Below are 71,570 nucleotides of genomic sequence, written 5' to 3' on the forward strand. Positions count from 1 at the left end.
ATGTAACCAATTAAACTGTTATACCTTAGAAAGGTTTGTTCAGATAACCATACCAAATCAACACAAAAATAAAACCAGAGTTCATTAATTAAACAGCAACTAGTCAAGAGAAGCAACAGAAAATATCACATCTCTAACAACTGCAAATATACAGAACTACCACTCCAATCTTCAGACATAAGTACACCTTTCAATTCTATTTGCAAAGACAGAAATTTCAAATGAAAATTTTCTAGTACATTGCTGATTTAGTACTATGTGAAGAAGTCCATTTCAGTCATTTCTTTTTACAATACAGGACTCAGCCTCCCACTTTTGTCTACGGGCATGTTTTATACAGAGGCAGAAGAGAAATATTTTTCAGCAAAGAACATAATCAGAGAAAAAACATTGGTAAAACAAATTATTTCATTGGAGGGGAGGCATTAAGTATCAGGATCATACTTGCCCTTTCACATGCTAACAAATTCAGCAGCAGATATATCGCAGTACTTTAAAAAGGTATGCCAACGCAGATATTCAACACACACAAGTTTAGGAACTCCAGCTGTTTATAAATCCCAATACAGAAACATACAAGTAGCAGTCTCCAACTTCCACCAGTAAGCAAATAACTCATGATGACCAAGGTACTCTGATACCACTATAAAACACTGGATACCAGTGATATAGAAATACCAGTGATACACTGGTCATCTCTAAATCTCTCTGAATTTCTCTTTTCAGCAGACAGCCACCTAGTAAGCAACAGTATTCAGATCTCCTTTTTATATACTATTACTTGTTTACCCCTAAGGATGAAGGCTTTATGTAAAACAGTGAAATGGGGACACCACTGCACTGGAGGATGGACTTCAAGAGCCATTTTAGTTTTTACAGAAAAATAGTCATTCGCTTGGACTTTCTGCTTTACTTCCCTTCCATTTCCAAGCAAATATTGATGTAGAAAAATAAGGATGGGTTATACAAATGTACGTAAGCACTTCAACATCCTTCCCCCATCTTCCATGCTACTCTGGAAGGCTGGTCTTCAGACCCCCATAGCTACACTAAACAGGCATCAATTCAGGAAATCTCCAAACACCATACTCATCATGGCATTTGTACCTAAGGTATTTCACCCAAAGTGATGATTTGCCTTTTATTTAACATAACTAGGGTTTCACTGTAAGTGAAACTTGGCCTCATTTTTATGGTCTATGCCATGGGCAGACAGGCTGTTGAGACACTTCTGCCCTAGCAAATCCTGCGAGCTATGTGCTTGAAAACCAACAGGTACTACTACATGGTTCTCGTTGTTGTCTCTCCAAGTCCAATAGTTCTTTTGTTTCTTAAAAGTCACTCCCACCATCTACCAATGATGCAGTTCTCTCTCTGAAGGGTGCCAATGCTATCATTGATTCACCATCACGCATTTCAACAGCTGGAAGAGCTGGAGGCCTCTCTGTTTATACCAAGGTAAGCGCATCATTTTTATTAAAATGTGGCAAGCACCAAAAGACAACAACGTAATAATTACCCACCACACTGCTGTACATCTCCAGTTCTTCTAATCTACTTAATATGTGTGAATAAACTGAAAAAGACTCTGCATCCAAATAACATGCCCAAAGTCAAGACAATAGGCTGGGAACAGCAGGCTGGAGTGGCATCCGAAATGCAAGCAGTCCTGTGTTTTTCAAGAGCTGTCTGCTGTTGATTACTCAAACATAAAATAAGAAAAATATTTCTTTTGCCACTGAATGATCAGATAGCAGGTGCAGCCACATCACCTTTCCTTCCTTCTTCAACAGCTGAAAACAATTTAAAGTCTTCTTTACTAGTTCAAAGTGGAAATTTTGCAGCTTCACATGAATTTGAAGCCACTGGAAACGTTACCAAAGACTTCAGCTACCCGCTCATGAGATAGCTATCAGCAATGGTCCACATGCTGCTCCGGCTTCAAATATAAAACGTACTTGAAGATACTACTCTTGATCTGTCCTAAATGTCTTACATGCAAATTTTCTCTCTCACCCCAAACATTCTTCCCCACAGTACCACTGCACCATCATGAAGAAATCTCTGATTTACATGACATGTCCTAGGAAGGACATTTTGAGTGAGGAAAGCAATTCTGAAATTAATCTCTCCAAGCCCCCTCTCACCCAGTTTGGCAGACACTCGATCTGCAGAGAGCTTTAGGGCGTGTGAATTGCCAAAACTTTTGAAGACCGTGTCTTAGGAACTATTTGGAAGACGACAGTTGTCTCGCAACATCAGGCTGGCAGTGGTTACTGAGCTCTGCCTCGCCAGCTGACACCTCCGAAGCAGCGTTTTCAAGAAAAAACCTGAAAAAGCAGCCCAGGCAGCGGAGCAGCTTCTTCCAAACGGCCTCTGCCGCCACCCTCCCCCCTCGCCCCTGCTTTCGCTCCCCGGACCCCCTCTTTCCTTAAGGCTCTCCCGCATCCAGCTCCCGCAGGGCACAAGCCCCACATTCACTCCTCGCACCTGCAGCCGCTGCCCACACGCCCAACCGGCGGCCACGGCCGCCACCATCCTCCGGGCCCCCCCCGGGGCGGCTCCACCCCCCCGAAGGAGGCTCCTCCGCGGGCCGGGCCGCCGCCGCGGTCCCCTCCTCCCGCGCCGGGCCCCCTCCCAGCCGCGCCCCCGGCCCCGGCGCCGCGCCGCTGGCTCTGCCCACCACCCCCACGCCCCGTCCCGCCCTCCGGCGCGGCGGCGCCCGCGGGCAGCGCGGCGGGCTCCGCCACCTCCCTCTCACCTGCGCCGCTGCCGCCGCCTGCGGCCCGGCTCGGAGCGGCGCGGAGCGGCCTCAGCTCCGGCACCATCCGGGCGCCATTTTGTCTCCAGCCTCGGAAGTGACGTTGGGGGGAGGCCAGCGGGCAGGGCCCCCCGCCGCGGGACCCGCTCTGGAGCGGGGCCGCCCCCCGCCCCCGCTGCCCCCCGGCTCCCCGCGCCCCCTTCACCCCCAGTAGTGCCCCGAGACCGCCTCAGCTCATCCCACCTGCCGGAGCCGGCCTCCCGCCACCACCCTCACCCCAGACAATGAGCTGTGGAGAAGAGCAGGTTCTCTTTCCCTATTTCTTTTTTTTTTGGCCTGTTTCTCTTCTTTTCGTAGCAGTTCAGCTCCGCGAGGGAGGTGGTTTTCTCGCCTCTTCCTGAAAACGAAAAAAAATACCATCAGTGGCTGAGGGGCAGTCGTTTGAATGGCTGGAGGTGGTGTATGGCAAGATCCTCGGCCCCTGAGGAGGCGCGGGCCGCTCGCAGTCTGACAGGCTGAGACCCACTTTGGCTGCACATGTATTGTGCTGTCCCGTGTAAATCAGATTTTCCTCACTGTAATTTCAGAACAAGTACCTGAGAGGGAGAAAAGCCCGTAGTCACCTCCTTGGAGATGTTCGTATTTGTATTGCAGGGCATAACAGTGTCTCCCTTCCTTTAAATTGAAGAGCAAAATAATTTTGTCTCTCACTTGACTTTTGTATTCATAACACCGTCAAAGAGATGTAATCCTCCTGGGCTAGGACTATTTTTTACATGGAAATGCTAAAAATTTGCCATTTTTCCAGAGGAAAACCCCCTGACTTAAACCCATAGGAGATGGGAGTCATTAATACAGTTATAGATTAATACAGTTATAAACAGAAATGTTTTACATTTCTTTGATTATTTTGTTTTCATATTCATTGTGCATGTACATCAAGGAGCAACATTAAAACTGTCGATAAGCCGGGACACACAAAGCACTCATAGTACCAGGATAGAAGAATCCCATTCTGTAAAGCTGGAAGGTTTCCTCAGCAAGGAGCCACGCACATCACCAGGCTCCCTACTCTTGTCAACCTGAAGCTTTTTAAAACAATCTACCATATTTCTAACAAACATAGCTACAATAAACCCCTTTCAAGCCTAAGTAAAACGCACCCTGAAGCCAGAGAATTTGAATGCCTCCATGGCAATGCTTAACTTTGCCAAGCAACAGCAGACTGAGAAATAACAGGACACAGCAATCTTCCCACCTGGAATACTCAGGATGTGTTGATATTTTAAAGTGTTGCTTAAGTACACCAAAATCAGTTTTGAAACCTCAAATTTTAGTAGTAACAAATCCTTATATAAATATGTTTAAAATACTTTAACTTATTAGGTTAATTTAATTCTAATTTAGTTTATTAACATTTCATTTTATAACTAAGATAGACTAATTACATCCATATAAGTTTTAGGATAATTTTAAGAAAAACCATTTGACATGGCTCCCATTTGACATGTTAGAGACTTACACCTATAACAGAGAAAACAAAAACATAGAACAAAATACACGCCATATCAGCTAGAGCACAAACTTTCTACCTTCAAGGTTATTAAGTATAAGGTTTCCCAAAAGTATCACAAATAATAGAAATTACGACTTCCCTCAACATACTTAAAGCTCTAGAAAAAGTTTCCAAAAAATCTCAAAACATCCCTTTTAAAAAATTAGCCTCTTAGCTTCTTACTTTTTTAACTCTTTTCCTGCATTCTAGAGGTATTGTTATTGAGATTGTAAACCAGGCAGGGTAGGTATCAACAAGCTAACACACAAACTTACAGCATTAACTACAAAACACTGATATTTTTAATGCTTTCTTTGAGTTTATTTGTTTTATTTTGTTTTTATAACTTCATTACTACAGTATTAAAATTTACTCACTTGTTTAAGGCTGAAAGGAGTAAAGCGTTTTGATCAAATACTGGTACTAGTTCTCTATTCATTCTCGGTTAAAGCTGTACTGTTTTTTCAGAGGCTTAATTTGAAGACTCACCCTGCTACTGATTGGAGGATGTCACTTTAAAAGTCATGGTGGAAGACCCCCCCCAGCAGTTTTAGTCTGAGAGCTGGAATGTGAAGTTAAGTGGTCTTTCTGTGTTTTTTATTTTCTTACAGTTTTTGCTTGGTTTTGCCTTTGTGTAGTGATAAAATAGGAGTGTTGCATAACTGAGATTATTTTCTTGGTTTGTACTTGGCTTAATTGAACACCTTAAAAAGGTTTTTTGATATATTTTAGTATTAAATGATTATTCTTGAACAGCTTTTTAATGGATGGGTTTTAAACCTTAAATTGTTTCTACTTGCTCAAAAACATAGTTTAATTTCTTATTGTGTAGAAACATAATGCTAAATCAATCTGAAATTCTTCATAGCTGTGTAATTGCTTATGAAGACTACCTAACTCTATGTTCCTTTTAACACTTATGTTTTATTTTATTAACTATTTTTTGTTGTACTTTACCTGGTAGGTGAAGAAGGGACTCTTGAAAAGCTGGAGCTCTGGACTAAGTATAAGAAGTCTTTTCTCAGGTAGCTCAGTCCAACTGTTTGCTTTTGTGTATGTAATTGCTACTAATACAAAGTTATAGATTTATGCTAACAAAGGCTAAGACTTCCAAAAATGTTCTTGTTAAGGTTCATAGCTTCTTGGAAGGTTCATATTATAAATATTAGAACACTCTTGAATGTTAAGACAAACTATATTACTCCAATTTTTATTTTTAAGTCTGTTAGTTAATAAGAGCTTAACTATGTTATAAGAGAGTAAGTAGAAACAAAGAATCTAAATGTTGAAGAGTTTATGAATCACTCTGTAAGACAGGATAGGCTTTTAGATTGATTTGCATTTATTATTTTAGTGACAAACTAAGGAACTCACACTTGTAAGTGTTTTAAAGAAGTGTTATTTCACTTTTTTCAGCTAAAACCCTCAGAGTAGAAAACAGCAATATTCTTTCAATATCTGTATGAAACGTAGCTGTTATAAGCATATTATGTGTATAACTGCAAAAAGTGGAAAAAATTTGTCTGGTGCTGTCAGTTTATCAGTAATTTTAGTAGCTACCAGTTGCAACATTATTATCAGAACAAGCTGTGTGTAGTCCCGGTCTTCCCATAAGTGTTTCTAAGCCATTTGCTCAACTGTGTCAGCTAGTTGGTAGTAAATATGCTGTTGTACCTGCATCCTATTTATTTCCGTTCTTACACAAATGAGTGCACAGTCTCTTCTGGGCTTGATATTTGCAATTTTTAGTTTGAAACATCCTCTGAGACCTTTCAAAGAATAGAAGGATACTCAGTGCATTAAAGAAATCACTTCTAACCAGAAAACTTCCTCTTAAGCTATAAGCATCACTACTATATATAGTAAAAGGTTCTTATTTAGTATTGCATAATATAGCATTTCTGTTTGTCTTACAGCAGATTCTTTTTCTTTCTAAAATTCAGGATGACAAAAGTAATATGAAGAAAAGATAAAGCATGAAAGAAAAGTGAGACAAAAGAAGTAGGATACTTCTGCCTGCTAGAAAATTTATCAAAAGTTTCAAAATACTGCACTGAGTCTGTCTGCCCACAGCTCAGCCTCTGCATCGCGATAATGAATTAATAAAAATACATGTGACAACAAGCCAATTATCTATGCCTTAGATCTCCTGAGAATACCTGTGATGAATCCCAGCTTGTGGGTGTAATAGTAAGTACTAACCTGTTAAAGTTAGTACGGGAACTTCCACTGTACAGAATAGAATAAATGAACACATGAGGGATGCTAATAAGCCACACTGCAAATATAACAGTATCTATGTTAAATGCTTGGTGAATCTGTTATAAGTGTATCCTTAAATAGTAATATGTTAGTTTTGTGTGATAATAAATCACTTAGAAAATACACACTTTGCTTTTGGAGTTGCTTCAAATAACTTGAGTGGTGTTGTTAAGCTGTCTAATAGTAATACTGATCTCTTTAGGTGTCACTGGGACTCATTAAACCAAAAAAGGGTAGACAAGAAGCTGTGAAACTGCTTGTAGAATCCTTTTATTGTTCATGCAGTGACTTGTAATGGATTAAATCCTATGATCATCTTCACAAATTTCTGCTGCCTTTTGAGATGGGAATAGGGAGTAATGTGATATCCACAAACACAAATTTTCAGTTTATCTCTGAAAGTAGGCTTGAAGATTTGGAGAAACAAGGTGTAAGGCATGATTTCTCAGCTTAGTATAAGATGTATTGAACTACAGGGATTCCAATTATTCTACCTTGGGGCGGGGGGGCCCTAACTGGTATTTTTGCAGGCTGTGTATTTTTGGTTTACCCAATCAGTCTTACTCTAAGCAGCTGTGCTTTTATCAAGTGTTAATAGATGCTATTGTTTTCCAACTAGCTGTCACTTAACAAGGTTGTATATATTTAATTTGCATGCTTTGTGTGAGTAAAATACTTCTGTACCTTCAATACAATTTTTTCCATATGCTTCTAATGTAGCGAGACCCATAGTCCTGTAACCAAGTATGTTTTTCCCTGTTTTCTTGTTGATTATCCAAGTTCCAAATCATTTACACTTATCCATGCTGCTGTGTTCAGTTAATACATTGCTTTTAAAAGTGAAAGGTGGATCAGAAAGACATTAGTATTTAACACTTTCTTTTAAGAAATGAAAGAGCTATGTGAGGTGGTTGAATCTGGCGTATGTCCTTCTGAATAAAAATGTATTAATTTCTTTCATTAATAACTGCTGCTGTTCACAGACGAAATGACACCTAAAATTCTAATACTTCACTTGAAACAAAACACTACCAAAGTGAAAACTTTGAGACTCACTGCTGTTATGCTATAAGGCCTTACTAATGTTTGAAAGGAGACTAAGGATCTGTGTAGTACAGACAGTATGTTTTTAAAGCTATGGTAGGCTCCAACAGGATAGAATCTTTGTCAGAGTTCAAAGCTGCATTTCTTTCTGGAAATAATTAGAGTTTATCTCAACTGTGATAACTGAAGTACTGACACAAATGGAGTTTCTTATGTGGCTAAAGGGATTTGTAGTTTAGGAATGTCATTGTATGCTTATTTGCAAAAGGTGAAAAAGGGTGCAGGGGAGCAAAATACTGTTTTATCTCTGGCCTGGGATTAATATTGCTAGTTTGGAGTCATTAAATAATAGAAACTCACATTATTTATAAATCTTTTAGCATGTCACTCTTGATATAGAAGTCTTCCATGTATGAATCCTAGGGCTCTCAAGCTGCTCATTTAAATTATGAATGTCTCTGTGAAGCTTACTGCGACATATTACCTTCTCAGAGTGAGAAATGCTCTAGCAGGCCAATCACCCCTTGTTTTCAGAGGTGTCCAAATCCAATGAGGCTCACAGACTGGCAGCATTAAAAAGGCAGGTGACAGATTTTGGCTAATTGTGAGGGGAACATGAAGGAAACATCCTTGTTAAAATAAAAGTATAGCTTCTAGTATCAGCTTTGTCTTGAATGCTCTTGTTCTATAACTTGGTCACTTCCTTGTAGTATTCTTCACTTGTATCAGGGTACATCTGTGACTGTTAATACTGCTTTTCCAAAACCCATCATTCAATCACACTGAACAAACTGTCTAGTTTTGACATAGTCTGTGCTGGTCTTCGTCCCTCTCTTGCCCCTGTTTATTGCCGGATAGGCTTCTCGGTTTTCTTTGGCAGTTTTTGCTTTTGTTGGTTATGTTATGTACTCACTTATTTGCGCCTGAAGTTTAGGTAGGTCTGGTTATGTGTGTACAAGTCATCTTTATTTTTGCTGCATTTACATTGAGAATATATACCACCTGGTGGTGTTCCAGTGGACTTGCACTTCAATTCACACCACTTCTGGTGGTCAGAGAAGCCTACAAATCTTTAGTTGATTAAAGTTCTGAACACTTAAATTTTTTGTATTCTGAAAATATCAGCATTGCTTCTATTGTGCTCTCTAAATTAATGAACTAGCATTTCAGGTTACCTGGGTGGCTTAAGCACACACAGGCACATAACGTCAGCACATAGTAGAGGCAAATATTAGTAAAAACTTTTTTGTAAAGTCTAGATGTCTGACTGAATATATTCAGGGTGACTGAAAAGGTGACTCTTACGTGGTTAGAGACAGAGAACTTGTGTGTAGAAGTCTTAGTGAGCCATGGCACGAAAAACATGTCTAGAAAATCCTTTTCTCATCAGTGGGTCTGAAGTAGCCTTGAAACTAGCTAGACCCAAGTGATACCAATATGGCCAGTTCTTCTTTTGTTAACTGGAGCAAGGTCTCTATTATCAAAACTTTCTGTGCTATTCTAGTTTGTCCTTATAAACATAGGAGACAATGTGCTGCATGTTATGGCTTAAACTAGTAATTTCTTTGGGAAAGAGTGATAGAGTTGAACTGCTAGGGTTACTGGTTACTTAATAGCTCTGAATTTAAGTAATATTACCAGTTTTTTCTAAAAGAGCATTTTTGACAGATAAAACAGAATTGGCTGAACTACTAAGATATTTAGGTAACTTGTATTTTCAATGTCTTGGGGAATGAGACTCTTAAAACTCAAGCAGTGAAGTATTCCTGTGTCTTTCACTTTCTTCTGGTTTAGGTGATCCTTTCTAACTTAGCCTCAAGGTCCTTCACAGTCCTTTATTTTTATTTCTGCTTTCGAGAGCCTGAGTCATCTTTGTACCAGTAGCAGGTTTTGTTATAAAAATCTATTTTTTCACAACCTAAAGCAGTATCCAAGCTTATCAATGGAGTTTTACACTACTCACAAATGTCTTGTGGTTTGCTTGTCATTCTTGTCTGAATTAATTGCTTGCCTGTTATATTGTACATAAGTTCCTCATCTGCTGGCCAAAAAGTGCTGCTTTTCCTGTAGCTATGGAGAGGTTCCTTTTCAGGACTGCTTTATGGAATTGATGATATGGTTATGCCTAGTTAGTCTTGGAGCATGCACATGGAAGCCAAATATCTAAGTGGCCTTCCCACAATATCTGTATGACTGACTTCAGCAAAAAGGTAGCTAGGATATCTGATGGGGCAGGGTAATGGTGTCAAGTTAGTGAAGTCAGTTCACTACCTCTTGATCACAGGCTATGGAACCTAAGACTTTATCTTCTCCTTCTTACAGAACGGATGACTTCTGTCCAAGACTGAGTAGACATGCTTCACTTAAACATGGCCCTCTCCAGAACTTGACAGCTGATGAGATCTTTAATCCATCAGGTAAGTTATATAGGACTTACTAGCCATTACCTGAGTGCTATTCCTACTAACTGGCTAAAATTCATCTGTGTCAATTACACTAACAGTGACACAGGGATAAAAGATAATATGCATATCTAAATTTAGATAAATTTAAGTTTATCAACTGACGTTGGATGGTATCCATTGCAAACTAGAGCAGATGTTTTAAGACTGCCTCTGTAAACTGATTCAAACACTACAGGATTGGGTCCAGAAAATGGATGACCATGAGTTTCTTAGCTGAATTTATCACTTAAACTTACTTAAACACAAGAAATATTTATGTTGAGAGAAGATGTTGGCAATACTCTATGGAAGAGAAGGCATGGTAAGAATAGTGTTTAACTCTTGTTTTGGCTACCTACTACTTGTGTAGTGACAAGCTGGCTCTGAGGATGAAATAGCACTGAGTATGGAGAAGGCATCTGGTTGTTGTCTGTACTGTAGCTTCTTCCAACTCCCAGCAACTGGATTAATAAAAATAAACTTGAGGTGTGGTATAGGTGGTGTAGGTATACTCTGAAACCTGTATGTAACTTCGGTTTTGTTGGAAGCATTTTGAAAAAAAATCAGGTGTGGTGGCTAGGAGGCAATTTATAATAATCTGAAGCTTTTCTATTATGAACATGTTCATTTTTCTTATAAAACTGCCTCCAGTAATTCTTACCACTAGCTGGTGCTAGGATACAGTTTACTGAGTGTGCAGGCATGGTGCATTGGCATTATTAGCCTGCAGTGAGGAGTCTTTCATTTCAGTATTCTGCTTGTGTATTTCTTCTTATACATTGCTTCTTGTTGGGTGTATCAAATCTTCAGTTACTCCGGTGGTTCTTGCTTGGTTTTCTGCATGAAATGCAATCATGCTTTACCTTCTCAGATACTTCTATTACTTTCCACTCAGTCAATCAAGCATGCTTATTGTGGAAGTAAGCTAATTATTAATCATGACAAAATGAGCTAGAAAGATCCATCAGGAAAACCGTTTTCAAGGAGTAACTTCGTAATTTTTTTTATGGAGTTAAATGTTTAAGTTCAGCACTTCTAGGTTTAAATGAACAGATGGCAAGGGCTGCCTCCCTGTGAGTTGTGGTTAAAAGCAATGTATGTTTTCATAATCTCATTAATATTTTGTCTCTTTGTAAGAGATAGATCTTAGTGCCAGGGGTAGTTTCCTCAGGCAAGTCCAGCTCTGGATTGCAGAGGTAACTTTATGCAGCAACTTACACTATGTGAATTCTTTTGCTACTTTACTAATAAAGCAAAGGCTGCCTGTTTAAGAAAGTATACAACTTACCTTTTAAGGGCTGGTTTTTGGGTCGAAATCTCTTGTAGCACTGATTTCTAAAGCTATGTCTAAACTGTGAGAAGTGTGGACTGTTCTTAATTCTCTTTGTATATGTAGGCAGGAAAACACTGACAGTTCTGCAAATGGCTGTCCCTTATTTCTTAGCAAATTGGCATCAGTGTTAAGTGCACAGGAGAGGACATTTCTTCAAGAAGGAAGCTAGTATGTGTTATGCTATGCTCAGTTATTACTGCTTATTCAACAGCTTCTGTGGTTTTTTGCAAAGTGGTAGACAGGAAATGAGGAAAAGCTGACATTCCCATCTCTTTTCCCTTGAGTACACCTGCTGAACCTGCTAATTCCTTCCCTGTTTCCTGTATAGGATGAATCAAAAATGTCATGAGGCAAAATATCCACAGGACTCTAAAGGAATGTGTTATTTGAGGTTAACATGGTTCATAAAAGCAGGAAATGGAGTTGCTTCCCAGCTTAAATGAGACATACAGTACTAATTTCCTAAGACAAACATCAGTACATTTAAAATTGCCTTGTTAGAAAATGTTTAGTCATCCCAGAGGGGAGGAGGAAGCATTTTAATAACATTTAGGTTCATCCACTTCTAGTCAATGATTTAACTCAGTTGCTGGTCAGTATTGCCTTTAAGCTGTTACCAGATGGCAGTCTTTTTGGGGGAAGAATTAGTTAAAGAGCTTATATAGTACAGAGAAGTCCATTTTCTTAAAACATCAGTAGCTTCCTGTTCTGCATAGGAGAAAGGAGAAGGAGGGGTTCTCTTAAAAAAATAGGACAGATTCTTTCTACTGTTTTTCCCCTCAAAAACCAGAGGGGTCTTCTGTTTTTACGCAGGTTTTACTGAAGTTGCTGCATTGCATTAGTATCACTCTTGCTGTGCTCCCTTTCCTCTTGGAAGATAAGGTTGCAATTACTTTCTGCTATTGCAGCCTCTTCATAGATTACCTCCTGTTAGGAAAACTAAACCTGGTTTATAACAGTGTTGCTGTACCATTTCAGAAGAAAAATAGTCCTGTTCTAAATTAGGTGCAGTGCACAAAAGATTCAAGTTTACTTGAAAGAACTGTGTTTATAATTAATGATGCTTTCAGAAAGATAAGCAATGAAAAAATCATTCTTTCCTTTTTTGCCAAGATAGATTTAGCAATGGGGAGGAGAGAGGTGCAGGAAACATTTGCTGTGAACTCAATCTTTATTGACTAAAAAGCAGTTTTTCATTTGTGGAGAAATGCATTCTGGGGTTTTATATAACTATAAGCACAAAGAGAAGCTATGTTACTGATGTGCATCATGAGGCATATTGCAGGAAGAATACATTTGATTGTGGTCTGTATTTCACATAAAAATCCAGAAAATACTTGGCAGAAATCATCAAAGCCATCTCACTTTCTAATGGACTATAGTTACTGTATTGAGGGAAGTTTGCTAATGAATACAACTCTAGTCTAACAGTAGCTGGCTCAGTAACTTGTATCTGGAGAAGCTGAACTTTCTGGTGGTGTAGTTAAGTATTGGTACTGTTTGTTAGAAGGTGTGGTGGACTCTGTAGAAGCCTTTCAAAAGCCTATTTTTTTGAAAGCTGTGTTCTTATTAAACGAAATTAATGAGCTTGATTTGAGGTATGTCTTTTGAATTTCTAGGTTGTTAAGGAAAAAGTAAGCTTAAAATAAAATCCTTTTTTGGAAGACTCTGTATGTGTATACTTACTGATTCAACAGACTTGCTGTAGAGGGAGGATCTGACTTTAAGTGCTTTGAAGAGAATTCTTTTCTACCCTTCTGTCCCAGTCAGTATTCCTTTATCAGTAAAACTTGTTTCTTTATTTCAACTTGGATACAACTTGCAATGATTTAATGTAAGGGAATGCCTTCTTTATCCTCTGAAGAACCTATTTCAGAAGGTTTTAAGGGCAATTGTGGAAAAGAATAGCTCAGCAATATCCAAATGCATTTAAGTGAATGTCAAGGCTTAATTTTGGGGAATTCATGGGGTCCTGTTTGCACATAAAAATAAGGATGTTGTATGTCTATGCAGTAGAACACTCTAATACTGCAAGAGCTGCGCAGAATGAATTGAGTGGTTCCTTATCCTTGTATGTGTGCTGTGAGATCCCAGAGGACACTTCAGAACAATGATTCTGTGATAATGAGTGTAGACCAGGAAAACATCAGATTGACCTAGAGCCCCTGTATGCCTGACCTTGGACAAATGGGGTTTTTTGAGACAAACTTCTAATCTGTCAGAACAAAACATTTTTAAGAATCTTTTTCCCCTGATGAAGTTTATCTGAATACTGATGTGGCTTGACATCTGAAATAGCCCCCACAGCTGGGCAAATCCATTGTTTCATTTTAGCTTAATCTGGAAATGTGAATGAATTAAATTTTAGTGAAGACAATGTTTTGCAGTTCTCTACTTTCCCTAGTCCTTCCATTTTCCACTCTCTTGTGGAAGGCACTGTTTGGTTTTGAACTCTCAAAATTAATCATCCTTGCCAACTGCTTTCTGGAAACAGAACACAACCTTGAAAATGCATGGAATGTGCAGCACTCCTTGCCTGCAAGACACTTAACAATTTAGCATTTACCAGAGTCTGAAAATCTGACTTCTTCAGCCTGGAAGAGCCTAACAAGCTACATGATTGAATGGGGATCTTTGTGTTGCAGTCCAACTGTTTGTTGCAGAGCAGGGGGAGCTGTGGGTTTGGTCTGATGCCTAAATCCACATGGCCTGGACAAAGACACATGGCTAGTGTGTTGCTGGGTTTATTTATACATAAATGCCTCCATGCTGCAGCTGTGAAAAAAGTACAAAGCACTAATTCAAACTTCTCATTATGGCACCTAGCATCAAGTTACACATCCACTATTACCTTCTGTACCCATCAGTAGTTGTCTAGCACAACTAGATGCTGAGAACTTCAGTATGATTAATACTTTAGGTTTTAAAAAGCTATCTGGAAAAGGATGGGTATGGTTAATCTGATCCTTTATCTATTAAGTAGATGAGTATAAATAGGTATAACAATGTCTTCAGGCATGGTGTAGGGTTTAAATTGCAGTGGTTCAGTAGCATCTACACTGCAAAACTTCAGATGGTGGAGGAGAAATTATTTTTAGATGGAACAGTTTTTCATCAGAAACAATCAAAGCATGCTTCTGAACTGAGGGTTCTTGGTAGATTCAGTAAGTTGCTTTCCCCCCCCGGTGTCCTTTGTTGGCATCTTATGTTGAATATTAAGGATCATGCTACCATGAAACATAATGGAACATCACGCATTTGAACTAATATGAAGCTGTGACAGGACTAATGTTTAAAGCTTCCTGGGTTGGTGGCTTTTGCCTTACCTGTGGTTATAACCCTTGGCAAGTCACTTAAACCATGTATCGTACTCTCCTGAACTGGCAGCAGCACTTGCCATCCTCATGTGAATGATCCATAGTGCTTTTGAGTTTGAGAACTTTACAAAAAGTGTTAATGTGCAGGTTGTACTTACTTTTTAATGAAATAATGTGTGGTTAAGATACTTGCAATAGTGTACTGCAGGTGCTCTTAAAACAGGGAGTCATTACATTTAAAAGCAATTGCTGCATGTTTTAATTGGTGTTTAACTATAAATGAACACTTTTTGAATTTATAGGGGTAATTTGATCATCATAATTCTTTTGGTTCATACTTAATTATTGATAGTTTTATTGAATTCATTCTTCTGACATTTTCTGTTTGTCTAGTAAATACATGTCTTAGATGAACTCTTGTAAGAATTGCTGTACTGATGCCTGGAAGTATTATAAATACTGATGCATCAGGTAATTGCTTTCATAGTATACTACTGTGGTGTATCTTCCCTACAGACACAAATACAAGGGGACAACTATGTTTATGATATTTTTTAGTGACATCTGGCATTCTCACAGGAAGCCTGGTGCCTGCTTGTCTGTTAGGGAGAGCCACATTCATGACTCAAAGCCAAGCTGAAAAAAGGAACATTACTGTTACTAACTATAAAGGAATGAATGTGATTGGGGTAAGGACTTTAAGTTAAAAGCAAGTGTTGATATATTGAATGTTGTTCCCTGTGAATAAAAATCAAACCTTGCCAGCTGGTGAAAATATGGTGCTGTTGTTTCCTGATGCGTTCTCATGCATAGGAAGTCTCCTGACCTTGGGCCTTGATTCTGCAAGCGCATATACTGAGCATTCATTTCAGCTTACAGAAGTATTTGCCCTAGGACAATGTGCTGTTTGACTTCTTGCAAAGCAGAGAAGATCCCATCTTCCACATAAATTCTACCAAAAAAACATGTAGCTTGTGTTCAACCTACCTTTGAAGTCCTGAACTAGTAATGGGAAGCTAGTTGATACAAGTCAATGAAAGCTCAGTCACAGAACGCTGTAGTAGTTTGCACTTAGAATATAGACCTCTGCATGGAATTTCAGTCTCTGTTTCTAGAATGTTTGTATCATGAAGTTACAAAAAGGAATTAAATTAGGAATTCTTCAGTAGCATATAAATACATAACAAATATGATAAAGCTTTTTATGAAGAAGCTGTTGTATCTTGAGGTTTGCTTGAAGCTCAATGGAATGTTCTACACTTGAGATTTCTAGGAGCAAGGCAGTACAAAACATCAGAATATTAAATGTATTGGTGTAGCACCAGTTGCTGTTTCTTCATGTTGACACAGTAATGGGGGAATCTTCTGATTCTTCAGAGCCCTAGCTTTCTTTAGCCATATACTGAGTATCCTGTACTCCAGCTGATAATCAGTGGCAATTAATGTCTTCACATTTTTGCAGAATCAGATTTAGTATAGCACAATATTTAATACAGAGCTTCCAGTGCTGGAAGCCCCCCCATTATGTTTCAGTGGAGCATGGGCCATTTGGTTAGGGGTTGATTCACGTAAGATTATATTCTGCCCTCTAGTTTAAAGCAAGTTTTATTAAAGGCAAAGTTAAGATCAGAAAACTTGGATAGTTGGTATATGAAGTTAAAATGGCCCTTACTGAGAGATTCTGGAGTAGGAGTGATGCGCAGCTTACTTGATCAGAATGGAGGCTGTTCAGCTGGTGTTCTGTACATGATTCAGGAAAACTCTGAACTTCCCAAAAGGCTGTCTACTCTAATGCTATGCATTTTTCAAATGGGGACTTGTTACTTCTGGCTAACCAATATTCAGAACTAGTATAAGAACAGTTTTCTCATTTTGTGGTATTTGCAAGTTAGCAGCAACTGAGCTTCTGCAGAAGAAACTGGTGACATCTGTGCTACTCCCTACAATGGTTGAATAATTCATAATTCCATATGGCATACACTTGGTCAGACATCAAGTGCATCTTATGGGGTAGTTTCCAGTGCAGACAAGAAACTCAAATCTAGAGTAACAGAAATTACTATTATTCTGTGTTGCCACAATAAGAAAAAACTGTAGTCTTCCTGCTTTCACATGCGTTTACATGCATTTTTAGGTAATTCCTACAAGTCATACAAGCAGATAGAACAGTCATGTATGAAACAAGTCATGCAAGTGGCTAAACAGTCATGTATGAAACTTGGACATAATTCTCTTTCAAAAAACCTGTGGGGTGTATGGACACTTGGAAACAAAATACCTGAAGTAATCTGGTCCCCTTTAAGTACTGTAATCTAAAATACAGGAGTAAAGGATGCTAGTGTAAAAAGTTAAACTCTTTCTAGCTAAAACAAATGTCTTCGACTGAACTGAGTCACAGGAATGGGAAAGGGTATTAAGATGTGTGTGAATTGTATTTCAGGGACGGGACCTCATGTACTCATCTGTAAGACTGCAGACTTGCTTTTATGGAAGATAACTGATTTAATATACCAGAACTTTCAGAATTCATTGGATAAACTGCATGACTTTGTTACATGAGTAATGCTGCAGAATGCAATGAGTCATAGGTAAAAAATTTACTGATACTTAAGTTGAAGATGCCTTTAAAAAATAAGTGAAACTGAGATCCCATGGCTTCAATAAAGGGAGTGAAAACTTTGCAGCCTACTTCAAGCCCACTTTTGGCCCTGAATTTTGTACTTTAAAAATGCCCAATACCAACTTAGCATTAATAAAGAACTGACTTAAGATATACACTAGGCTTAAACTTGTTACAGATTTTTATATAGTGCATTCATGACTTTGTACAGTGGTATCATTATTTTTTCCCTTCAGTTTTATGTAGCTTTTGAGTGTGAGTAGAAATAAACCAGATGAGATTATGCTGGAGGTGACACATGAATGTATTATTCAATGGTATTGTACTACTGTGGACAAATTCTGGGATGCATATGCTCTGGTATCTGAAGCTTCATGGCATGGGGTTATACTTAAATCCAAACACATGGCAAATTCCTTAACGTTAGTTGCATCCTTGTGTTGGTGCATATATGCTTTATGTCACTCTGCATGTAACAACCTTGATTATATTTTATCAGAGCAGATTCTCAAAACATGGTATATAAAAGTACATTTCAATTTCATAAACTGCCTACCTGTGGATACTACTTGTGATGGGAATAGTTATTCAAGGAAAAAGTCATTCCTGTGGGAAAATTTAGCTTAGAATCTTCCTTTGGTAAAGAAGAGAATGACTGTCCCAGGTAAAGTATTACTAGGAGTATGAGCTTGGCAATTTGAAGACAACTATATTTACTGACAGTGAGCTACAAATCAAAACTTTGTATTCAAATATGCTTTAATTCTGAGATTGACAAAAGTAAAAATTCAGACTTCAGAAAACTAGATTCTTTTTATAAATGGGACAAAAAAGCACCTGTATCTGGAAATCATGGCCTTTGGATGTAGTCTGCAGTTCTTCTCAGCATAGACCAGTCTGAAGATAAAGCTTGCTACTCATCAGTCATCACAGGCTGAGTGCCCCATTGCATGAGCTTAAGAACTGCACTAAAGACACTTAAATTGCTTTTTCTTACACGTTTAGTTTTGGTGATAGTTTTATCAGTGTCCAATGAGTTGGTTGTAGACACTGCACTGACAAGACAAATAGCAAAATAATTAAGGAAAACTGAGGGAAGTTTTAAAACATATGTTTTTGAAAGAAAATAAAGAACAATTAATGTAAAATAAGACAATTTACAATGTAATTTTTATTTCCAAAGCTTGGATTGATATCATAGTTCATGGCACATGAAAGAAACAGAAAAGGAAATCTAGATAAATTGACATGTTTAACAATTACTGACTGTATGGATCATGACTTTTACAACAAACTTGTTACCCTTGCCGCTTGTCCCCTGCAGCCACTTGACATACAAAGCTTTTGCTCTGAACTCTGTGCATTCAGGTACTGCTGCACTAAATATGCCATAGAAAAGCTGTAAAGTCCAAAGGTGTGTTATACCTCATTAACATATTCTGATCTAGTGTTGCACAAGTTATCAAACAAGCCAACTGTACAGTTAGAAAATGAGACAGTTATGAAGAAAAAAAATCTTATACACTAATTGAAAAGCTTCTGCCTGTCAGCTCTAAAGCACGCTGAGTAACTGGTTAAAGTGACCCATCAAAACTGGGTATTTTCCAAGCACCCTTTATTTCAGGATGTGTATTTCAATCCCTGCATGTCTCTGCAACAGGAGAAGACAGGAAATTCCTGATGCAACAGTCAGATGAGCAGGCTTTTGGTTTGTAGGTCAGTTCCAGCTGGGCCTACTGTATTTTGCCACATAATAACATAAGTATTAAGAGCAGAAAAATCTCCCATCAACAGTGGAAAGATTTTTACCTTCTGATATCTAGTATTTTCTAAATTTGTAAATATTGGTTCTCTCTGAAGCGAATTCTTCCTTTTGATGCATCATTTGGTAGATAAACATGCCACAAGCACTTAACCAGACAAAACCACTTAAAAGATTCTGGATATGTTTTTTTAAGAAATGCACAAAATGTAATGAAATAATCCTGGGTAGTGTTTAAAAAAAAAAAGCTAGCATATATTACCTGCGAATCATATTTCAGATGCAAATCTTACTGCTGCTGGGTTTTTTCTTACTGCGTAATCTTTTTCTTTCTTCTAATAAACTCCTGGTTAGTAAAAATCCTATGAAAGGTTCCATACTTTGTAGTTTGGGGGGGGGGGGGGGGGAAGTCCTTAGAGTTGTGTGGGATCCCCACAGATCTGGAATTCTTTAACCATATTTTCCATGGATCATCTTCTCACACCAATACAGGAATAGTCTTTAGTTCTTATAAAATAAGAAGCACTTGTATTTTCTGGCGTAGAATGGTATGGCTGCTTGTTTCAACTGTTTTCAGGGCCTGTAAAACAAAAAAACATATGTTTTATTGTTGTTCATAGCTACCCAAATGTGTTATTACGTGATCCTTTTTCCTCCTCCTCGTCTTCCCTGTTGCTGCTTTATTTCTCTTCTCAGTTCGTATTTTGCTTTCTCCTAATGGTGGGTGAATAGCGTTTGAATGTAGTGCGGTTTTCTTACTACTTTGGAGTTTGTAAAGCACTTCAGATTTGCATGGCACCAATGAATCTTGTTGGTACCAAAACAGCTTCCACAAATGTCCAGCATAATAAGATAAAGATCACTTGTCAATGTTCACATGTTATCCAGCACTTCCAGAAGTTGGTCCTGTAATACTTGTAGTGAATTTTACCTCTGTGCATTAGAGTAATCCAAAACCCATGCACCTGATGAATATTTTAACAGCATCCATGCTGTATCTGGCAAATGTTTCTGGAGCGTGTGGGGGGGTTTAGATCACACCCATCACATTGGCAGCTCTTGCTGAATCAATAGGCACTGTATAATATGAAAATAAGTTATTTTGTCAAAATAGAAGCATTAGAAATTTCCAAAGTGATTCCTGTGACCTTGCTCAGTGGATGATGCTTGTTTGAAAAGCCTGATTAGCAATTTACTTACGAGTACCTGCCTGACATCTTCCTTACAACAGCAATTATTATTCCTGCAAGGATTCCAACTGCAACTACGATTCCAATAATTATTCCAACCAGTGCAATTGTTTCCAGACCACCTGAAAGAGGAAATTAGGAATGTTAGCATGTTTCTCATGGAGACAATTGATAAGAGGCTACTGACAGAACTGGCACTGTTGTGCTGCATCCCACTCCTTGGGGAAAATTTCCTTATCTTGTGAAGTCTGAAGTAGGTTTGGTAAATTCCGTGGGCTTATTTGTAGCCTGCAGGCCTGCCTTTGGGCTTGGAGGGCTCTGCATGGATGTGGCTATGGAGATGGTAATCAGGTGAACCCGAGGAGGCAGACCAGGGAGCAGGTTGTGGCTCCTCCCGAAACTTAAGAATGGCATGAGCATAGCTAGTGCCTTCTAGAAGGGTATCGCCTGGCAGTTAAGTTCTCCCTTGTCTTTATAAGCAATTCTTCCGTTTAATACCTTTTTCAGTTTTCTCTGGTTCCCCACTCAGTCCACCTGTAAAGCCAGAAAGAGAATAATTACTTAATTAGTCTGCTTTGTACAGTTTTGCATCCCAATTTATAATGCTATATTCAAGGAAAACTTTTGTTGACTATATCACAATGGTTTGAGGGCTGTGTAATAGGTTGTCCATTTGATAGGGAGTGAGCAAATGAAAAGCTTGAGAGAATGAGTGCAAAGAGCTCTCTGAAGTAATAGAAAGAAACTAAAATCTAAGGGACTGATTGTGGTCTGATATATACTAGTGATACTTAAATGTGATCTCATTAAGATCAGTAAGGATATACCTGGTATAAAATAATTATAATTAAGACGGAAATCAGATTTTAATTGTCTGAGACTGATTTATGCTGATAAAATTTTGCCTTGCTCTCAATGTATTTGCTGAACTATTCTTTGTCTATTTATAAAGGCTTTTTGTCAGTTTAAAAGTTCCTTGAGTAGGTTTTTTGTGTATGGAAGATTGTACAAAATCTGGTTAGTACACTTCTCTAATTCTGGAATTGAATTTGTAGCTGAGTCCCCATCAGAAACAGATGAAACACAAATGCTACTTTTAATTCATTAGAAATATGTCATCCCAAATCTTTAGCATATCCTTTAGGAAAAGTCTGAAAATTCTATCTAAAATTCAAATCTGTTAAACATTGCTTCTCTTATTTAATGGTAAGACAAGAGAGGTCTACACTCAGCAGAGGCAAGCAGGCTGGGAAAGCACATACAATTTCTAAACAAATGCGTCTGATTTACTGAGGGATATGAAACTGCTGTAGAACATAGAAGTTTCAAAAAGAAGCTAGCCAAAGAAAGAGAAGTGTTTGCTCATAGCTGTTGTCTAGAAGTAGTTAGCTTAGGCTACTTAGGGGAGAAGTAGTAAATCGTATACGTACTACAGGAGTTTGTAGAAGTACAGCTGTCACCAGATTTGATTTGACTGTCTGTTTCAAAGCAAAGCCTATGCTAAAAACAAACTGACTTGAAATGTGACTGACAGACTGCCATTTTGTGTGAATTAAGTTTATCACTACTGTATTCTGATAGGTGAATCTGACATACTTGTGAGTCTCACAGACTTCCAGTATTTGATCTGATTTTTGAGATTGTGCTTGAGGTAAAGTGCACTCTGAGCATCTGTTGGCAACAGCTACTACTGTTCACAAATCAGAGAAACCATTCTTCATTTATTTAGACAGCATGTTAAATTTGCATTTAGTTATCAAAAAGTTGGTCTGGAAACAAAGACCTCTTTGGTCATAACAGCTCATCTGACTGTTTTAAAGCAAGATTCATTAAACTTACGACCAGTTGTTGATACCATTACAGTTTCTGCCCTGATACTTAGTTCTGTGATGCTTGTGCTCTCTACTTTTTACTGGTATGCACAAGAGTGAACCTCTAAGAACAATTTTGGTCCAAATGAGGCTATATAGAGCATGTGCCCAAATATTCTTCTGTACACCATCAGGCACAAAAGTGTAGGTACTCAGCAAGCTGGAAGACAGCTAAGCAGGCATAAGGTAACAGGTATTAGTGCACTTTATCAACCTTTTGCACCAATCTGCTGCTCACTGACTACTGCATGGACATGGGTGCAATTTGCTTTGTATGTGCATGACAGTAATTTGTGTCTCTCCAGGGAAGCTAAGGCAGATAACTCAGCAAAAATCAAGAGGGCAGCCAAGTTGTAACAGTTATGTTTTGTGCATTTGAGGATCTTTGAGTTGGCCCCAAAAAACCCTATTTTTTTCTGGAGAGCTGTTTGATTTTTTTTTTTTTTATACTCATCATCTGAAAAGAAAATGAAGGCTTCAGAGTTACTGTCTGCCTTGGGGTAGAACTGGCAGTGCGCTGGTGAACAAAATGGTATAGCTACTCGTTCCTTTTGTCAGCACACTTCTGTTATGAAGTTAGGATGCGTAGTGATTATTAAGGAGTAATTTCAAGAAATCTTCTTTTTCCCTTTCAAAAATCAGCAATGCTACCTTTGAGAGCACCTTAAAAATGGTATTTGAATTTTCCATATATTGTTTAGTAGATGGCAGTACGGCTTCGATATAATAAAACAGAAATGAAAGATTTTTTTACCATCAACATTTTCTGTGTTAGCTTCGTAACCAGTGGAATTATTACTGTCTTCAGCTGGGTCAAATGCACTTTCTGTGGTCATCAGTTGTCCGAACTGCAAGAGATTTGTTACATTGTGTAGTCTTGTGGGCAACTACAAGAATTAGGGGGGAAAAAGAGGGAAGAGAAAACCTCAGTACACTCAGTCTACGTGTATGAAATAAGCATTTAGATTTCTTGGTCTGTCACGTGCCCTGTGGATGTTTTTTAGCTATCACCCGTCATCTTTGACTTGTTCATAGTGACCAAAAAAAAGGTAAGCTGATTTTTCTTCCCTGCTAGAGGCTTTCTAAATCAGATGACCTCTCAGTAGGACTACAAATGGTGTATGAGAGGACTGCAAAATATTGCAGACCTGCCTTTTTTAGGTTTTTTTTAACACTAGTTTGTCAGTTTGGTTTCACTGAAGCTAATGGAGAGATACTGAATTAGTAGAGGCAAATGGCAGCAAACAAGCAGGTTATGAATGCTTTTTGCAGTACAGAACTGCCAAAAACGCTTTCAATTTTTGTCACCTTCAACCTGATTGCTTGCAAATCAAAAGCATTGGTGTTAGATCTTTTTTATGTTAGAACACAAGGTTATTCTCTAGAATTCATAATGATTATTCAGAATCTAAGCCACAAGACAATACCAGGGATATGAAATCAGGGTAACTTAAAAGAACCTTTATTCAGAATGATACTCACCAGTGTTGGTAATTCTTCAAATTCTGTGTCATTTCTGTCTCTGAAATCAATTGTTGCACTTTCTTCTCCTTCTAGAACTGAGCTTGCTGAATAAAATTTTAGAAAATGAGTTAGGATTTTACTTGGTAGTCACATGTTCTGGCTACTTTGACATCTCAATTTTGTTAACATGAGATCTATGTAGTGTTCAATCTCCCTGCCCCTGCATGCTTAGGTTTGCAAAAGTCTTCGGATGAACTTCGTATTTCTGTGCTAAGCTGTAGGACAAAGAGCTTAAGTACACATCACTTAACCCTGGCACAATCTTGAAACATATTTGTTGCTAAGCACTTTGTCCAAGAAAAGATTTTTTTTTTTTTTTTTTTTTTTTAAGAAAAGAGTCCCCCCTCCACCCCGGGTGGCTGTGACTACTCCAGATTTTAAATTAACCATTAGCTTATCTATTTGGATAAATTACTTTAAGCATCTTCCGTTTTCTAAAATAGTAAGAGCTTTCTCCCATCTTTTAGCTCAGTCCCAGCTGCAACCTTATTTTTAGAACTATCATTAATGTTTATGGGTGTAGCCACAGTTTAGAAAATACTCCTCCACAAATCTATTGAGAGATTTTTCTAGAATTGCAAACCTTACTTGCCATAATTTGAATTGTTTAGGTAACGATGTAAGGTCTCCCTTTTTATTCTAGACCTGTATATGTCATCTGTGCTCTTTGGTATAACAGACATTTAAATTTTCGCCCACACAATGTTTTTTCTTTACAAATACAGTCAAACTTCATCACTAGGAAAAATGAGATGGAACAAGGTAGAACACGGAAGGTATGGATATGTGAAGGTAACTGGCAGTATGAAGAAAATGTTGAAAACATAAGTGTAATTTGATTAAGTTTCATGTTGATTCATAAAACTATGACCGCACACAGTATGATGTTAATGTAGCATGATACCTCTTGGGAGTTTCTAATTCACCATGATTATAAAGCTAGGTGAGGCTGCTTGTTATAATGTTGCCTGGCACATAAGAGTTCTGCTAATTCCAGATACCAATGTTTAAATTTAAGCAAAAAGCTAATAATAGACATTGTTGCAAGTAAAAACTTCAGGCAAAAAACCCTCAAACTTCTGCAGAATTCTTTCCTGGATTCAGATTTTGCATCGAACTTCTATTTATTTCAGCAATCAGAGCAGAAGTTTGTCGGAATGTTTTCAAATCCAATTTATGCTTTTTCAGCATAAATACCACGTTATTGCTAGGAAATATATTGCAATGATAGCTGAAGGTTATGTGAATGAGAGCCATGTTCATTCTCTTCAAAAAGCAGATAAGTTTTAGGGGCGTTGGAGAAAACCCTGGATGCTCACACATCATTTGCCTATGATGTATGTAAGGTAACGATTGTCAGCTGCTAACACGTTAATTATGAACAAAGAATACCTAATCCTTTTTTCCTTTGCAAGATAGTTTGATACCTCTGTAATTTGGTAAATAGTAAGTGGTAGATTGGTAGTGCTGTGTAGCGATCTCTTTGGGAAGGAGGACAGCGCATGAGTTATTTGAAAACAGGGGTTTACTGTACCATTTGAATATTTTATGTAAGAGAAATACTTGTGACCTGTTTGTTTTATTAAATCTTACCACTGTTTGTACTAATGTCACCTGCTTTTTTAGTGACCTAGAAATACTATAATCTCCTCTGCATTTGAAGTTAGACTATTTCGGAATGGTTAGACTAGCTCCAAATAGTAAGACTATTTCTTATGAAAGACTTTAATACTCCTAAATGCACCCTACTTGTGTTGTATATGATATAGAGGCAAGTAAACAGAATTTTTGTTCTGTGACTGAAATTAGAAAGAATGGGCATTTTGCTTGGTATCAGTCAAAACTGAAAAAAGGGTAGCATTACTTTGGATCAGCTGTGCATATATCACTTGAAAATGGTTTCTCTTTAATTGAGTTCCATTTAACTTTTGTTCATATTTTAACTGCCTCTTAAAATAAATGTTATTTCAAATGAAAAACCCAATATTTAATTTTGAAATGAGTAACGAAAAACCAAATGCCCTGCCACTTTAAAGGAAATTTTTCATACAGAGGATTTCCAGTGACATTGGGAAAAAAACGTGGTTTTGCTTGAAACTCTCATATGAATTTTACTGGAAACTTGCAAATATTTTTCCTTGCTCCCCAAACTCATTTTTGAACCAAACTAAGAATTTTTCATCCATCTCTAGCAATGTAAGACTGAGAGCATTGTTCCATTGCCAAGAGACTAAACACTGATCTAAACTTAGATCTCTAATTCCATGTTTACTCAAGAAAATAGTATTTTATATTTTTATACCTTTATAAGCCTGAATCCAGATACACTTTCTATTTAAGAGCCAAAAGAGTGTGAAAGTAAGTAGTACTTTAGGCACTAACAGATGAAGAAAGTATATCCATGTTATGCCAACATGAGGCCTAATATAGTGGCTAATTAAGCCAGCCAGTCTCCCAAAAAATCACCTTATCCATGGAAATACTAGAACAGGCCAGGGTAAATAATATTTCTAAGTTAGATAGTAAAAATAATTGGTCATTTTTGATTGAAATACCACAGGTGAGCAGCCTTGAAAATTTTCTGTTGAGATAGCATAAAGGAGGCTTGATTTTAGGTGTGTTTATTTAGCCACCTACTAAATATCACGGCATTTTAAGATATAGCACTACTTTATAATACTTATTTTTTGCTTATAAAGTAATGTCTCTAAATTACAATATTGGGATGATGCTATGTAAATGTTAATATATGTAAGTGTATGTAAGAAATGTAAGTGTAAAGAAAGAAATAGCAATAGAGCTCAACAACATGAATTGTATATGCATCAGTTTATCTTGTAATCCCAGTCAGAACTGAAAAAACATCCTTTATTCACTAGTTGCAAAATAAGCACAGATGGAGAAAACCAATTACCGGAGGAAAAACCCCAAGTAGAAAGTGAAATAAGTTTTGTATGTTAACAACAAGCAGCTTAGTCAGAGAAGCTGCTTATACTCTTGGCATGGCAGTAGCTTTCATCCCTGAAGGATTACCTGATAGTGCAGGCAGGAAAGGAAACGGTGTCACAGAACAAAGTTATAGAGAATTAGTGAATGTCACAGAAACATGAAATAATTATTCTTTGTGTGATAAAGTTATTGCAGATTCTTGGCAATGAGTGACATGCAAAAAATCTATTTTGGTGCATTTGCCCTGTGCAAATCATTGTGTGCAGTGATTGACAAAGGTAGGTGGCCCAGATTAATCTTGCCTAATTTTAGGTTCTTAATAAAGATGCCAAAATAAGGTGTCTGCCTGCCCTTATCTTTTATAGTCTTAGGGAAAGATAAATACTTCAGAAGGTAATTCAGCTCACCTGAGATCTGGGTCATCCTTGGAAATGCTGCCTTTCCTTAACTGTAATGGGAAACTGGAACAATATGGCTCCCCTATTAACTTCCTAAAGCTCACAGATTGAACTGATTTCTATCAATGTGGGGGTCTTGTCCCAGCCCTGTCCAATCTGCGTAATACTGTGTTTGAGCTGAGGTCCTGTGTTTGCTGGACTGTATTTCCAGGGGGTTTTTTTCTGGCCAAGACAGTGGAGGTGGTCTGTGTGGTAGGTAAGCAGACACTACTGAACCCTTACCAAAAGAAAAACTGGGAGGTTATTATCAGTGTACTGCATTTTTAGGAAGCAACATTTGATACTAGACAACTCTTTGTCAGAGAATGCAGTAATAAAGTCAAAAATATTTAAATGAAATTGAGAGAAACTACTGGATGTGACACTTCTTTCCCTGTACCCAGTACAAGGTGCATATGCCACTGACATCAAAGAGTGTAAATGGGATGTAAGGGTCTATGTGCTTTAGTCATTTGTTGGTTTCATCTGATGTGGGCCAAATGTAGCAAGAGCTGTAGGGTTAAGTAGTGCTTCTGCATATGTTCTTAATACTATCTTAGAGGAGGTTGTAAATGAAAACATTGCCTCACAGTGCTATGATTGTCTCCAACTAGCACTATGGCCTCTTCTGCTTGCAGCTATACATTGCTGCAGATGTGAATTAATCATTACATCTCTTTCTGCCAAAGTTCCAGCTGGGTGTGTTTCAGTTCAAAGTCCCCAGCTGCTATCAGGCTGCAACTTCTCACACCAGGAGAAGATTTGATGCCTTTAAAAGTTTAATAGTGCTTTGAAAACATCCCATGGTAAAGCATCCCATGACCCACTTAGGGGGAGATGAGCTCACTACTCATTGTTATGCATGGAGTGACAGTTTACTAGAAAAACCTCTTAGGGTTGCTTTCAAAGCACAGTGGTTGTGTTGGAAAGGAGAGGGAGTTGTAAGATTGTTGTTCATTAGCATTTCTTTCAGGTACCTCCAAAACCAACAAAGATACTTTTGAAGATGAAAAATGTTGTAGGATCTTGTTTCTTTCCCAGCAGTCTGAATAAACCCAGACGCTAGTGGGCAAAGCCAGTTGTAAGCCTGTGTTTTAGCTTAGTCCGTGAAACAGGAAGCCCTCAGAATAGAATGAGTTTCCCTTTCTGCAATAAGAGACCAGTAGGTAAAAATGGCTAACCTTAACGGATTCCCCCTAGCAAGAACTGAAATAATCTTCAGTGCTCATTGCCCCTCTGCTTCTATTTAAAAAAAACAGCTTCAGTTATTTGTAACAGCTAAACAAATTAATAGCAAGTTAACTATCAAACAAAAGCTTTGAACTTAAAATTCAAGTTTAATTTTAGCTGTATCTTATTGATACCATATTTTATCCTATCCAGCTGTGCTAGATAGGTGCTTTGTTGAATGCTTCTCTAGAAAAGCAAGGGAAAGCATTTAGTGGAGCAGGTCACTTGGGAGGTGTCACTCTTTTGTTTGAGATATTACTGAGCTAACAATCTGGAGTTGACTGTTTTTCAGTATCTGCTTCCTGAATTGTTACAGGCCAAGTGGTGGTGTTTGAAGGACTGTGTAGGTATGTGTGTGTTAGCCATCCTATTCTGGCCATATTTTACTCAGCATTTATGTCCTGATACAGTAATTCCCTTTCTGAGGAAGCATTCTTTACTCACAGACCTTCATTTGGTTGTGACCAAAGTAAGTCCTAAACTCAGTATCTCTTTATTGGACTCTAGTTCAGTTGTAGTTCAGTGGAAACTTTTATTCATGGTGGTGGAAATTTAACAAAAATGTATGATTTGATAAGGTATCTGCCTTTTGAATACATAATGTCTCAACAGCAGCTCTGTAGCTTTCAAATACCATTTTGTCTGTTATTTGGCTTCATTCTCAACTTAAACATATTCCACAGTCAGGTCCAAAGCCTACCTCATCAGCGTATTTTTTGCTGAAAGTAGTTTTCATTTATTTTTCTATAATTGCTTAAGCATTTTGGGTATCCAAAAAAAGCATTTAAGTGTCTCTCTTGTGAAATGGTTCAACACTGCCGAATCCAGGCTACAAAATTTTTTGTACTTGGAAAATTTGAGGGTTTGAAGAATATAATGTAGTGAATTCTGGGTTTTGCCTTCTGAACTTTGGATAGTTAAAATTTTCAGACTTTAGAAAGGCGGGGAAGTTTCTTACTGAGAACTGAAATTCTCATTTGTACCTGTGGCTCCTGCAAAATTCATGACATCTGCAGTATCCTTAGCCTGTTTGGGGCCACAGCATTGGCAGTTTCTGTTAATTCTTTCTGGAAGTTGGAGTAATATATCATGCCATGATAAAGAAATGCCCTGGCATATGTTTAAGAGTCTAGATTTTCTGTTGTTCAGGAGAAAGTACGTACTGTCTGTCTAAAGGCTGAAGTGCTTGCTGCAGTTTTCTTACACAAAGACTGACAGCTTTTTGCTTTGTATAATGAAGGAAACTAGATGACAAAATACCATGAACTTTGGAAAATATCTGCCAGTTGAAAAATGGTCCTGATGCACACGGAAGGATTTGGCTTAACCTTATTTAAAGTATGGCTGACTTTGTTCAGGTATTCCATGTAGCTCATGATGACAATGTTTTGCTGAATTGTCAGAAACATTTCCTTTGGTCACCACACCCTACTACAGATGGTTTCTATTGCTGTGGCTGGCTTAGCCAAAGGAACAAAGCCAGGGTTTAAATCTACAGTGCCAAGTAGCGAAGAACCACTCGGCTGCTTCTGAAGTAAATCACATGTCTTCTGAATGTTACAATATTCTACATTGCCCATACATAGTATACCTACAGAAAAGCAAAACAGAATATATTTTAACTGGGCAGATACAGAGCAAAGTAACTGCTCTTCAAGTGCTTACTGTATGTGTATGACCCACAACCAAAGTTATGAAACAAAGCCACAAGAGGAAAAGGTGGTAACTTACTAAGCTTTCTCTTACGCATGATAAAGTCGGCCACAGAGCTGTGGGCATTAAGAAGGAAGAGACTGTTTAACTCCATTATGGGATATTCCTTTAAAAATATTCCTTGCGGAACTAGTGATGAGTCTTCTAAGGTTCATACTTTTAATAATCTTGCTGCATCAATCTCCGATTTCTTGTCTGATAAGTACACTGACCTCAGATTTGCTATCCCATGAATGTGGGATAAACCCACCTTATTGATATTTGCTGCCCCATCACCCTGTTGCCCTGTTTGCAGTCTTACTAGCAATTTCTTTGTTTTTTCTGAGCAGTAAGGGTTTGATTGGGGCAACAAGGTTGGAGTTGTGATCAAGGTATAAGTCTCTCTTGCATCTTTCTGTAAGTGGCACCTAAACTGCAGCATTACAGTACTGTGTTTATCGTTGCATGGCTGACAAAGAATGAGTGTTGGAGCTAAGACAAGGAGAAAAGTACAAAATTTTGTGTAATGGATCAGCAGATTTTATGGGGCGTGCAGCAGAAGGCAATCTGTATACAAATATTGGGATATGCAAATGCAAACAAAAGGAATTAAGAAGTGACCTCTAATACAGTAATAAACTAATCTTTTTCCCTGAATCACTTCCTTCCCAAAACTCTGAGGCTATAGCCATATGCCCTTTCACAGCTGCCTTGACGAAGGTTACTAACCCTTTGTATCTGCCAGTGGAGCTGTTTGCATGACCAATTCTTAACTCATTTGTTTGAAACATGCATGCTAACACTATAACTGGAAACTGGTTAGGATTTAATTTTGTTCACAGAATGATTTTTGGCTAGCTGCTTTATATTGCCACACAGCAAGATCCATTCAAACATGTTTAGTCTGACTTTCATACTAACTAACAACATACTAGCTAATATTTGGATGGGTTTCATAGTCATAAAAACATTTTAATATTAACTTGGAATTAAGTGTGTCCCCTTTACAGATTTGGCAGCAGCTCATATACTACTCAAGCCCTTGTAAAAGAGTACATGTTTGCCTGAAATGGTGTACACAGCTGAATTGTGCTGTCACAAAGGATTATTCTTATGCAATTTATGTTGGATGTTGTAGTGTTTGTAATCAACAAATACAAAGATGGAAAAACATGAGGAAGTCATAAAGCAATGTGAGAATGTGCTCAGCATCACAGTTTCTATTTCCTTTGAGAGTTTTTGGCAAGGCTTCTGAGACTGAGTTGGAAATCAATAGTAAATTTGTCTCTTATTTTTCTCATTTGTTTCTCTTTAGAACATCCCAACACACCTCTACTCCCAATCCTACATCTTTTTCTGAAATGCTGTATAGCAAATTGTGCACCAAACAGCTATGTGAGTTTTGCTGCAACATTAATTCAAACTGAGGGTTTGGTATGTGCACACACAAATCGGAGGGAGGCCCTTTTAGAGGCTGCCCATCTGCAGCATGGATCTGGGATGCAATCAATAGCAGGACCTGGCAGCATTTGGGTTCCATCCCGTAGTCCCTGACTGCATCCAGACAAAAAGCAAACAAACCAACAAAACAAATGTGTAACTGAGACAGACCATATGTTAGAGCTGGGCAAACAGTAGTTATTTCTGTGGTATGCATGTATGTATGGCTTGCCTCAAATGACACAAGGAGGAAACACTGCATGCTTCTGTCAGAGCCCAACAGCCTGCATGCTGTGGGCTATCCTTCCTTTACTGTTTTTTATTATCTATTAAAATGCTCTTTTATCTCTCTAGGTTCTCAGCTGCTGATTTTTGCAGATGATTTAGCAGTACTAGATCTGGGGTAAATGCATGGGTCCAGTGGAAACCGTTGAATTACAGGAGCTGAGAATCTGGCCTCTCTTTCCAGATTTCACTGTGCAGCCTGAGTTAATGAAAGGTCCACTTGTGAGCTTTTAAATATGACTATTTCCTTTGCTTGTAAAGCTACACAGATTCAGAAACTGCCTTTTGAGATACAGAAGGGCAAGTGTCTCTGCTTTCCCGATGAAGAGAAAGCAAATTTTGTCTGCTCTCTGCTGGTCTTTTACCAAGATACTGCAAAATACAGACTCGCTAATTTGCAGACCCAGTAATTGAGATCCAGTAAGATGATTTTCTTCTTTTTTGTGATAATTAAGGTTTGGGTATTGGACATGTAGAGCGAGATTCGTATCATGCTAATGTAGTTCACAAGAGGCATCTATGGGGACACACATGCAAGTGCACTCATCATTTATGATGCAGCCAGATATAAGGTGAAAGGTTTTGTCATGCTCATTTAGTGGACAACTGGCTCCCATTTGGAGTCATGTGTGACTGTTCATTTTGTTGTTCATTGTATTTACTACCAGCAGTTACAGAATTTGATTTTCAGAAGAGTTTAGAGTTGCATGACTATTGTTTAGTTTTGCCACTGAACTGGCAACAGGGTTTGGGTAAATCAAGATACTTTTTCAAAAGTCCTTTCTTGTGATTTTGACAATTCTGGGTTTTATGATTTTTAAAAACATAGAAAAGTTTTTAATCTTTCATGGTTGACTGTAAACTTCAATTTCCCTTCTTACCATATAAACACTTTTCATCTGAATTATCCTGTCTGTGTGATTACTTTTAGTCCAAAACAAATGTAAAGTAACGTGACCTAGTATAAACTTGATAATTGAGACTTGCATAAGGAGTTATAATCTAGTATTTGCTTCTAGGTAAGATTAGGCATGTGGACAGTTGATACAGCTCAAGTGACATGTGGTAACTTGTTTAACAATCATATTAATTTTTTTCATGTTATGTGACAGCCAATAGAGTAATCTGCTTCTCTGCAATGATACTTGCACCATGGAGAAGGTTTCAAATTAGGAAATGGTGCCTCTGTAAAGCACTCATTTGAATGCTTGTGCTTTTAATTGTTTGATTAATGTTGTGCCCAGAAAAATTTTAGGCCAACTTCCATTTCCACTTACTTGGTCTGAAGCTGTGTGCTAAGATTTGCTTGAGTTTTTCTATGCTGAACAGGATCACAGAAGAACAAATATATCTGCTAATCATTCAATAGGAAATGCTGTAGTCTGAAAATTCATCAGCTTGTATAGTGCTCAGGGCTGTCCTTGGTTGTAAGAAAGACAAAATACTTGGCTGTTTCAGTCAGGATTTAAACCATGAATAGATTAAACACATTCATGCATGCTCTATTTGTTTTTAAGTAGACAGTAATGTAAGACTTGTTAGTAGGTTTTCTTTCTGTATTTTTGCTAATTTCTGCCACTGATTTTCTTTGAAAGTTCACGTATGAAGAGTGAAATTAATTAGTTAATGATCTTCTCGTCTTCCACATCAGTGTTGTATGTTAATGCTTTTACAGCTTTGTTATGTCTTGCTTTATGTTACCCAATTAAAGGAGCTTTTATCGTTTTCTTTTGGAAACCACGTTGCTGACTAGGACCAAAAATTCCTCTTAAGGGTGGCACAAATCCAGGAAATTAACAGAAATCTTAATTTTTAACTTACTGATGTTAGATGTAATTTGCAAGTTCTCTATGAGCAAAGACTCTTTAAGCATTTCTGACTTTGCCCTTGAGATTCATAGGTTTTCACTGAAATGTTGTTCATAGGTTGGCTGGTAGTCCTTTTATTGGGTCAGTGGTAACTGATTTTTCAGTCAATTTCTGGTTCACGTTTGTCCTGAAATGGTTTCTGTGCCTCTGGCTTTTTCGTGAAGTTGCAGCAACTCAAACACAGCAGATACTAATGAAACTACTCAAATTGTGGATAACTACCTGGAAGGGGAAAAATGCTGTGCTTACAACTAGGATCAACAGCTGAATTCAATTTATTTGGCGATTCAAGGAGGAATTTGGAACCAATAATAATATCCTTTTGGAAATATGCTTCCTGATTGCAACAAACATGCCTTTCTTGATTCAATCTCAAGGCAGAAAATGGAGTGCCCGAATATAACAAAAGGGTAGCTGCAGATTTATTTATGGCCTGATCAGGGTTAAGAGGTATCAGAATCTGATAAGGAGACTTATTTTCTCTAAAATCATCAGGCCAAATTGTCTGCCGCAGGAGTTGAGGTATCTGAATATACTCCCTCCACCTAGTACTATACAAGCCAAAAAAATTCTCCATCTTCATTGTCAGTGCCGTCACAGACAGCTGAAGTTGGCATTGTCATTTTAAGTCAGTTCTAATTTGAGGTTGCTGATGGTTATTGGTAAACAGCGGTGATACGCATGCTAAATAGTTGAGACTTGCTTATTTTGTATCTGGTCTCTTTTTCTGGTGTATCCTTTGGCAGTTATCCTAAATGATTGGTGAAGTCATAAAACCTAAAAGGACACAGAAAGCCTTAAATACTGTAAACCATGGTCTAGAGCCAACTGTGGAGTTCAATGCAAACTATAATAGTAATAAAAGAGAGTTAGAGTCTTGCAAGCAGGAAATATTTTGACATTTTTCTGGCTAGTAGGGTTTCAACCTGATCATTGCTGGACTCCTTCTCTGAGTTGAGAGAAAATATGCTTAAAAATTCCCCAAAAGCCTTAAGATAAAAGACCTTTTTTCCTGTAATGCTGATATCCTAGAAACTGCTTAAGGTAATTCTGTAAAATGGTGGTGGGTTTTGCCTCACTTTTAATGCCTTTAAACTTTGGTACACTCAATATTGATGCTTTTTAAGGATAAGCTAGCTGGGTGAGCCCTAAGTGCTTATCTTGGAGAAAGCCTAGAAAGCAGTATTTGGGACTTGCCTAATATCTGTTGATTTTAGATTTTCTGTGAAATTTTGAAGCATAACTCAAACTTTCAGCCTCATATTCTGACATACAGAACACCAGGAATTCCCATTAGAAGTTTCAAGCCAACAGCCACACATACTGTATATTGATATAGCTCTGTTATTTGCAGCAGAATGATATTGACTGTCACCAGCCCAAAATCAGGTTATACGTTTCAGTTGGGGTCCCTAAATCCAAGTCAGAGAAGTAGATTTATGCTTTGGAAGACCTGTGAGTTGAGTTTCAGGTTATTGTTCTCGGAGCACTAGTACTTGGAACATGTTCCATAGCAACGGTAGCTGTATTTCACCACTACAGGCATACTTTACTTTCTGTTTGTGCATACATCATACATCAGGGACGCTGCCTGATGGCAAATTCATTCATAATGAGTCAAATACTATGCAGAAAGACTAAAATTGAATGTGATGTTCCTGAAATCAAGTAGTGCTCAGGGTAATTCTGATTTACTGTTAATAAATCAGACTCTTCTCTTTAACTGTAAAAAGACTTAAACTTACCTGAAAGTGTATATTGTAATTTCTTTTAAATTTTATAAATTATATAAATACAGTTTGCCAAAACCTTTTTCTGAGTAGATACATAACACTTCTTCAAATCTGTTTTAGGTAACAATTCTTCATGTTTTAGTTTCCCTCACTTGAATACATTGCTTATGGCTAAGTTAGTATTAGAAAAGCCCTGCATAAGGCTCAAATTCTAAGCTGTTGTAATGTTTCTAAGTACAGAAGCTAAACTCTTGAATGGAACGATTTATAAGTTACTTTCATAGAGAGTTTCACCACCTAAATGTCAGTTACAATTAAATTATTGCTTGCAGTTTCCTTTGCATATAGTCCAGTGAAACTGAGGACATTCCCAAGGGCTGTTGATGTAATGCCTTCCCCGACTGTTTGTACTGTTCTCCTTCCCTTGCGCAGACACCCACAGAAAATTCTTTTCTAATAGAGCTTAACTTGGCCCATCTGAAAACTTTTGATGTGTTTCTTTCCTGATCACAGCCATAGTAGATGCCCAGTAGCAGCTTAAGAATTCAGAAGAAAGCTTTATAAACAGGACAGAGCAACTATATTGCCTATGAGGAAACACACAAACTGTTAAATTACAGGAAATTACTAGAAATAATTTTAACCAAAGTTTCTTCTTACCTTCTTCAGCAAGTGCTATGAAAGGCACACTCCCTAAAACGAAGATGAAGAGTTGAGCTTTGGTAAACATCTTTGATCTGCTTAGAGAATAGCTTTCCAATCCTGAGACCAGATGGATTCAAATTCTGATTAATTTGTTTAGAGCCGGGGGAGAATTGAGATCACGAAAAGAAATCACTGCAAAAAATACTTTGGTATTCCAAATATTCCTTTAACTGCCGTAGTCTAAAGGGGGAAGGTTTTCCCAGATGATAACTATACAGCTAAAGAAAACTGAGTGGAGTCAGCATTATTTTCTTTAGCCAAGGGGTGGGAGCATGCCTAAGGTGGTCCTCAAAGAAGAGCCAGGCCCGCCCTCTGCACTCTGTTTGGTCAGTACTAAAATTATGATCTCAGCCCAGGTTTAAAGTTACAGAGCTGTTGTGGCTTTCAGAAGACTTTTATTTAGCAAAGGGGGAAAGGGTATTTAGGCAGAGCGAGGTGCTGAGGGAGTTCCCTCCCTTCTGCAAACTGTCCTTAAATATTTAAGGAACAACACTAAGGACATTTTTGCTGTTATTTCCAGCGGTGAACTGATGTTTTCTTCATTTCAAAGTGAGCCCCCATGTTTATCTAAGCAAGTGTGGTAGTGAATGTGCATTTAGGGATACTGAAATAGTTTTAGGACAGGTTATTTAATTCTGCAGTAAATACTGTCTGAGTTTTTCTGCATGTCTAAGTCTCTCTCTCAGCTCGTGTCCTCAAGTGACATCCTAGCCATATTCTAGCATTTATCTCTGCCCACAGGCTTGCTGGCCTCAGTGTGTTAATATCACCCTGCAGAGACAGAGGATTTTTCCTTGTCGTATGTAACTATTAGTAGTACAGCTGTACAATCGTCGGTACGAGAGTAGTTACTTTTTCTTGTATATGCTTCTGCGCATCAGCGTTGCATGGCATGTATAGCAAGACTGGGTTAACACTCTACCGACATCTGTAACAGATATTTTTTCTCAGAAATGATGGTTGTTAGGCAGGAACTGGGGCTGAAGCAGGACTTGGGGAGCAGTGATTCATATTAATCTTTGTCTTGGGCTGATTTACATCTATTTAGGGATGTGGTGGATTTTAATCAGTCTTCACATGTGAACTAACTATACTGGTGTGCCGCACAGCTGAGTGGAGGAAGTGTGTGACCTTCTCCCTTGGTTTCTGTACCTTGAAGTCCTGCAGCGCTAGGACATCAGACTCTGCAGCATAGCAGCAGAAGCATAGATTTGTTTTCTTTCTGCTGACAGTTGTGGAGCAGGTAACCTCTGAAGAAGAGTGGGGTGGACTTGTGGGAGAGGTTTTATCTTTTAAAAACAAAAAAATGCTAAAACGTGGCTGGTTGTTTTGCTCAGTGGATGTGAGTCAGAGCTGTCATTAAGACCACACAACACTTTGCGCTGTAAAGGAGCACAGCAAGTCTAAACGTAAGCAGTGATACAGGGATGTCAGGAGGGCTGTGGATGGGAAATGCAACACCTTCTATGAGGCTTTTCTTTACTTTTGAAAGTGATAGTGCCAAAGGAATTTGTTAGCTACAGATATAAATTATGGTGCTATAATTGTGTTCTTTGTATTGAAGATCCTTAGGAGAGTAGGATGAAAACAGTTAATGCTAATGCAAAGAAACAACAGGCAGTATTGGCTTATTGTCTTTAGAAAACCAGTAAATAAATATTCCCAATATACTAACTTCCAGTGTGTCTTGAATCTCAAAATCTGGGATTGATTATTCTTTGATAATGCTGCTTCAAATTTATTGAAGAATGTTTGCTTTTGGGAAATGCCACTCATGAAACTGCAATTTGCTAGGGGAGTATGTCAGTTCTAATGAAACTTATGTTGAAAAATAAACCAAATAATTTTTTACCTTATCAGAATGGAACGTTTGGAATTCTGTATGTATTTTCAGGAAAAAGATGTATGTAGTGCACTATGAAAGACAAACTGGAACAAACAGTGACTTTTTAATGTTAACAAATTCTCATTGGGAACAAAAAAGATATTTTTAGGATTTCATTCAATTTTCTTCAAAGGTACTCTGAAGACCTTTCATTTTCATGATTATTCATATAAACAAATTCGCCTCAGGTTTAGGAATAAGCCTTTCTAAAGAAGGATAAGCTATTTGCTGAATTAAATAATTTCTTCCTTAACCTGTACTGTATTCCAGGTATAGAACTGGAGCTCTTGAGCTTTCAGGAATCAGATGTCCAAGTTCCAGTGGCTACTTTGATACTTTCCAACATTATTATTCTTCTCAATAAGGAATAGTTTCTCCTATATCAGCCTATTTTTCCTGCTCCAGCTGGTTCCTCAAAGAAAAACTCTTTAAGCAAATTTACTGAATTATGGAGAACTTAAAATCAGCTTCTATCATGGTATCAAAGTGCAACAAAGGGAAATAAATTTGCTTGCAGATGCAAAACAAGTTAGTTAGTGAAAAAGCTAGGAATGTCTTAATTGTCATCTTGGGATGAAATTATTCCTTAAGGACAACCATGACAGGAACATGCCTTCTAGTGAGGACAGCATGTTGCTGAGTACGGAGGTGAAGGTTGGGAGCCATTGCTGAGCCCTCTGATTTAAAACATCAACAAAATTCTTTCAGAAGACCCAGTATACGCTTGGGGGAGAGGGTATGGAGCCAGAGAGAGGTGAGGGAGCGGTTTTTCCTCTGAACTGTACTGAAGTAAGGGGTTCTTAATGAACCTGTAGTTCACTGTATGAGAATTCTGTTAAGACACTAGGTTTTGTGAAAATAAACGCGTTATTCTAAGGTTCTGATTTAACAATCCATCTATGTTTAAAGCGGCACTTAATTATGTGGTCTATTTGTTTAACAATAGAAGGTAAGCATATACTGATATGTAAGTGTATGTCTTTGCTGATGGGTAGTGGGCTTGCGTATGTGCTCAAATGTTGTAATGAAATGGTGTTTAGGTCTATGCAGGGATGCTGTAATTTGGTTTTTTGTTCTGGGTGTGTTATGACAATTCCCACAAATTGCCAGGATATGAGTGCATATGAGGGTCACCCTCCTTTTTTTCTTTTTTTTTTTTTTTTTTTTTTTTTGCCAGGCAACTCAGTGTGTTTTTAATCACAGTGGTTTAAGGGAGGAGGTGGAAAGGGTCTAGAGTACAAGCAGCCCTTATGTTTTCATTTCATAATCTGTTCTTTCCGTCTGACTGTATCAGTCATTTGCACAGCCTTGTGAGAGGCTTAGGCTGTCTCTAGTTCAGTAAGAGCAAAGAATGAAACATAGCAGGGGGAGTAGAAAAATAGTGACTATATCCTGCAAAGTGTTACGCCTCAGTGGCAGAAGTCGTGTGGGATGATATGTTTTCCTCTGAATCAGTCAATGTTGCAATATGAACCTGGGAGCACTGAAGTCAATGGAAGACTCCCCGTTGTCATAAAGGGCCTTTAAACAGCAACTCCAGTATCAGCAAGGGCAGCCTTGCTGCTGATTCTGTATAACTCTGCTGATAAGATGGATGTCATGCCGGGTGTAAATGTAGGCAGCTTGATTTCTTTGACTGTGTGTGACTGTGTATGGTTGCTTGCAGTATTAGGGCTGGTCAGTCTGCCTAAGTATGCTCTTCTGCAAGTGTAGTGCTTTATGATTGTCTCTGGTATTGGTTTGGCCTTATAATCGGCAAGTTGTTTGGCAGTTTATCCTGGAATTGATTGCATTTCTTTGCTCAATGAAATAATCTGTATGTATACATTTAATTCATTTACACCGCAAAAACCTAGCCCTGGATTTCCTGCCCCTGCAAGTGAACATTACTATGATCCAGAAAGTAAGGGATAGTACGTAGGGCAAAGTGTGACAGTGAACTCTGGGGACAATGCTGATTCAGCTTCTGGGGTAAATGGGCTGGAGAGAAGAAGGGACTGTTGTTACAGAGCTCCAGGTGTAGCATGAATCTGTTAATTGTACTTATCTCAGATGACAACGAAGTTACTGCCATTTTCCTGAAATATCTCAGGAATGATTCCCCTTTTCATTAAAGCTATCTCTAAAACACAAGGAACTATATATATCAAGGTCTAAACTTTTTAGGGCCATATTACCAGAATTGATAGTTTATTTTTTTTGTGTTTGATTTTTTTAGAAACCCTTTGAGGACACCTGTGTCTTCTAGGACTGATGTTCAGCAGTGCCAAGCATGCAGAGCTCCTGTAAATTGCCTGAGCCTGTGCATGCTTGTCCCTTCTGCACACCGAGGCTCTACTGTCTCAAAGCAGACGGAAGGTTTCTTCGATTTTGGGTTACTTATCAAAAGAAGCTGCCTAAACATCAGTCATGAAAAATGCAACCTATGAATAGAATTTGCTTTCTATTTCCACTTCCAGAAGAACTTGTTTTGTGGACGCTCTCTGCTTGTGACTTATACGATGTTTTCTAAGACTCAATCCACTATATAAGGGATTCAAAAATTGAGATGGGCAATTCTGTACAGCGTGGTGTGCTGAAAGATTACTTCACAGTAAAGCAAAGTTGCCTTGTTGAAAGCAGGTAGTGAAAAATTGTAGCTGTCATTCTGGGTCTGCTCTTTTTTGAAGTAATAGAACATTTCCTCAAACTGAATCGGGTGTTTTTGTATTTCAGTACCTGCCAAAAGGGGTGGGTTTGGCTGCAAAGGGAAAACAGGAAATGGCTTGAAAATTAGTAAAGCTTGCAGAAAACAGTTCTTATGCTTTTGACCAAATATTGCAGGGCCCACAGCTGCCCCTGGGGTACAGAAACAGGAAATTCAGCAACAGAGACAGACATATCTTTTTAGTTATTTGGAAAGTATCTCATCAAATTGAATGCTTAATTTATTTTATGCTTAATACACTCATAAAGTGTAAATTTTTAGTGAAAGGGTAGGAAGGGAAAATACGGGTTTACTTCCTATGTTTTTTTTTAACTGGAGATATTGTAAACTAAGATTTCACTTGTACTGGAGACAGTTCTGTGGAAAGAGAAATTCTAACAGCACATGGAGCTGCGCATTCATGGAAAATTCTGTAATAAGTCAGGTGGAAGCCAAGACATTCAAATCTCTCACCATGCTACAATCTCTGTCAACTTGTGGGACAGTAGAGGGGTGATTTGGATATTCCTCTTTCAAGAGATGAAATGTTTGCGTGGCCTTTTTATGTGTTTATATAGAGAGAAGGCATCTGTATATGTACATGCATATGCTCAGGTCTACATAGTGGACTTTAAACTGAGAGTATGGATGATTGTGTTCCCATCTTATGGAGATATTTACATGGAAGTTAAAGATTCTTAGAAGGCTTTTGCAGAAGTACAGACCCTTGCCCTCAGAAATGGCTGTTAGCTTCCCCTATTCACAAATCGTTCAAGTTGAAGTCCATCATATCTCTTCATTGATTTGCGCAGGCTTTAAATAGCGTGGCTTTGTGGTAGCTTTTGGGTTTGAGTCACTGTGCTTTTAGTTTCTAATTTCTGGAAATGCATTTGATAAGCAAGATACAAAAATGTGTATTAGCTTCTAGCTTTTAAAATGGCGATCCAGAAATTTTCATCGGGCAGGTGTCAGGGAATAGGAAAACTGGAAGATGCTGTTTTCACCCTATTTATGTTTCAGGCAGCCTTTCCTGACTGGCAAGGGCACCACTTTTGATGTGAAGTCAGACTTGCAGCTGATAAAGACAGAACAATTCACTGTTTGAAAAGTAAAATGTGTCCCATAGGAAGGGATTGGTATTAGTATTGAGAAACTCAAGTATTTATATTATGCAGCTACTTTTAAGATAAGTGGCTATAAATCAAATCCTGTTCCTTGACCATCTGTGCTCCTGACTGTACAATATTATATGCATAGATGTGTGAGCCACCCTAGGTGTCAGGTGTAGAGAAGAGAGATTATTGAATCAGGAAATTGAAACAATGCTTGAAGTCGGAGAACTTAAGCAAGAATAGTACTGATATTTATCAGTCAGTTTTGGAGATGGGGCTAGATTTTCAGCTGATATAACTCAGTTTCACCAAAATCAATATATACCAGTGTTCATAAACCAGCGCTCCAATCTATGGGGCATAGAGGTAACTTAAAATATTTTATGATCTGATAAATAGGCACACACTGAGCCAGTGCCTCTGGGCTATACAGCAGGCTGATGGAGAGAGCAATTCTGCAGCAGCCAGGTCCCATCCTAGCCAGGAAATCCAGATGTATTGAGTTGACTCTCAAAATAAACTAGTATTTAAGGGAAAAAGAAGTAAGCATCTACACTTGCAATAGTTTCCTCTGAGATTTATGGGCAATTGGTCTTTGTACAAACTGCTTTTCTCCATGATGCCATTTCAGTCAGTCCTGAAAAGACTTGCTTAAGATGGGCTGGGAAGGGGTAGAGAGGGGCCACACAGTACTTTTGTAAAAGAGGGAGTTGATCTATGTAAGATGTCAAGATTTCTCTATGATGTTTCAAAGTCTGTGGTTTGATGTTGAAGTGACTTTATTTCCTGCTTTTATAATTTCAAAATTGAAATTGGTTTTTGTTCATATTGTAAGGCTCTTCATTAGAAGCAGATGAATTTGGGCTGTTTAACACAGATGCATGAATTATATAATCTTTTGTAGTTAAGAGTAACACCATTGCCTACCTGAAGTGAAATACTGGTGTTGAAGGGAGTAGGACACATTTGGTAGACAGTCTACGCTGCCTTTCTGAAGAGGATATGTATTGTTTGTTGTTTATAAAGACCCCTGGAGCAGAGCTGCTCAGCTGCTTTCTCAATAAAGCTTTCTCCTGAGAGAGTGAAGTTCTCTAGGGACACAGTCCTGAAAACATAAGTTTCACGAAAGCAACAGGTTACATACGGTGTAAGCGCCGATTGTAGGGAGTGGGGCATGCTCCCGAGGACACACTGGAGTTGTCGGGGTTTCTGTCAGTAAGTACTTTATCCAGAAAAAGTCTTTGCAAAGTCTGCCAGCAGTTGTCTCTACGTGACATACAATGGAGTGACTCAGAGTTAAATATGGAATGCCCACTCTTTACTACTTTTAAACCTGTGGATGACCACCATGTATTTAACAAAAAATTATAAGGTTGACGTAGGTTTTCTTAGGTCAGGAGTGTTCTTTTAACTAGAACAGTTATATAAGGAAAGCAACACAGCAGTGGAGCCAAAAGGGGTGAAAAACACACACATACTGTGTACTCCCTCTCGTTTATTACCGAATGGTTCTATGAGTTTGTTTCTTAATACTTTGAAAGACTTTCACTGTTTTTATAGTGAGTTTATACAGATAAAGCAAATGCCTGTATAGGCATTTGGAATTTATATGTCCTTGTTTTTTTAAATACATATTGTGTTAGTGTACTGAAAATGCACCAAGAAATGTTGTAATCCTGACAATGTGGCTGAGATCACACCTGCTTGGAATTTGAGCAGAACCCAGCACAGTCCCTGTACGATTTGAAGCCATACTGTGTCCCAGCAGCCAGGCCATCAGCTCTCTGGGCGTCTTCAGTGTGGGGCAGGATTTGCCTGGGTTTACAAGAAGATGAATGGACTAAGGCACACACAGCATATGGGTGCAGCCAGTTTTTTCCGTAAATGAGCAATTGTCTCTTTTAGTAAGCTTGTGTGTCTTTTAGAAGAAATGAAATGCACATGGATGAATAAGTGAGAAATACTATGCCCATTAAGTTCCGTAACAAAATTCCCATTTCAACTCTGATTTCACAGAGGCATCACATATAAAAGAATGTAGTTTCTTTTCCTTTCTGTATACAAAGCATGTTCCCAAGAATAAGCAGCTTGGTGAAGGAAGTGCGAAGATGAACAAAAGCTGGCGGAAAGAATAGTTGTTTCAAATGGGGGGAGGGCAGGGGGGGACAGAAAAGCAGGCTGATTGTGGGGATGGATACTCATGAGTGCGGGGAAGGAGTGAGTGTGGAGTGTTGTTCTCCGGTGGCCTTTCCTGACTCTGTGATACGTTTCCTATAACTGGGATTTATCTGTGAATAATAGATGTGAATAAGCAGAAAGAGACCATCTACTTATGCTCTGCAGCCACCAGAGGGAGAGAGATGTTCACAGGTACTGCTTTGTCTAAAATGCACTCCCTGCAGGGCTGGATTCCGCCGCTTCCCTAGTCCCGCTGAGGAAACCGAGCGGAGAAATACGCTCCAGACAAGTAAGGTTTTGGGCTGCAATTTTTTTGCCACATCTTCAAGCAGCAGCGTGTTTTTCCACCCTGGCTGTATGTCCAAATGGGTATGAAAATACAGGCTGCAGTGAAGGGTTCGGTGAGAGAAATAAGGCATAGTGATATTTCAACAGTAGAAACCGTGGGGTTTCTTGAAATGACAGCTGTTGTGGCGACCCCAGCTCACCACCTGACCGGCAACCAAATTCAACAGATAATAAAATTCTTCAAATTGCTGTTAAGGGATGAAGTATACCTCAAATGAAAATGGAACCAAGCACTGAAATCAGGGCAGGGATCATATGAATGTTTCAGCTATTTTGCAAAATCTGGATTTATTCACATATTATTCCACTGATATGTAGCTGAATCATGTACTGTAAGCTCTTAAAATGAAATACTGTACCACTGAATTTAATAAAGGGTCTCAGCTGCAACTGCTAATGCTTTGTCTAGGAGAAATACTAAACTCGTAGTATGGCTTTACAAATATTTTTGCCAAATGTCTATAATACTGGATTGTTTTCCTGAAAAATAAAGTGAATAAGTATCATAGCAAGAAAAATAAGAACAACAAAGGACACCAAAAAATCTAATGAATGTTCATCACAGTTAAAACAATGATTAGATTTGGGGCTTAATTATTCTCTGAATTCCACTATAAATCATTTATGTCTGGATAAATTGAAATGATGACTTGAGAATGTGTAGAGGGGTGGAGTCCCAGTCTTAGTGTAGAAGGTAGACCTAGAGGTTAAACTGGAATTCACAAAGATAGACCTTATCTTTGCATTACTCAAACCATTGCATGAGATCACTCTTTGTGATATTAGCTTGTCAGTAATAACTTAAGGGAGAAAAGGGAAAGCAGTTCAAATGCAGGATTTTCCTCTCTAAGGGGTAAGTTAATTCATGCTTTAAACTAAGAAATAAATGTTTTATGCTTTGCTCTGTATTTGCAAGACAGGTCTTGCATAAACTAACTCTAGGACATAAAGGAGAATGAGATAGTTGCTCTCTTGGAGGCCTGCTCATCACTTTAATAGCCCCAAGCCATCTACCTGTGTCTTTGGATCAAGGCACTATTGTATTGTTAAAATATAAATATTTAAAAGCCAGTGCCTTTTAAAATGGAAATGCTGAAAGCTTTTGAGGTGAATGTCATCCAACTTTAAAGCTCCAGCCTGTTGCTTCTTCTAGTTATTTCCATATGAAACAGTGGGGAAACTGAGGCACTGAGTGCTGTAGTGACTTTCCCAAGGTTACACAGTAGATCAGGAGCAGAAATAAGTATTGCAGATTCTCCCTCCAGTGCCAACACTGTCTCTATTCTAGAAATTATTTCATTAAATATAAGTAGTGAATTAAGAGGTTTTTTCTTTATTGGAATGTTAATATCTTCTTGGTTTCACTGCAGCAAACTGAATTAGAGGACCATGATTCATGTGTTTGTAGGTGTAGGCAGCTGTACACCAAGTACAATACAAAGAATATTAACAATTTTAATTGCCTGCAAGCACTATTGGTAATACAGCATCTTTCATAGCAAAGATTACTCCTAAAATAAGGGATTTAGATCCATGTATCTTATACCCTGTATAAATCTTATAGCAGTTTTATCCCTTCCCCAATTTAAAAAAGGGAAACTGAGGCCCTGAGTACGTGTGAGTAAACGTAAAACGCTGAGTTTTAGATGGGGTTTTTTTGCCTTAGAATGTGTATCCAGGGAGTTTGACTGGTACTTTTTTAACGTGTAGAATATTTATGTTGCATAAAACTGTGTGCACATAAATCTTCCAGAAAGCTCATCAGGAATTATGGAGCACTCTTCTTGGCTCACAGTTGTGACCCTGCATCCTTCTGCTTTTGCCCTCTGTCACTTAAGGTAATAATGATGTGCCACAAGGCAGCGGACTTCTTAAAAGTCACAATACAGTGTCTACTCTACTGAGTGATGCCCAGTAGCCATGTTATCAGTGACAGTATTTCAATGTACTACATTTTCTGAAAAGTGAGAAGTCTAAAAGCAAACTAAAGATCGTTAGGGCTTTCTTGAACACTTGCATTAACTAATCCTTTATTGGATTTTTTTTTTTTTTTAGCATCAGAAGTGCATGTAGAATGATTCATCTTACTCCAAAACTAGTCATTAAGACACTTCTCAGTGGTGCAACTTCTAATTATGTTCCTTTGGTCATCCCACAGAATAGCATGTAATACCTGGTTGGAATAGTAGCCAGAGGAGATGCTCTTCTGGATAACATGTGACTTCTTGTGTCATTATGGTGAAAAGAAAGGTCCCACTTCTAGGGACCCAACATTAGCAATATAACAGAAAGTAATTTTAAACTAAGTGCCCCTCCCACCACCATCAACATCTTTCATTGTTACAACTCTAAACGCTCCAAAGTTGGTTCTTGGTAGGTAACTTTGAAGGAGGACTGCACAGATGCCATATCAGTGCTGTGACAGCTATTCCATGCCTGTGACTGCCATAGTCTCATAAATGCTTTTACACTGATACAGTACTGTCTGTGGTAGCTTTGAGTAATTGGACTGCTTATGACCTACTAAGAAGTTAACTTCAAACCACCTTCCTTAAATAAACCTTCTTGATAAAGGAAAAGCAGGAAGCTAGACTTGTATTTGCAGGAAAAGCAAATAAAGTGTTTATAAAGTAAAATCTGCATCAGAAGAAGCCATATGTATAATTTTAGCAAGTGTTTGCCTAGCTTCAGCAGAAGGAGCTAAGTAATTTAAGTGTGTGTCAAGAAATAAATTGAAGCCTTTCATTATATGCTTAGATAAGACATTTCTGACCATAAGTTATAGGAGATGACTTTTTGGAAAACTGGGAAGATGATATTCTACTGAGGAATACCGTAGAGAAAATGTAGGAATTAACAAATTAAATCCCTGGTTGAAAACACTTTCTAAAAAGCAAACAGAAATTAGCAGTTAAAATTAATTTTTCAATTTTAGTTTTTGTTGAAAATGTTTTGTTGGACATTTTGGCTTCTCTATTTTTAGTCTGCAGCCATTCCATGATCCCTAAAAATATCTTCTTGCTTATAGCACAGCCTGAGAAAATGGAGAGTATAGTACATTCCATGTGTTACCGCATGAACAATATTTTTTTACCATATTCATCTTCTGTGCCATTAACTTCCTGAAAAATTTACAAGACCCTGAAGCAAACATACTTTTTCTTCTGGGTTCCCTTCAAATTTGAGATTTAAGAGACTTCACTCACTCCATTTTTGTGAGATTGATTTACTTTTTATATTAGTAAAGAAAAAAAATGACGTAGAACCATCCCGGAGATTGTGATGACTGAGACCTATGCTCTGCATACTGCCAGCACTAATGCCCATTAACTTCACTAACATTCCCCAGGGAGCAAATTCTGTGTTTTACCTTCTTTTGGTGATGTTTCTCAGCTTTAATATCTCTGAAATGAGGCAGCCTCCAAAATTGTAGAAGACTGTATAAGCAGATGTAGGGAGGGTTCATCCAAACATTAATTATACACACAAACCAGGTATGCCTCCTGACAAAGGGCAGTGAGTTACCCTTGTGCAACAGCACTATGTAGCGGTGTGAGACAATTCCTGGATGCTGGAACTGTGCAACCAAGTCCTAAGATACCTCCATCTCCCAATAGTAAGGGTCCTACTGAAGTCCTAGTATTTAAAACTACTACATACCACTGCAGTATCAGCAGGTAGGCTGAAAGAAGTTGTGTTAAAGAGAGCAGCTGTGCTAGGGATTACTAATGAACCATTCAAAGCGTGATGGTAACAAAATGCTGAAGGTTGTGTCTGATATCACTGAGTACCAGAGAAGTACCCCCAATTCATTGTTGGTGAGGTAAGTAATTTCTGAAGCAATTATGAAAGCTAGTCGTTGTAATAATTAGCATTGCTTATCAACATGTTTTTGAAAAGCAAATCCAGAGGCAGTATTACAAGGCTCCAAACGTTTGCCTTTTGGGGGTTGCTGCACTCGCTGATATAATTCCACCAGACATTTCACTCATCTTATTAACAAGGCGAGTGAAATGTCAGAAGGCATTAAGTCAAAATATGCTGCATTCCCTAAGGGACACTATACTTCTGTATAGCCAGAGAAACTTGTAAGAAGGTAGAAAGATCATTTTAGAGTGAAGACAAGTGAATGACCAGGATAATTTACCAGGAACAGGACTGTAATACTTCAGTTACACCAACAGATTGGTAATTATAATGAATTTTTGTTATCTTGCAAACATTTTTTGCATACAGTAGAGCGTACAGGCCTTTCCCAACGTTTACTTTATACTTTAAAGGTAAAAACAGGTCCTTTGCATCAGGGGATTTCATCCCATTAGTTCAAGGATCTTTGTGTCACCATTTTGTTTGGTTTTGTTCTTCATGTGGGTATAAAAGAACTAGGTATTTCTTGACTTTAGAAAGGGAATTGGATTTATTTAACATAGGATTAAAAAGGATGACAGATCTGTCCACAGAAAGAGCTCAACAGATAAAGCATAAGGACCAAAGTTTCAGTTTTTTCCACTAGATTGCCCTTTCTGGATTTTTCCATATTTGATTTTTTTTTAAAAATAGGAACTGCACATGCATTCATTCAGATATGGACACGTACACACAAACATACATTTGCACACCCTTATTCTGTTGGTTTATTTCCATTTGAACAAGATGGAAGCAAGATTCTAGTCTTCCTTGTCTTGCCTCAAGTCCTAATCTATTGTCTGTTGTTCCTTTGTACTTCTTACAGCTGTATGCTTCCAGTGCTGAGGTGGATGCGTTTTTGTGGAGTAATTTTTTTGCAGAAAACCGGTTGTTCAGAATTAACCTGTAAAATATGGAATTGCACCCTTGTGGGAATAGCGCACATAATTTAACAAGTGTGCGATGCACTTCAAAGGGCAGTTTTTGAGCCCTATTTTGAAATTACAGGCTGATCTTTTAAGCATTTAGTTATATTTTTCATGAAGTATTTTTATGGTAAAGGACAACAGAGAGGGGTGTAATAATTATGTCCATTATTTCTACCACTCAACTGATGCTTGGAATTCCCACTGACACAAACATCCTTTCTGCATATTTAAATCCATGAAGTGTATGCAGCAATCACCAGTATGGTAGATGGGAGAAGGGAAGTAAGCACAAATGACTGTCTGGTTTTTTTTTTTTCCTCTGCATTAGACAAAAGATCTAGAAGATCTAGCCTGTTTTTTTACCCTGTTGCGACTAGCTTGTACCCCATCAAATAAGCTAAATTAATAAAGCCAAGGAAGGTAGCTTGTAATGTCTTTGTGAAATCCCCTTATCAAAGTGAACTGAGGAGTCATTAAAAGACCTTGACCTCCAATTAAATTAGCTGTGCCTTTGTAAATGGAACTGTTTTCTTGCTGGGTGTGTATTTGGTATGAATTTGCATAAAATCTTCGTAAGTGCACCATCTTCTTTGGTCCAGAAAAGAGAGACAGCCCATTAATGCTACAATGTTAATAGCAAAATGAATTCAAGTCCTTTTTTTGTTTGTTTTGGGTTTTTTGATTGTTGGGGGGTTTTTGTGTATTTTTTTTTACTCTCTGCTGTACCATGCAGACCTAATGATCTGGAGGGTTTTTATACTCAAACATGAGCTGCCAACTGTTTTAATTGCTGTAAATCTATTTGCTGTTCAGTAGAACAAAGAGAATTCTCGAAAGGGTTTTCTAGGTGGCACGGAGTACAAATTAAAACCATATACTTCCTACTGTGAGAGAATACAAATTTGCGTCCCAGATGTTTCGGAATAATTTCTGGGTTTCCTTCCTTACAGGAAAGGAAAACTCGCCTCCTTTTCACTAGGACATACACCATTTATCATGCTTTACCCTCTGCTCAGCCAGATTGCACAGTGGTGCATGCAGCCTCTGAATGCTTTGAACGGTTTAGTAGGTCTTCCCTACAAAAAAGCTACAGAGAATGAGTGTGGACTACATGATTTGGAGGAAATTGGTTCCCGAGAGTTATTAGTTTTCTGTCTTTTGAAGCACATATGCCATGTTTATAATGGCAATCATGGGTTAAAAATAAAAATCTACTTAGCTTTACATCAGAGCTGGATTAAATTTTGTGATATTATGGGGCTTTGAGAATTTGCTTAAACTTCCTTCTCTGTTTAGCTTCACTGCTTGAAACTTAGGTGCAGGTTGAAACAAGTTTCAGATATGAAAGTTATGTTCAACTCCAACTGCTGCTTTAAAGTCACTGACTTTCATAAATTTTCCTCTACAAATCCTATGTTGGATTTCTTACATATATTTATTTAGAAACTCTGAGCTTCTAAAGAATCTCAGATCTCTGATCTCCCTGAGGTTTTTCAGACCTTGGCAGACCCGTTGGTGAATCTGACCAGATAAATAGCATTTGAGAAGAAACCTGAGACCAGCTTTACTTGTGACTTTATTACATACAAGAGTATCAGTGGATATACATGAGCGTATCTCCATTCAACAGCTTTTAGTTGCCTTTAATTTGCTTTAAAGCTGTGGTAATTCTGGACCAGTATATAAACTATGTAGGGATCAAGTGGTTGACTACACTGTAGTAGCTGGATACAGACTCTTTCCTGAGGGGGAAAAGGGAATACAATTTACGCTGTTCCATCTCTTGTGAATGCTTTTGGTGATTGTAAATGGGTTACGCTAAGATAGAGACCACGTGTCTGCGTAAGCCACACGGTCTAGAGCAGATGATGGAAGTCTTTTGATGGGTTTAGGCTGGTCTCGTTTGGCTGCTGAACTGCAATGTCTAAAGTTTTCAAATTCAATCACTGCTGCTGCCACGTTGATTAATTTTGATGTAATTTCCCTCCCAGTGGCATAGCAGCGGCAGCAGCAGTGAAGGACTGGGCAGGTGTAATACAAGCTTCAGTTCCCTTCACAGTTTCTATCATCTCCTAAATTGTAAGACAAAAGAATATACCCTTTTTCTCTTTTGCTTTTTCAATCCTTCTTGGATGTAAAATCAGAGGGAAAACTGTCCAAAGGTGCCCCGTGGCTGCATTCATATAAACATGTCTGGTCATAGCAGGGGAAGATTTTTCTCAAAACAAAAAAGTGCTAAAGCCAAAATGGTAAATATCTGAATAAAAATGGGACTTCTGTTCAGAGATGTTGTTTAGCACTTGATTTCAGTGTTTGATTGATTGATTAACATACTGTTAGTCATTCAAGTTTGAACATTGGTTCCAATGACACATTGCTCGTGTATGATAACGAGGAGGAAAACGCTTTGCAATCACTATGTGCAGCTGGTACAGCAGCCTTGGACGTGACATGTACCTTAACACAACAAAGCATAAGCCTGGAATAATAACTTCCTTCATGGAAAAATATGCTCAATTAGCTCTTCAAAAATATGAATGAGCATGGACAGTTTTCATTTTCAGTCCCTTGTAAGTAAGGATTTGTTGGCTGAGATCTGAATCCTTCATGTGTGTCTGTACTAATGATTGCTCTTTCTTTTTTCTTCCATTCCTCAAACGATTTTGGGAAATTTTGAGCCCTTTTAAGGGGAGGGCTGGAAGTCTCTAAGGGAAAGATGAAAACTGTCACTTTTCCACAAAGCTATTTCTTCATTAGGCAAGAAGTGAATGGTTTTTCTGTTGGTTTCCTACTGCTTGCCATGATACAGTACTGCAGGCACACTAAAGACCCAGGACCAGCATGGCTTGTTACTCCCTGTTTTATTTTAGAGGTTTCTCTTTGTAGTATCCTGAATAGAAAATTAAAGGAATGGAAAGCCAGATCTTTGTTTTAGTCCAAAGCCTGCCTACTGCTGTGCTTATTCAACTCCTACAACTGGGAGGTATGGAGAGAAATTGGTTTTGCTTCCTCATTCACCACAAAAGGATTTAGCACAAACTCCTCAATAGTTCTTTGATTATGAAATTGTTACCCTGTTTGCTTTACAAGCATGTTTTACAAACCCATCCTGTCCTTCTTGCCTTAGGGGTGCCTGGAAACCAGGATCATAATAAATGAGCTGATAGTTGAGATGTGATCTATATGGGATCCTATCTGTGTGAAGAGAATAACATGTTTTCTGTTTGGCATCAATTTCTAATTGGGAAGCTTGTGCTTTCTCAAAACTATGTGAAATAAAATTTAGTACTGGAAGTATTTTTGGATAACAGGTGAGAAAGCTATGGGGGCTTTGCTTGGGAGTACTGAAGAAGCATAGATTGTAAACAAATTTTTATTTCTGAGACTACTCCCTGGAGCAGTTCTGTATTTTACCATAGTGTCAGCTGAAGCCAAACAAAATCCTGATATGCATTATCTATTGCGATGTACTTTAAAATTGCCTCCAAAAAAAAAATCCATACCCCATAGGGACACTAGATCATAGATTGCCAATCACCTATTACTGTAACAAATAGCCAAAAGGTGCAACAGGCTGTGCAGGTAGAATGAAATTCCAACGGCAGGAGCGGCAGCATATGATAGGTTTGTAATTTGGCTCCTCTGACTTAGTGCAGTTAGGGAATCAGAAGCTTGCTTTGCTCCTTGCATTTGCTTCCCTTCTCAGGTCTATGTATTCGTTTGGCTTGCTCTGTGAGACCACTGCTGTCTTAGCATACACCTCTCTAATAATAGCATGGAAGAACACCATCTGGATTATATCTTTTATTTTCCTGCATGGAGTGACTGGGATTTATTTAACAGGCCACTGGAAGAGGAAGAAGTGAAGCTCAGAGTATAGGTAAACTGTTGGAGTATGGTAAAACTTGCTAATGGCTTATCGGAAGAGACCAGTGGTTGTGGAATGACCGCTGTCCTGGAGGGCACAAGAGGGTGCTGTGCACTTAGCAGATAGCAGCCTGAACCCCTTATTTAGTAGTACAGGTTGCTGTAACTGACTGATGCAAATAAAAGATTAAAGTAGTACAGCCTTAATATCTTATTAGATAGAAAGCTTTGCAGAATCTCCTTCCTGCTATCCAAAATTGCCTGAAGTGTCTGGCAAGTGAACGAAGCTTCAGAATGATTCAAGAGAATTTCTATGCTGTGAGGGAAACAGATGAGGTATAGAAATAAGCAGTAGCTAAGGAATCAATAAAGCTGAACAGACAAACTGAAACAGGAAATGTTATACAGAGGCAGACAGGTCAGGAAGAAACTCTCTGAAATCGAAGACAGTGAGAGAAAGGTGTCAGACCATGGCGGGTGGCCTGCCATGGCAGGCACTGCAGCTTGTCTTGCGTAGCTGAAGATCAGTGCTGTTATGTGTTGGCAGTGAAGCTCTGTTTGCCTGGATGCTGTGAGAACAGGGCCGATGTTTGACAAACCTATGGGACGCCTATCCCAAAATATCCAGAGCCTGGTAGTAATCCCTAGTCTTCTGCCAACCCCTTCAAAAACATCTCAGACAGGAAAGCTCCACAGATTCTGTGGAGAAATTGCGAACTGCATGTGAGTGTGCAGAGTAAACTGTGAAGATAGTGTTGCTTACAGTGCTTCCCTACAGGGGTTAATATGTAAAGAATACATGTGAGCGGCTGAGCAAAAGGAAGGTCTGTTTCTTACAGAAAGGAGCGGTCGTTTTAGCAAGGGCTGGTGGAATTTTTGGAGAAGCTGAGTCCTGTTCCTACCCCTGCCACTAACATGTTCTTGGATCTTTCACAAATTGTGCCTTATTGTCTGTAGTCTCCCATCTGTGAAATAGGCGTAATAATGCTGAGGCGTCTTTGAAAAGAAAATGTTGGAGTCTGATTATGTACATTTGATAGAAAAAGGATGGGTCTGCATAGGAGGAACCATAGGGATCCTTATGTCCTGTGTATTGATAGCTTCACTAAATAGAGAGCTAGATCTCTCTATAGAAAGTTGTCATTATGACAAGATATCAAGTCAGTTCTGCTTTCCTGTGTTAGGAACAGCTTTATCTCTGACCCTAAAGCCTTAATTGAACTAGGGACAGAAAAACAGTAAATTACAGTAGGAGCAAGTGTTTGCAAGGTACATCCTTAAAAGTTTAAAAAGCATCAATTCTGCATGAGAAATACCAGTTGCAGTTACTTGTTGCTGATTCATTGAATCCTGACCACACACAAGAGTTATTTTGCATTTATTTTTTTTTATTCAGAGGTAGCCTATCAAACTTCGACTTCCTCTGTAATTTAAAGGTAAATATTTTAAATAATCATCTCAGGAATTTAGTTGGGCTTTGCCCTGGTAATTTATAGAGGCAGCTGTCCCCATTCTTTGAGTGGTGTTTTAAAAGTAATTCAAGACATGAAAGACACCTGGAGCAGGGTGCATGTTTATGGGAGGGATCTAGAGGCTGGCTCAAGGTGGTTTAGCTAAAAGATCTATGAATTAGAAACAAGGTGTGTTACAAAATGTGAGAGAGAGGTGTTCAAAGGTATAACCCTTCCTGGCATGTTCACTTCCTAACAGCAGTTCACAAAATTGGTTGGAAGGGACTTCTGGAAATCATCTAGTCCAGTCCCCCTCCTCAAGCAGAGTCAGAGCAGGTTGCCCAATGCCATCTCCGGTTGGGTTTTGAATATCTCCACAGATGGAGACTCCACAGCCTTTCTGGGCAACCTGTTCCAGTGTCTGACCACCCTCACAGTAAAAAGGAAGTGTTTTGCTGTGTTCAGATGGTTTTTAATTTGTGCCCATAGCCTCTTTTTCTGTCAATGGGGTGCTATTGAGAACAGTCTGGCTCCCTCTTTGTTCCCTCCCGGCAGGTCAGTGTTTCTACATACTTGCTGAAGGAAAGGTTGATTATATTGCTTTCATTATTTGAGTTGAAGTGCAGGTATCTCAGGAGGATAGGCTATCTTAGAAGGACATTTTTGTACCCTGTCCTGGATGAAAGATACTCTGAATTTAGTTATGAAATATGACCTTAAATCGAGATTACTGGCCTCTCTTTGACCTAGGAATGAGTTTCCGAAGGTGTTTGAGTTTGTGCTCTAATCTTCAGGACGCATGTACCCAAATACAATCTGTATCTTTAGAAAAATTTTCCCTCATAGTGCACGGGTGTGGCCCAAGCACTAGAGTCCCATTTCTGTCTGCTTATACAACATGCATAAAGAGGGAGGGATGGAGTTAAAAGTTAAGCTTGCAGCTGGCAGAGGACTTGCCTTTCTGGGTGTGGACTTGGGGATGTCAGAAGAACACAAATGCTTTGTTGCAAAATCATCTCTGCTGTCCCCTGGGAGATACAGATTGATTGTCAAATATTTCACCCCCTGAAAATGAAGAAAATCTATTCAGTTTTAACTAGCTGAAGGTTTGAGCCACAATTTGCACTTCTATGTGGTGCAACAGACATTACCGGTGCCATATTAGAAAGTAGCTGGTTTGGTCATTAAACCAGGAAAAGAAAAACAAAAACCCTCACTCCTGAGACCATGTTCCTTGTTGCTACAGTAGGTTATACTTCTCGGTTAAAAGATAATGAGTCATATTTAAATAATGTTAACATGCCTGCTCTAAAAGCTAAGAAGGCATCCAGGAACAGCACAGGTCAGCATTCCTTGACTTTGGGCTCCCTCCCTTGCTGCTCTTCTGCTCCCTGTTTTACAAATGAAAGGGAAAACAGTCCTTGGCAGTCAACCAGGGTATTTCCCTGTCCCTTGCTTGCATTTCTAGAGGGTATAGGTCACCTTGATGTAGGCTCACATGAAGAAGCAAAGTCAGTGATTTCATCAGGGTTTATTACCTGAAGGGCTTTTTAAGCATTAAGCTGTTGCTGTCAGAGTCACAGGATCAGGTGTGATTTCCTGTTTGCTGGAATATACAGCAAATATGCAAGCAGGCTCTCTGCTTTTTTTAGCTCACAAAAGCAAGGGAGTCCTTTGAAAGATCCTCCGTTTACCCAATCATCGCTTTCCCTGACACTGTACAGCATTATAATATTCTGACAGTGTAAATCCTCACATTTGCCTCCCTCCCTCCCTTTTTCCTTCACTCTCCTTCCCCCTCCCCAGACTGCTGCTATCGGATCTGTGATGATATGTGATCTCCTGGATACAATCACACACACACACGCAAGTACCAGGCACTGCTGCTCAGCTGAGCAAAATGTCTTTCTCTTAGAAGTGGTGCTCATCACAGCTTTCAAATCCTTGACGATGTTGCCATGCTTTCCTTTCTGCCTTCTGCCTTTTTCTGTCTTTGCCTGCCTGCTTTTCTTACCTGTGGGTCATTTTTGCCCTGCTGTCTGTAGCTGTATGGACTACCACACCATAGATTGCCGGGATCAAGGACTCCCGAGTGTTCCTAATCCATTTCCATTGGATGTACGGAAACTTCTTATAGCTGATAACAACATTCAGGCGATACCAGCTGATTTCTTTATATTTTATGGAGATCTAGTCTATTTGGACTTCAGGAATAACTCCCTCACCTCTTTAGAAGAGGGCACTTTTAGCAGTTCTACCAAACTGGTGTATTTAGACTTAAGCTACAATAATTTAACACAGCTTGATGCTGGGATATTCAAATCAGCAGAAAAACTGATAAAATTGAGCCTTGGAAACAATAACCTGGTGGATGTGGATGAGGCTGCTTTTGAGAACCTGGAACAGCTCCAAGTGTTAGAACTGAATGACAATAACTTACAAAGCCTAAATGTGGCAGCCCTAGAAGCGCTTCCCTCCCTGCGGACTATACGCTTAGAGGGCAACCCTTGGGTCTGTGACTGTGACTTTGCCAATCTTTTCAGCTGGATACAGGACAATGCATCTAAGCTCCAGAAAGGTAAAGCTCGGTGGCTTACAGTGCAGTATGTATGTTTCTCTATATGTGTGTCTTGGAGGGAAGGAGGGTTCTTGGTCAAATTGTCTGTGTGCTGCCTGCAGTGACCCAAACTGCATTTTGGTCAAACTGTAATTGCATGCTTTCAACAAATGAGTCCATTAAAATGATATTGGCTTCTTTTTAGCAGCAGGTCCTCCTCCCAGCTAAGAAATAAAATTTAAAAATTAAGCCCTAATAATTTTGATTTATACACTAAACTTACATAGGAGTGAAAGAGCCTTTTCAATTTCATTCAGCCCAGAGCTGGTTCTCTTCCAGACTTCATTTTCTCTCTGGTAAATGTATTTTCTACAATAAGCCCTTTGAGCAGCTAAACATTCAGTGCCAGCTCTTTAGGGAAACTGATTTTTCTCTCATTTTACTGATCAGCTATAAAGCTGCTACAGAAGAGTTAAATCCCCATTTTATGCAACTGTGGTTGTCAGCCCTTTCCTGGAAGTATTTTGTTGTGATACCCTGTGTTTGAAACTCTCTTCTGTAGCTTGATTTTGGCTCTTTTCATTAAAATAGCACTGCTTCCAATGTTAGGAATAAATTGAAATGGCTCTGGAACACCGCAAAATGCGAGATACATAATTCTGGTATTTGGGCCAGTAATTTTCAGAAAAGCGGGCGGGGGGGAATTAAGACTGCCATGTATAGGGAATCCAAACTCTTGCTCCACATTTCCCACCCAACCCCAAAGCCTCTTTTAATCCAGCTTTAGCAGGAGATCATCTCACAGTTCATGCCTCCCAACAAGCACGAGGGCATAAACCCGTACCGTTGAGCCGCCCAGCTGCTCGCAGAACACAAACTGCTTGGAGCATAAAACTTTGTAAGGGCTACAGGGGGTATACAAGTATTACCTGACATGAGATCACTGGTGTCTGGGTTGTGTCTGTGCAGAAGATGGTGAGAGCTAAAAGGCTGGGGGAGAAGAGGTCAGGAGAATGGGTTGAGGTCAAGTAACTGTTTCTTTGAATTCAGACAAAAAGGGGGAAAAACACAGTGAGCCTACAAATTTCAGAGGTCTTCTCTCTCCTTTCTTGGTGATCATCAGAGTCTGTAGTCAGTTATTGAAGTTATTCCTATGCTCATGACCTTGGGTAGCATTTTTTAATATACTCATCTAGGTTGCCCTAAATATTCTTAGCTGTAAAACAGTTGTTATAAGGAAGAAGTCATTTGAGGAAGAAGTGTTGGGTTTTTTCCTGTCTGCCTCAGTGAAACTTTCTTCTTAATTCTTTCTAAACCAGACCTGGGCCTGTTCTCCCACCTTCCCTGATGCTTTAGCTGAAGTTTGCTCTATTTGAATCAAGTATTTGCCCATCTCTCATGCTAAACATCAGTTCACTTTCCTCGTGCTTTCCATCTCCATGTTGTAGCTCCTTCCCCTTTATCCAGACCGAGTCTGTTCAGTTTGAGAGCCCATCCCAGCCCATCTCTCTTTTCTTTTCTGCCCTGTCAGTGTTTTAAAGTGTATCTGAAGTTATGTCTGGAAATCTCAAGTGATTGAGCTTTCCCATAGTGTTGCCAGTGCTCCCCAGTGTCTTGCAAGCTTAGAGGTGCTTTCTCATAGTTGTGTTTCAGCCAAATAGCTAAAAAATTACCACCTCATCTGGATCTTCCAAACTTTCAGTTAGTTTGATTTGGGAAGACAAGGAGGGAAGGAGCAAATCTGCAAATGGCTGATTTTATCAGAGCTGTCCCTCTGATATGGCCTAAGCAAATGATTTGTATTTGTTCCTAGGAGCAAGTCCCCTGATATCTTTGCAGCCAGTCATATCAGTGAGGTCTAGTGCATGTATGCAGAAAAGCGTGCAAAGTAAGCATTTTCTTTGCTTGTTGTGAGCTGCTGCCACAAAAACACTGGCTGTCTCTTTTAATAAACGAGCAAAACATTATTCATGAAGGTGAGGGCAAAACTAAACCCAAAAAGGAAAGACTGTCTCAATGACATTTTATAACTGTATGGCCACAATTGAGCGCCTTTCAAAACAACTTCTGGAAAGTCAGTGTAAAATTAATTCTTAGAATTATGATTTGATTGCATTTTATATCCAGTTTTCAGTTTTTAATGGTGTTGCAACATTATACTCATAGGAACTAATCACATTAGCATTACCTGTCTGGTTATACTTGTCCAAAGCCACGTTCGCCTGGCCTTTCCTGGGAGGGGTGGGAAGAGCAACTCACTGAAAGATTCAGCATTCAGACTCCCTGGCTTCCTCATGATACTGCTCTAAGGCTGGAGACAGAAGTGTTCTTGCAGCAAACACATCAAGATAAGTAGGGAGCAGGCATTACCTCTGGAAACACTGCAAAAGAAAATGATAGGGATACATTTTCAGGGCCCTAGAAAAGAGCTTAGTTATCTTGGCTGCATGCTTTTCCTTTATAATTCTGCAGCAGCTCAAGCATTTGCATTGCATGGCCTATACAGTTGGGAAAAGGCAGGAAGGAAAAAGGAGTTGGCTGGTGTTTTTCTTCTCTTGGTTTTCCTTAAGAATAAGCTGTGATTAGCAGTACAGAACAGTTCCATGACAGGTTGAAGTTCCCCAGCCTGTAAATGGCAGACTTCGTAACCGGGGTTTACTGAGAAGGGAAACGGGGTGGAAGGGCGAATGACAGTAAACTTGCATCGGTGATCCCCGGTCCTTTCATGAAAATACTAAGCACTACAAAGAAACTAAAGGCTCTGCACACTGTCTTGTCTTATGCTGGCTTTGGATGCTTCAGAATGGGTTAGACAAGAAAGGATATGCCAAAGCAGAAAAGAAGCTCGCTCCAACCAGTCTGTGGATGAACTAGGATCCAGGGCTGCCATTTGCAAGTATCACTGTAGCATAGCAGTCCCTCCAGATTCAGGACTGGTAGCAAAAACAGGAGATGAATGGCTGGGAGAAATGCATTGACAGATAGATTTAGGTTCTGGGCGTTCATTTTGATTCCTCACTTTAAATGACACTTCAGATAGTTTAGTGTGCCCTGTCTGCACGTCTGAGAGAAATCACTCAAACTGTTAACTGTTTATTAAGCCCAGCCACTGCTCCACCTTTTGATTTTAGCACTGCAGTAAAATGGCATGTTAGTCAAAGCTACCCTTGCGTTTTGCAAAAGAAATACCAAGTTAATTTAAAAACTGGAATTTTGTCAACTTGAGCTGACATCTCAGTAATTGATCCCGAAGCTCTCTTCCTCTGTAATTAAGGCCTCTGGAGAACTCAGTGATCTGAACAAAAGCTATACTTCAACTGATTAGTTTTGCAAAAGCCAGGTCCATTTTTTTTCTGGCATGCTACCAGAAATAGCTTGTAAAGTTATAACTTATGCTGACCTGTCTGACTAGCTGACTGTAAAGCCTCTTCCCAGCTGAGCTGCCTTTGCACATCTAACTTGTCGCTTCACACAAACAGCTGGGATTTGAATCATTTTACAGATCCCAGCACTTATTCATCTAACCTAAATTTCTAAATAAAGGCTTAATTGGCAGTAAGTGAATACTCTCGCATGCCCGATTTGCAGGCAGACTCATTAAAGAAACTGCACTAAAAGTTTTGCAATCAAACTCAGCACTTCAAAACAGCAAACATATTTTTATACTCATAAAAAGATATTAAAAGCAGCATTTTCATCATACTCCAAAACCAAATCACATTTTTCCCCCTCTGATTTGGTTATTAATTGATTAAAAACAAATCAGTGTGTATAGTGCAAAGTAGACAAAGGAACAGTGAAGATCAGTGGAATGGTGATGAGTGCAGAATATATAATTGTTGTTCTTTTTCCTAGAGAAGACTAAATGTTAGCTATGGGTCAAAATAGTTAAGTTACAAAACTTACAAAGATTTTCTGTAGAAGGATGTTTGATTTTATAGGCATTTGTTATTCCTGAATGGCAGCATGGTGGCCAATGATTCATGTTAAATGCTTCCCATTAGGAAGAGCATGGAGTTTAAGAATATTGGACAATTTTTTGGAAATGGAACAGTTGCTTTAAGATCTCTGTCCCTTCAAAGATAGGTGTAAAAACTTTCATGGAACGTTTTACTCCATGGGGGGCATGCAAACTCTCAGAACAAAAAATATCTTGAACAAAGGTCTAAGTTGGTCTTAAACTTCTTATATGATTTCCTTGAATTCTTTGAGTATCTGAGGTGTATGCTATTATGTTCTATCCTCTGCTTGCCTGTATTTGATCCATCTTCCTGAATTTTACAAAAAGCATTGACAAGGCTGAAGTTCTCTAAAGTGAGACTTGAAGAAAGCAGAGGAAGAATAGAGTTTGTTTGGACTCTGGCAGGAGAAATTAAGAAAAATATGAATAAAAGCAAGAGAGGTACTGAATAAAGGGAAGGATGGTTATAGGTTGAGTTTAATAATTTTGGGGCGTAGTATTTCCAAGTTTTTAATTCAGTGAAGTCTAAGGAAACTTGGCATTCATTTTTTTTGAGCTCAAGAGTCACCTTTGAGATTTCTTGGATTTTCTGCTTCAATGGGAGCTGGAAATCCTACAAAAAAATACTCAGCAGTTTCTCATATTTGGAAGGGCTTTCTTCCGCTTTCAGAGCTTGTTCTGTGTCACATTTTGTCTTGGCTAAAAATGCGCTTTTCTTTTCTTGCCTCATCTCTTAACCTACTTTTTTTTAGTAATGCTGTTTGAAACTCAGGGCTCATCCAGCAAAAGGTTGTCACTGGTGCACATGACCTACAGAACTGAGGTTTATGAATGCTTTCATTTCAGTGTTTAAATAGAAATGGCTTTGGAATAAATTTTTGGTGAAAGGTGCTGTTTAAAATTAGTGTGTAGCACTGAAAAGACGTTTCTTGAACCTCTCTGAGGATCCCATCTCGATGAAGGGATTGGATTCAGGTAAAATGCATGTAACAAAGAAATACAAGTAGTCTGCAGTAGCCGCATTGAAGTGCTTTGTAGAGATCTCTGTTGCTGATTTTTGCTTTCTGCAAACTTGCTTTGGGCAGCTGTGCCTGTGACCTTGTTTGCTAATGACTAATGCATTTTTAACATTAATTTTAATTAGAATTTAAGTATTCCTTGCAGTGTGACTGTACTGTCTCCTTTCTGTCATCTTGCCCTCATTTTGCTTTTTACTTTTTTCTTCTCAGTGTCTTTGGAAAAACCTTTTCAGGAAGTTGTGTAGAGTTTCTGGGATTGCAAGAAATAGTCGGTGTCTATGCTCTTCGTGCTAGGTACAATAGTGTTTTCTCAACATTTTGTGTTTCATACATACTCTTTTTAATTTCCCCACTATCCATTGCAAGAATGAAAAATTTTGCTGCCCTCTATTAAAACAGTATTAGAAAAACTTCTAGCAATCTGAGGAGAAGGGTTAGACGGAGCATTTTTATGGGTGGCCTGTGTATACTGATATTTCCAGAAAGACTTGAAAAATTCATTCAGAACTGGCCAGCGACAGAATTACAAATAGATTTGTGCTGCCTCTGTGATAATTTCAGACATTCAGAATATCTATTTCTTTAAAGTAGCAGAAGTTTAAGTGGGGATTGGTGCTCGGAGTTAGACTTCCCTGTTACAGACGGGATTAGCTGGCACAGTGTCAGTGCACCAGCCTCCTGAATGCTAAATGTTTACGTTCACACCACTAGAAGCAGAACTGGTAAAAGAAGCCTGAAGAAGACAGAACTGGGTCCAGTTGCAGAACTGTATCCTAAACTAAGGTAATTGCTGAACTTTACTGGAAGAAAGTTTGTTAGTGTCAGCAAATCCCATGTCACAACGCAAAGGCTGTAGCTAGGACCATGTTTTCCTCTTCATTTGGTCAAATGTTCTTCCACTTGGGAAAGTTGTGTGCACAAGACTACAAATTTTTAAGATATCCAGAGGGGTTTTTAATGCCAGTGCTGACACAGATGGTGTTTAGCTACTTTCAAGACTTCTGTAGCTAGTGCCTCCTCAATATGGATGGATAGGTAGATTCTGGTAAAGTGGCATATTTCCCCAGGTAAAGACTGTCTGTGCAAAAGAAAAGGAGAGAAGGATGCCAGTGAGAGGAGGTAGGAAAAAAGCAAGAGTGGGTGACGACGAGACTGTAAGCAGCCTTCTGGAACAGGAAACTTGGGCTGAATTCAGTACTAAAAGAAAGCAGTTACGAGATTCAGAAATGAATCAGTGTAGTGAGAAAAATGGAATGATTTTTGTAAGCCTGTTTAGGAAGACTGTGCCATGAGGTGATCATTTCTTGCTTCTCGGGCTCTTCCTGTAATCCCATTTCAATCTAAGATCTATTACTAAACTTACTCTGTAAATAAAATAATGTCTGACCTCACTAGTCCAGGCCTTTATAGTGGCCCTGGGCTCACTGAAGGTGTTAAACATTGTCTTCAAAACAAAGCATCATAATTACATGAGAGTACAGGTTTCATTTGACCTTCTAACCTAACTAAAAGCCAGTGAAACAACTGAGCATTTTGTAAGTCCTCTTGATTTATCATTCTTTATCAGCAGCTATTTATTCATCTGCTATGTAGAGAAGGCTGTCTTAACTTCATGTACTAGTACAGAACCAGAGCAAGCTTGAGCTAAAAAGGACAGGCTGTTCTGTCCATTACAGCCATTCAGTTCTTCCCCGAGTATCATGCACATGCTAGCACATCACTAGTACAGAACATAATATCTGTTTTTTTGGAAAGGAATTAAAAGCCTTAAGACATTTCACACATTCAGCAGCTTTTATTCTGTTCAAACAGAAACTCCTAACAGAAATTAGATTCCCTAACAAGTGCATCAAATCTGTTTCTATATATATACACATACATATATAAATATATAATTTGATATCCTAGTCATTTTCAGTAAAATGATCTGACTGCCACTGGCTTTTCACTCTGTTTCTTCCATCTTAAGGTTTTTTTGGAGTACTGCCATCTTTCACAGATTTGAAGATGTGAGGACAGCATTTGCAGATGTGAACACCTAATGTTAAACTTCATATTTAGGCATTGAGACAAACTGTTAAGTACCCTCTAATGTTGATCTGTGAGACTCCAGGGCACTTGGCCATAAAAAGTTTTATTTAGGGACATAAATCTAGGCTTCAGGTTTTTTAAGCCTTACTGTTCTCATAGCTTGAGGCTATTTCCAATGAAATTTCATATCTCTTCAGAGGCAATGCCTCTCTCACTGCTTATTAATACATCTAATACATTAGTGACAGTGTTTAAGTTGACTAAAGAGAACTATAGCTGAAGGCAAAATACCGTACAAGAAATAAAATGCCACATTTAAACATTTCAAGTCTGTCAACTATGTTCAGCAATATGAGAGAACAACTAAATTCCACCCAAAAGGGCAAATACCAATTTTACTTAAAAAAAAAAAAAAAAAAAAGAAATAGCATATTATAGTGCTCTTACATTTATTTTGTAGACAGTAACGAACATATGTGTGTGAAGCTCACTTAAATGCTTATGGCTTCAGATATTTTTCTGGATGTATTTCCTATACATACCAGTGTATGTATGAGCGGGCATTTTCATTATCTCACACTATTGTACATTGCTGAATGTTAGGAAACTATTTCTCTTGATACCTGTTTTTTGTGAACTCTACAAAGACCCAACAGAATTGAGGCCTCTTTTTCTTAAACTCGGCATCCACAATTATAGCTCGGAGATCTTGCTGTGAGGGTTAACAGACCATAATATTGAAGTAATAATGAATTTCAGAAGTTCTCCAATAAAAGATAGGGTTAGCGTAGGTATTAGCAATTAGCACAGACAGAAATACACAAGGAGTCCCTCAAAACAGAGTCAAGTAGACCTGGAGTAAGTGATACCTCTTGCTGCTTCTTTTTAGCTGGAGGGATATAAAATGAAACTCACAATACAGTATGTCGTCAGCCAAGATATCTAGGGAAAACCCACATCAGATCCAAGAGCAGGCAGTTTCAATGCAGCCAATACACTGTGTGAAAATTCCCGGTCAAACAACCGTGTTTCTCATAGGTACTGAGTTACGGCTACAAAGTACCAGCAGAATGCTCATGAAACTTGGTATCTGGGGTTTTGTGGAATTTTTGAGGTGGGAAGATCAGTACAGTTATACCTTGGCGCATTTTGTCAGTCTGTTTTATTAATTTACAAGGAAATTATTTGTATAAAGACTGGTTTCAGGCTGCATCCATTTTCTAAAAGCTTCATTTTTACAGGGGAAGTATTTCAGCCTCTGACTCTGCAAGAAAAGTAGGCCTGTGCATCATCCTTTACAGAAACAAATGTAAAGTGTTTATTAGGATCTAGCTGCACCTTAATTACCTACAATTTATTGTCAAAGTTTAAGTGCTAGACTTCAGTGGAGTTATAATCCTCTAATGGTAAGGCATCTCAAAGTCATATTGTTCCAAAACCGATTAGGGAATTTAGAATCTAGCACCTGTCCCTTGACTGGGACTTGAAAGCATTCCCTTTTTAAAAGCAAACAATATGTTACAGCTTGCTAGTATAGTACATCTGCTTCTTCAGATGGCAGCAAAAAGATATGGAGTGTGTGACATTGTCCTTGGGACAGCTGGAGTTATTACAGATAATAGCTGACCAAAATAGCGTAAGCTATGTATTTATAACACAGTCACACTTGTTATTTCATTTACAGATTTGTCTGGTATGAAGAAGCAACTCTTTGAACATGTTGTGGGAGCAATGAGAGATATATATATATAACTATCATGAAAGGTTTTCTGGCTGCAGCGAAGCACTAAATATCAAAATTCTTTGAGATACACCTTACAAGAAGCCTGGCTGATTTTTTTAAAAGAATAAATTGAACAGGTTCTACAGACAAAAAAGAAAAAAACCAACAAAACCCCAAACAAACTATAAAAAAATAATACCATTCAAGTGGTTAAAGTGTGTGAAAGTAGAGCACTAATGTTAAATGGCACTCTCTTGTCCTCTGGAAGTCTTGTGTGTGGGGACAGGTAATTTGATTGAGCCAGTCTATATGCAACAGAATCACCCAGAGGGAAAAAAACCCCACACCTTATAATTAATACCGATTGCTTTATATAAGCCATTCTTTTGTTCATTGTTCATGCAGAGGGTGTATGATGACTTGGGATTACTTTCTCCTTAAGCAAAGAACAAAATTGGATCTATTGCTAGGCATAAATGTAATAGGACAGGTGAAGTACAGAACATCAGTTCTCTACGCACACCAGATTGTCATGTCATAAGGACAACCTACTTTAAATAATGTAAAGGAAGTAACATATTGCTATGTAAGGAAGCAGGTGAAATGGTATTGTTCATGTGTCATCTTAAGCAGACATGCACTTGACCTTCAGATTATGATGTTTTCAGGTAAGCAGTTAAAAATTCTGGTGCAATAACCACTGCATTAGCTTTGGGAGGAGAAATTCCACCGGAGATATAGCTACTAGTCTTACTACTGTTACAAATGAGTCGTCTGTTCCAGATTCTCTTTGGAGTCGAAAGAAAAGCTTCCATTAACTGTATTGGGTTTTGCTATAGTGTCACAACACAACAAAGAAAAACAGTCACTGAACAGGATGGACTAATAAATGTTCCTCTCTCCCTCAGTCACTGGCACGTGCTTCCACCGAGCTCCGCAGTCCTTCTAGGTTGCTTACAGCAGAATTTTATCAGGCTGCCTTGTGCGTGGATAGGAGAGGTCAGTTCATTCCTGTCTAGTTGAAAAGATGGTGCATACACAGGGTGGCTGAAACTATAGCTGGGAGCTAGCAAGGCCTCTATACTGGCCCCTGGTTTATGATGCTGTTATATTGCCTGTTAGCATCTATTATTCTCAATGACTAAGAATTCTGTAAAAATGTGAGGCTAAGCTAGCACATTGGAGTGTCACAGAATAAAGCAAGTAGAAAATTCCCCATCTAATCTATTTGGTTTGAGAACATGACCTAGATTCCAGTACCCATGGCTACATGGAGAGGAGCTTTTTTATTTCGCATTATTGTATAATCAGACTCAAAATCCTTACAGTACACTGATTCTCATAACAAGAAATACCCTCTAAGTGACTTGGTACATTGCAGATTCTTTTATATTTGTATTCTGTGTTGTGATGTTAGGTGAAAGCATCTGGGAAACAGGAATAGAGCTCACAAACTACAGGCTCAGTTTTGATCCGTGGCAAAACGGCTGTTGGTGATGGTAATGAATAAGTGGGCTCTTGCTTCTCCATGTCTAGGATCATGGGCAAATACTACCATACTGAGTTATTTCTAGAGGCAAGGGCTGCAGTATATAAAACTGCTTAGAACAATATTTTTCTTTTGGAGTCTTTTTTCCTCTGACTCTTTTCAGTATATTCTTTTTCTACTTCCTTCCCTATGGAAGCTTAGATCTGATACTCTAGCTCATCAAGGCCACTCCAGCACAGAGGTCATTTTAAAAGCTGGCAGGTGAGGACACTACAGAATTTCTTTTGCAGTTGGTCAGAAATAGAAAAAGAGTTTATGGTCACCTCTGCATTCTTTCTTTAGACGCACTGTGAACATGGCTTAGCTGCTGTGAAAGCAGCAGCTCTCATGAGGTCTCAACAGCTATTACAGTGGTTTGTTTTACAGAAACACAGTTGTATAGAAACTTTTCTTGTGCTTGCTACAAGTGAAATGGAATTTGTTTAGGTGCTGTATTCACTTGGACCAGGCTTTTCTGCCAAAATACTGCAATGATCTTTTCCTGTTAGCAAGGAACCTCCTCTTCAAATGAATTTGTGATGTTACATTCATTTTCTTGCTGTTTCTACACAACAGCAGTAACTGCTTTGATTACTGTCAACATCATGTTGCTTTATTGAAAACTGTTCGCTTTTTAAAATCTGAGATAAAAAGACACAGGTCTTGGCATTCCAGCATACGGTTTTTCACTCTGCCCTTATTTCTCATGGTTTTGAATAGGGAAGGGTATCTATTTGTGTCCCCTTTTGCTTGTTACTCCCATTAACCCCTAGAGTTGCTGTTCTCAAGTCTTGAAAAGAAAATGCGGACTCGGTGAACAACTCTCACTTCTTGCATTAGAAAGGTTTGTACAAAGAGCTCTACCACAAGCTACAGAGTGCCATAGTATGTATTTGCTCTAGCCATCCGTGCAGTCACAGGCACACTCAAGTGCTCCAGTATGTCAGCTTGCATACAAGACATGATATATATGAATACTGCAGGTTCTGGATTTCCAAAAGTCTCAGAGGATGTTTGAAACCATGTGGCTCCTTTACCTTCTGGACCAGTTCCATAGACAGGAGGTTTCAAAGATCTGCAAAGCAAATTGCTTCACCACCTGGTATACATTGCCAATGCACTCCAGGCTCAGAGAAAAAATGTAGCATGTATTGAGGTGGCAGTTTGTCTAGAGGAAACCATTCAGCCTTGGGCATGCTGTGACTGTTGTCCTATTCTGCTGGCAGCTTTTATGACGTTGTCAGTGAGACGAGCATGAGAAAGAGGGAAGGCAACAGAACTTTAGGCAAATACGACAGATACAGGATGGCTTTTAGGGATCAAAATCTAGTTCAATCATCATTACAAGGTCAAGTAAGTCAGGGTGATAACTGGATCTATAGTAGACTTAGCTAAAACTCCCTCTCAAATCAACATAACAGCTGGGCTGGATCCAGATAACCCATCAGGTTTGCACCACTAACCTTAGGAGCCTGGGTTTAATAGTAAAACATCATATGCCATAGCTATTCAGCCACAAGAAAAATGGGATTCACAAAAGCGTAAGAAATCTTATCGTCACGCATTCCTTATTTAAAGTGACATAATGGTTATATGGTAGAGCTGTGTGATGGAAACAACCTATACTCTGTGTGCACACAGCAATGCAGATGCAAGAACTGGGAGTCCATTCTGTGATCATTAGCAGACAAAGAGTAAAAGCGTATCAAGTAAACCAGCAGCAGTTCTCATGTCGTTAAATACACAATTCTTGTATTTCCTCTTTACATTCATATCCTTAATAGCAAGATAAAAGCTATCTCGCCAACAGCCTTACAGACTTGATTCACTTCATAATTTGTTTCATTCTAGCCCTGTTAATATACCTTCCTGACTTTCCCCTGTTGTGAATGAAAATGGAGTTGGGCACATGCAGTGAACTGTGTGCTTTTACTGTCCAGTATCAAACTATATTCTCACCAGTTTTTAAATTTAGATTTTTTGCTTTCACTATGAAGAACCCAGCTTTAGGCATTCTTCAGAAATGTGTGGAGGAATAATACCTGCGAGTCTGCATGTCTTTATGACAGTCAGAGAGAAGAGGTGAAAGCAGGTGATAGACAAACAAGCATCCATTAAACCTAAGCTGTTGTTTTGACCAGAAGAAAAAGACAAGATTTAGATGCATTTAGGGTTCAACATTCACTTTTTTAAATCTTCAAAATCATGGTCCCAGGTCATACCTGACCTCCTGGAAGACTGAAGGTGAAATAACCCCCTTGAGTGGCTCCTGGAAATTAAATTATGTAATGGCTTTTGGATAGTGACAGATTTTGTTCCCTTTTTTCCTGAATTTTGTACAAATTCATAAACCTAGAATTAATGCTAAAACTTTTCTTCAGCCATTTCATCTCTGACCAGAGCAACAGAAGTATTTATCAATATTCCACTGATTTGTTTCCCTTTCCTCTTCTTTGCAGGTCTCCATGAAATCCAGTGTTCCCTGCCTGTAGAGAATAGAAGAATCTTTCTGAATGAATTATCTGAGGTCAGCTTTAGTGAATGCAAATTTAGTTTGTCATTGACGGACCTTTTTATCATCATCTTCTCTGGAGTCGCAGTCTCCATTGCTGCTATTCTATCAAGCTTCTTCTTAGCAACTCTAGTACACTGCTTCCAAAGATGTGCTCCCAGTAAAGATGACGATGATGATGAAGACGACAGTGAGGACTGAACTCAGTCTAGATGCTTAAGCTTCCTTGGTGTATAAATTACTAGATCATCAGCCAAAGTCTAGGAAGAAAACAAGTAGAGTAAAAGCTTTAAACATGAATTAAATGAAATCACAATGTGTAAGGATCTGTTCTAATCTCATGATGGTCACAGGTAGGAATTGCAGTTTGCATCTGAGACTGTTAGCTTTGCTTACATACATAACCTGATGCAATGAGACCGAGTTAATTTCTATGATCCTTAATCAAACTCTGCATTTAAATTTGAAGATTGGAGGAGAACAGGGGAAAGGCAAAAAAAAGTTCGTGTTTTAAAAGGCTAACTCACAGCTTCCAGATTGTCCTTCTGATGAGATGCAGATTCCTGTAAGTGCTTCATAGCTTGTTCCTAATGCACTTTGAAAAGGACTGTCTAGATGGAGGCATTTCAGCTGGAAAATATGAAAGCAATTTAAAATAGTATCTTTCCTAGATCTAAGTAGTGGGGGATTCTGTTAAGCTCACACAACTTTCTAAGTAACAAAATGCAATTAAAATGATTTCTAGAATTGTAGAAAGCAATATAGGAAGGTTGGCATTTTTTCTCTGCAAATGTTCTCTATAAACATTCATCCTCCATTTAATGACAACAGTTGCAGGCATCATTCAGCCAAAAAAATTTTTTTCTATAAGGGAATACGATTCTAGGTCTGAGTCATCCACTGCAGCTGCCTGGCACCTCTTTGGTCGTGGCACAAATACTAAATATAACATTCTTTTGCATTTTTAGATGCAAAGAAGTAAAGGATTTTCCTTCCCTGTAATGGTAGGCACAAGTAACTGTTGCAGTATCCAGTCCATTTAGTTATTTTAAAACACTAAGGGCTGTATTCTGCTCCTGATCATACTAGAGTGACACAACTGAAGTGAACACCATGATCCAAATTGGCAACTATAGAAACAAGAGTGGAATCTGGCCCGAGATGTTTCTGACTGTATTATAGATTTGTCAAAAACTTGAGCTCTTCATAATAATGGTAGATATTTTTGTTAAAATCAAAAAAGACATTTATTACAAGAGATTTTTGGAATAGTGCTCGACAGCTTTTTAGGATAAGTATATTTTTAAAATATTTGTAATGGAAATATTTTTTTAAAGCTCTGTGTATTTCAAGTATTATCTAGAGTAGCTGTGAGGGCTTAAAGTAATGAATAACATAGTAATAAACAATCTAAGGACTGTATGCTATTATAAAATAATCAGATCTGATAAAAAGTAGCATCTATTTAACTACTGTAAATGCTATTATTTCTTAAAAACACTCTTTGGTTAAAATATTGCCTTGCTCAGTTAATATGAATGGTCTTTTATGGACAGTTAGTTCCAAATCTCTTGTATCTGTTGTGCTAATTGTTCAGGCAGACAGGAGTGAATTACACTGTGTGCATTAAGGGGTAATATGGTCCAGTAGATAGGGGACAAGATTAGGGCTTAACCCTCCTGGGCATTGTCCCCATCTAACAGCTAGAAGACCTTCAGCAAATCACTGTCTGTCTGTGCCTCAGTTTCACTACCTAGAAAATGAAAATCACAATAACTATTTATCTTTTTCAAGTGCTTTGAGATATGCGGGGGGGACACTATATTGTGGCTATGTATAATGATTATATATGTTA

At 38.6% G+C, this 71,570-nt stretch overlaps 2 protein-coding genes across 5 annotated transcripts; one reads left to right on the forward strand and one right to left on the reverse strand.

Moving 5' to 3' along the window:
• Window positions 1-19,516: 19,516 nt before the first annotated feature.
• Window positions 19,517-36,240, reverse strand: PDPN (podoplanin). Of its 4 annotated transcripts, none has more exons than XM_059830081.1 (6): window positions 35,978-36,240; window positions 23,642-23,727; window positions 22,914-23,007; window positions 20,787-20,822; window positions 20,299-20,410; window positions 19,517-19,678 (listed from the first exon to the last, which is right to left on the reverse strand). In XM_059830081.1, exons 1-6 carry the CDS (start codon window positions 36,045-36,047, stop codon window positions 19,672-19,674), a joined length of 405 nt encoding a protein of 134 aa, XP_059686064.1. In that variant the 5' UTR covers window positions 36,048-36,240; the 3' UTR covers window positions 19,517-19,671. The 4 variants fall into 4 exon arrangements, with proteins under 4 accessions (XP_059686064.1, XP_059686063.1, XP_059686062.1 ...); XM_059830080.1 differs by having other exon boundaries at window positions 20,305-20,410; window positions 22,914-23,046; XM_059830079.1 differs by having other exon boundaries at window positions 22,914-23,046.
• Window positions 36,241-56,211: 19,971 nt separating this feature from the next.
• LRRC38 (leucine rich repeat containing 38) lies at window positions 56,212-69,967 on the forward strand. The gene is made up of 2 exons (XM_009816892.2): window positions 56,212-56,962; window positions 69,663-69,967. Exons 1-2 carry the CDS (start codon window positions 56,212-56,214, stop codon window positions 69,914-69,916), a joined length of 1,005 nt encoding a protein of 334 aa, XP_009815194.2. The 3' UTR covers window positions 69,917-69,967.
• Window positions 69,968-71,570: the final 1,603 nt, after the last annotated feature.

This window comes from Gavia stellata, chromosome 27, assembly GCF_030936135.1.
Source record: "Gavia stellata isolate bGavSte3 chromosome 27, bGavSte3.hap2, whole genome shotgun sequence".
Lineage (NCBI taxonomy): Eukaryota > Metazoa > Chordata > Aves > Gaviiformes > Gaviidae > Gavia > Gavia stellata.

What these genes read in the sequence shown, in the direction of transcription:
- PDPN (XM_059830079.1), bottom strand. Translation starts at nt 36,047, where the DNA reads ATGTTTACCAAAGCTCAACTCTTCATCTTCGTTTTAGGGAGTGTGCCT. An exon ending in CATAGCACTTGCTGAAGAAG is followed by an intron (nt 23,728 to 35,977) that starts GTAAGAAGAAAC and finishes AATTTTATTCAG; the next exon opens with CAAGCTCAGTTCTAGAAGGA. An exon ending in ACCAGAGAAAACTGAAAAAG is followed by an intron (nt 20,411 to 20,786) that starts GTATTAAACGGA and finishes TTCCTCTTTCAG; the next exon opens with GTGGTCTGGAAACAATTGCA.
- LRRC38 (XM_009816892.2), top strand. Translation starts at nt 56,212, where the DNA reads ATGATATGTGATCTCCTGGATACAATCACACACACACACGCAAGTACC. An exon ending in TGCATCTAAGCTCCAGAAAG is followed by an intron (nt 56,963 to 69,662) that starts GTAAAGCTCGGT and finishes TCTTCTTTGCAG; the next exon opens with GTCTCCATGAAATCCAGTGT.